General features: G+C 34.6%; 5 protein-coding genes across 9 annotated transcripts in view; 4 read left to right on the plus strand and 1 right to left on the minus strand.

Annotated features, from left to right (window-relative positions):
- The first annotated feature begins 16,566 nt into the window (after positions 1-16,566).
- Positions 16,567-31,341, plus strand: LOC104884366 (K(+) efflux antiporter 4). Of its 3 annotated transcripts, none has more exons than XM_010669004.4 (20): positions 16,567-16,977; positions 17,246-17,289; positions 20,686-20,744; positions 21,141-21,219; positions 21,350-21,411; positions 21,488-21,563; positions 23,491-23,565; positions 24,204-24,275; positions 24,370-24,453; positions 25,327-25,395; positions 25,850-25,927; positions 26,120-26,208; positions 27,499-27,595; positions 27,684-27,737; positions 27,885-27,980; positions 29,132-29,320; positions 29,408-29,485; positions 29,760-29,804; positions 30,493-30,582; positions 30,880-31,341. In XM_010669004.4, the coding sequence occupies exons 1-20, from the start codon at positions 16,767-16,769 to the stop codon at positions 30,907-30,909; spliced, it is 1,677 nt and encodes a 558-aa protein (XP_010667306.1). In that variant the 5' UTR covers positions 16,567-16,766; the 3' UTR covers positions 30,910-31,341. The 3 variants fall into 3 exon arrangements, with proteins under 3 accessions (XP_010667306.1, XP_010667305.1, XP_010667307.1); XM_010669003.4 differs by having other exon boundaries at positions 16,568-16,977; positions 30,726-31,341; XM_010669005.3 differs by lacking the exons at positions 16,567-16,977; positions 17,246-17,289 and adding an exon at positions 17,777-17,800 and having other exon boundaries at positions 30,726-31,341.
- A 2,929-nt stretch (positions 31,342-34,270) lies between these two features.
- Positions 34,271-42,769, plus strand: LOC104884370 (BTB/POZ domain-containing protein At5g48130). Its single transcript, XM_048635291.2, has 5 exons — positions 34,271-34,407; positions 39,863-40,011; positions 40,120-40,189; positions 40,267-41,451; positions 41,673-42,769. Exons 2-5 carry the CDS (start codon positions 39,923-39,925, stop codon positions 42,357-42,359), a joined length of 2,031 nt encoding a protein of 676 aa, XP_048491248.1. The 5' UTR covers positions 34,271-34,407; positions 39,863-39,922; the 3' UTR covers positions 42,360-42,769.
- Positions 42,681-43,469, minus strand: LOC125492725 (uncharacterized). Its single transcript, XM_048635439.1, has one exon. The coding sequence runs from the start codon at positions 43,467-43,469 to the stop codon at positions 42,681-42,683; it is 789 nt and encodes a 262-aa protein (XP_048491396.1).
- Positions 43,470-51,299: 7,830 nt separating this feature from the next.
- Positions 51,300-64,237, plus strand: LOC104884365 (phosphoribosylaminoimidazole carboxylase, chloroplastic). 3 transcript variants are annotated; one of them, XM_048634549.2, is made up of 16 exons: positions 51,300-51,556; positions 51,977-52,192; positions 52,283-52,394; positions 52,709-52,771; positions 52,871-53,009; positions 55,272-55,327; positions 59,731-59,804; positions 59,957-60,104; positions 60,226-60,399; positions 60,597-60,684; positions 60,787-60,894; positions 61,895-61,998; positions 62,096-62,213; positions 62,295-62,389; positions 62,986-63,092; positions 63,782-64,237. In XM_048634549.2, the coding sequence occupies exons 1-16, from the start codon at positions 51,354-51,356 to the stop codon at positions 63,873-63,875; spliced, it is 1,899 nt and encodes a 632-aa protein (XP_048490506.1). In that variant the 5' UTR covers positions 51,300-51,353; the 3' UTR covers positions 63,876-64,237. The 3 variants fall into 3 exon arrangements, with proteins under 3 accessions (XP_048490506.1, XP_010667304.3, XP_048490507.1); XM_010669002.4 differs by having other exon boundaries at positions 51,301-51,556; positions 60,790-60,894; XM_048634550.2 differs by lacking the exons at positions 51,300-51,556; positions 51,977-52,192; positions 52,283-52,394; positions 52,709-52,771; positions 52,871-53,009 and adding an exon at positions 59,466-59,535 and having other exon boundaries at positions 55,288-55,327.
- A 2,628-nt stretch (positions 64,238-66,865) lies between these two features.
- Positions 66,866-71,471, plus strand: part of LOC104884363 (transcription factor bHLH35) — an 11,023-nt gene continuing 6,417 nt past the window's right edge. The window contains exons 1-4 of the mRNA XM_010669001.4: positions 66,866-67,133; positions 67,225-67,393; positions 67,817-68,131; positions 68,511-68,681. Of these exons, the coding sequence (XP_010667303.1) occupies positions 67,051-67,133; positions 67,225-67,393; positions 67,817-68,131; positions 68,511-68,681 (738 nt within the window). The 5' untranslated portion in view covers positions 66,866-67,050. The remainder of the gene's footprint in view (positions 67,134-67,224; positions 67,394-67,816; positions 68,132-68,510; positions 68,682-71,471) is intronic.

Consider the following 71,471-nt stretch of genomic DNA (forward strand, 5'->3'; position numbering starts at 1 on the left):
GAGGAAAACGTGACTTTTCGTTTGATTTTTGTACTAGTTTTATTTTAGTAATTGTTATAATATTTTCAGATTTAGTATTTTGTGGTATTATCATATTATAGTTGTATAAAGTTTTTCTTATATTCTTATTCTTATGTTGGTGGTTTTTAAGAGAATTGTTATAATTTTTTTTTTCAGATCTGCTGTTGTTTTGGTATTATAATTTTGATTTTTTTATAATCTGTATTTTTGTATTTTTTATGTTTTTGAATTTGTATTATAATTTTTTGTCATTAGTTTCAATTAGTAGTGTTTTATTTTCTTTCCACCTTTTTTTCTTTCAAATTTGATGTAATAATGCAAAAAAAAAATTTTTTTTACCTGTACCGGTATCTATTGTTGCGGTTTCTGGTCAAAACCGCAACAATATGCTGTATTTTTTTCAATTAAAAAAATATATTAATGCGTTTTTGGCCTAGAAACCGCAGCAATATTTGTAGATATTGTTGCGGTTTAAAACCGCAGCAATACAATTAATACATATTGTTACCCCCTTAATTGTTGCGCGCCCCAAACCGGACCGCAGCAATAAGTATTTATTCTACTAGTGTTATGTCTATGTATTTGGCACCTCTTTTTCCATTACAAAATTAGCTTCCACATTCCTAAAAAAATTTAGCTTACACAGTTGCACTAATTTCGCAAAGTATCTTACGGAAATCACGACAAATCAGCACTCAAATCTTTACATTATTATGGCAAGTATTCACGACTATAAGCAATCATTTTACCAAACATAATATTTTTTTTATATTTTTTATGAATTCAAAAATATTACATTGTTAAGCTTAGGGGTGTTAACGAGCCGAACCGAGACCGAACAGGACCAGGCTCGGCTCGGCTCGAGAATGTGAGGGTCCGAGCTCAGCTCGAGCTCGAAGCTCGGCTCGAGCTTGAAGCTCGTCGAGCTCGAAAATCTGAGCTCGGCTCGAGTTCGAAAAAAAAAAGTTCGGCTCGGCTCAAGGCTCGTTTCGAAAAAGTTCGCGAACTGTTCGGCTCGAAAAAGCTCGAAAACTAACAAGTGAAGCAAGCAAGCAAAAACAGTAGAGAAACAGTAGTGAAGCAAAAACTAACAAGTGAAAATCGAAAAAATGGCACTACTGGAGACGATGAAACTACTGCTTGCCATTATAGGAATCGATTTTTTAATCTGAACATGAAAGTTTTAATTTATAGCCATTATAGGAATCGATTTTTTCCGTTGAAGAACAAGATCTCGGTGATGTTATTTCGAAATTTTTTTTGATTTTCACTAGCAGTAGTTTGATTTTTACATCTTCTTGTTAGTTGTTAGTTGATTAAATTTATAGCCATTATAGGAATCGAAAAAAAAACGAAAACTATTAACATTAACTGTCATCCTGCTCGCCGCCGAAGACGATGTCGCTCGCCGCCGTAGTGCTGCTCGTCGCCGAAGACGTTGCTCGCCGCCGAAGACGCTACTGGAGATTGGGGATTTAGGCCTTTAGGGTTTTCGAAAACCCTTGAAGAAGTGGAGCAGGTCACGGTGCTGAATGAACGTGACTTGAAGTGTTAGCTTTTTTTGTTTTGTTTTTGGTGTTTCAAGTTTGTTTAAAATTTTAATTGGGTTGAGAAAAAAGCACTTAGTTTGTATCTTTTAGTTGGGCTAAAAATTTTAATTTGGTATATATTTTTAAAGTGGACTTCAAATTTTAATTCAAGTTGGGTTAGAAATTAATGTATAAAAAATTGTACTTTAAAATTTTTCGAACATGTTTGCGAGCTTTCGAGCCGAACTCTACTAGGCTTGGCTCGGCTTGTTAAGGTCGCGAGCCGATCTCGAACTCGAGTCGAGCCCTCTCGAGCCGAGCTTTGACCGAGCTTTGACTGAGCCGAGCTCGAACAGTTTGCGAGCCACCCTGGCTCATTAACACCCCTAGTTAAGCTTATTAATTAATGACAATTATGTCTTTAATTCTAGGATATAACCAACGCAAATTATTATAATAGACAGTCTAATTTTAATATAAAATTAGACAACCCAAGCCTACATTCTCCTAACAAGCTCATTCTATTTCTCTCTACCCAACACTATTTTTAGATATCTTGCACGATCCTAGTCATCCATTCTCTTCTCCTTCTTTTCTTTCCCTTTGAATCTCGAATTTCAACAAACAATTTTAAAAAATAGTCTGACAGTTTTACGGAAGGGATTAAACTAGTCATTAAATGGATTAAATCAGTCACTAAATAAATTAAAGAATCTTATTACTGAATAGATTAAACTGATCACTAAATAGATTTAAATGGTCACTAAATAAATTAAAGTAGTCACTATATTAAGAAAGATAGCCCGTTCTCTTCTTAATATTGGGCTTAGGCCATGCCTACTTTTAGATTAAAAGTAGACGTCTGTGACAAGACCAACCGTATAACCAATACCTAGCAGATTTGTATTTGGTTGATTGATATAACTATTGTAAATAATCAATAACTATCATCTCCTCCCTAAAAATATCAAATGAATGATAAATCAAAAACGTTAAACTTCGGATTCAATAATAAATTACGGATTCATTATATCAATACCCTACAAATCAGCCATAGATTTTGGATTCATTACTGTTATTAATCATCTACACTCTCCATTGCTCAGAATCAAGCTTCCAAAACTTGCAAAACACTTCAATTTTCTCCATCCATATTCAACTTATGGTGGTTTTCTCTTGGTCGCTAATACAGAGGAAAAGAAAAGAAAGAATTGACATAAAGATTTAAGCTCAAAATCTATGGAATGGCTCTTTGAATAGCTCTAAATAAGAGATTGTAAATTTTCTCTAAATCTGTAGACGAAGAATGAGAGGAAGAAGGAAGAGAGATGAGAGAAAGTAAAAAAAGGGAATCATAAATTGAACAGTTTTTTCACCAAGTACCCTCAAGTTTTCAAAAAATTCACCTGGTACCCTCCAAGTTTTCAAAATTCACAGGGTACCCCTAAGTTTCAAACTAATACACGGGGTACCCTTAAATGCCCTTAATTACTAACCGCGTCAACCGCCGTTAGTCATTAACCCTAATTTTCTGTTTTCAACTCTAATTAACCTCTAAACCTAACCCTAACCCTAACCCTAATCCTAACCCTAACTCTAACCCTAAACCCTAAACCTAACCACCCTTCCCCCACCCTCCCACCACCCCTACCCCCTGTCCCACCCCCACCCCACCGCCCCAGCCCCCTCCCTCACCCAGCAGCCCCCCCTCCCCGACCCTCGCAACCCCACCGCAGCCCCCACCCTCCCTCCCCCGCTCCATGCAATTTTTGCAGTCCCTGAAATCTCACCCCCTCCCCCACACCCGCACCCCCACCCCCGCGCCACCACCCTCGTTTTCGCTGCCCCTAAAATCGCACCCCTCCACCACCCTCGTTGCACCACCCTCCTCCAATTTCCGCGAAACAAAAAGTCCCCCCACAGCGAAAAAAACAGAGGGAAGAAGAAGGGGTTGCGGGCGGCGCGGGGGGCGCAGGCGGTGGAGTGCGAAAATGGAAGGGGGTGGGTTATGGTTGGCGCGGGGGTGGGGAAGTCGGGGGGCGCATGGGGAGGGGAGGGGTGGGGGGACTACTGAAATGAACTGAGAGGGGGAGGAGGCGGTGCTAGGGTGGGAGAGGGGCTGCGGAGGGTAGGGGAGGAGGGCGGCGCGAGGGCGCAAGGGTGGGGGAGGAGGGCGGCGCAAGGGTGGGGTAGGGGGTAGGGGTGGTGGAAGGGTGGGGGTGGAGTGGTGGGTTTGGGTTAGTGTTAATGTTAGGGTTTAGTGTTAGGGTTAGGGGTAGGGGTTAGGATTAAGATTAATATTAGGCGATTAATTAGGGTTAAAGCAGAAAATTAGGGTTAATGACTAACGGCGGTTAACGTCGTTAGTCATAAAGGGCATTTAAGGGTACCCCATGTATTAGTTTGAAACTTAGAGGTACCCTGTGAATTTTGAAAACTTGGAGGGTACCAGGTGAATTTTTTGAAAACTCGGGGGTACTTGGTGAAAAAACCGTAAATTGAATGCTAATGAAACATCAGCTTTGTTTGTACAAAATCTCTGACTTAACAAAATGTTACTTTTGATTTTTTAAATAGATGATAGCTAAATTAACAAAAGTTAGTTATAAAATTCTAGTTGGCAATGACTTTGTGATAAGTCATATTTATATATAGTTTTTAGGTGCATTTAGGTTGCATTTTAGAGCATTTAGTTTCATATTTAGGTTCATTGTTGCATTATATTCTTAAGTTATTCTTTTCTACTTCTATTCGGTATGTTTTCTTGTTTTTGATGAATTTCAGGCATTGAGACGTATTTGGAGTATGATTAGCTAAACTTGAGGATTAGGAGCACTTGGAAAGAAGCTACAATGCATAAGGATCGTTTGCATGTTTCATCGTATGAATTTGAGCGAAAAAGAAGTGGAAAATCATTACAAGAAATGTGAAAAAGAGTCTTGTCTACTCTTCTGATCATAACTTTTGATGTGATTATGAAAATCGAGTAATTCCAGAAGATTTGGAAAATAGACTTGAAGATCTTTCCAACAATAGGTCGCACGCCCCGAGTAGACTTCTAGTCAAGGAGTTATGTCTTTCGGAAGATTGCACTGTTTCTGCTGAAATCTGCCACGCTACGCGCGGATACTAATCCGCCTATTAATGATTTATTTAAGACTTTTAATATTAGATTTCTTATCTTGTAAATTACTTTCTTAGTCATATTCGGTTAAAGGATATTATTTAGATAAGTTTTCATTTTTTTTCTCTCTCCTCTCTCTCTCACGTTATTTTTTCTCTTTTGAGTTTTAGGTTTTAGTTTTCTCTCCTCTCTTTCTCTCTAGTTTTTAGTGTAAACCCTAGTTTTTATTCTTCTTCATTAATTTATGATTTCTTTTAGTTTTTTCTTGATTTCTTTGATTATGTTTTTCTTTGTAGATTTAGTTTCATTATTTATTTCATGATAGAGTAGTTTTTATTTCTAGGGTTTGGGAATCCATGTTTATATGATATGATTATTTGATTGATATTTATTCATGGTTTAATTAATTATTGATTTCTCTAATTGATTAGTGTTTTAATGTTAATCTTGCAATCTGACCAATTGTCTGATTAAATATTGCTAATATCGAGTCATAGATCGAGAGATAGTATTCTTTAGAGGCTTACCTACAATTAGTAAATCTGATTATGTTGAGCGACCGTACTAGTATATGTTGATTGAGAGCGTTAATGCCTGACCAAGGATTAATCTGTGCTCTAGATTTATGATTAATTGAAATGTGATGATGTTTTGATAGTTATATAAGTAAAATGGTGAACCATTGCCCTAGATCCTTTTTAGTTTAATTTTCATAGTTTGATTAGTTTAGAACTTTAATTCAATTATTCCTGATCTTGTTTAGTTTCTCCATATCTAGAAGCTAGATTAAAACGACCATCTCTCTGTGGATTCGACCCTACTTACCCTACTACATTGTTAGAAGGTTTTGCAGGAATTATTTTTGACGGGTGTACGACAACCTATCAAATTTTGGCGCCGTTGCCGGGGAGACGGTATAATTTTATTTAGTTTTTATTTTTGGTGAGACTAAATTGTATATATATTTTTTTCCATTTTGTGAATATTTATATATTTTTTTATTTCTTTTATTTTTTTTATATATATTTTTTTTTGTATAATGGAATCATGCTATTTTGATGATGGGGATCATTTTTTTGCTACGCAACATAATAATTCTTGGAATTCTCATGTTTACAGTTTTGATGCATCATATCAAATCCTCCCAATTTTTGCATGAGTTCTCCTGAATTATCTCATATGTTCTCTGAACATCGTGTATCTGTTAGTAATTTTAGAGCAATTTTTTCTTTTACTCAGTATGAGAATGAAGTGTGTTGGAAGTATTATCATAGGCTTGGTGATTTTATTGGTCCTAATCATGGAATTGAACTGTGGGATATGTGCTTAGTGATTTATGAGGGGTTAAATGAAGAAACTAGGATGGTGGTAGAATCTAAGTGTAATGGAGGATTTCTATTCCAATTACCTAATTACTGCTGGGATTTAATTATGTGGTTGGCTAGGGATACTTATGAGTGGGAGATGTCTTCATCTGCTCTTTCACCCCAAAATTACATGACACCACCCCCTTATTGTTCTAATTGTCAGACTAATTCTCATGATTTTTCTTCGTGTGATGTGACATTAGTAAATGGTTTTGACCCCTCTTCCCGATTTGAATGTCAATCTGCTCAAAAGTCTAACCCTAACTCATTTATTTATGATGATAATGAGGGGTGGATATTTAATGCGAGCTATTTGGATGATGATAAGATTGAGAGAAGCGCTAATGTGATGGATGTTTTGTAGGAGAAAGAAATCATGGTTGAAATTTCCTCTTCGGAGGAAAGTCAAATTGAGAGTGAGGTGATTTATGAGTCTTTATCGATACTGCATACTGTTTTTGAGTCTCATGTTCCTTTTCACAACACTTGACTTATTCCTTCTTCTCCTATATTATATCCTCCATCGTTCTTTCTTTCTCCCCCTTTGAATGACTCACTTGATAACGTAAATAATGTACATTTAGTTTCTTTTTCTTCTTTTGAGTCATGTAAAAAGACTAACGATTTTTCTTTTTCTCCTTCTTATAAATATAATTTTTCCTTTGATTTTTCTTTTGTAGTTTTAGTAATTTCTTAGTACTAATTTTTTTTCATTTTTCCTTTTCACTCTTATATAATATGCTTTGAGATGTCTGTAGGAACATATGATAAGCTTCTTAGAGCGTTGAATTATTATGAGTGATCTACTAGTCTTACACGGTCATGCAAGACCTTAAATTTGCGCTTCTCGGGAGGCAACCGGACATTAACTCATTTTCTCTCTTCTTTTCTTTACTTTTTTTTATGATTTTTGTCTTTGTTTCTTTCTTTTTAAGTGAGTTTACTCATTTTAGTGTTTTTTTTTTGTTTGTTGTAGATGGATCGAAATTAAGAAAAGCAATTAGAAAAAATTGTCCAAGTCTTGACGAACAAAGAAAAAAAAAAATCCGAAAAACAAAAATGAAAAAATCTGCCCAGCCCGCTGGTTGGTCAGCGTTCGCTGGCCCACACTTGCCCAGCATTCCTTCCTCACGCACAGGCACCCCTTCAGAGTATGTACAATGGGGCTCTCCAACTAGCTCTCCAACTAGCTCTCCAAGGAGAGAGAAAATGGAGAGCCACCTCTTACCCAACAATGGGGCTCTTGGGTGTGTCTTGGGTGTCTCTCCATGGAGACACTTTGCCAAAGGGCTCTTGGGGTGGAGAGATGGCTCTCCAATGTGTGGGACCCACTTTTTATTGTAATTACTTCAATTCTTTTTTCTTCATGCAACCATTTAATAATCTTTTCTATAAAAATTATAAAAAAGATGGTAATAATTATTATGCCAACAAGTATAATTTTCCTTTATCTATAAAATGAGCCTAATATTGGATATTTAAAAATTAGTTTTTCATGTTGTAGGTTAATTCTTCATTCCATGCCAAATTTATGAAAATTAAATATTAGCACTCATAATTATATTGTTTTTTAAAAATTCTACTTTGCTTAAATTATGAAAAAGATTAATTTGTAATTATATTTAATTTACATGAATAACTTAATTTATATAACTTTGACCATAATATGAAATGAGGTTCATTTATTGACATGGGGACCACAAAATAATGAAAAGTTGAATGGAGAGCTCTTTAAAGGGTTTTATTGTTGTTGGGTGTTTTTAAACATGGCTATTGAGAGTAGCTTGAAGAGAGAGAATAGGAGAGAGAGTGTGGAGAGCTAGTTGGAGAGACACCAACCATTGTACATGCTCTCATCAAGAACTCTGCAAGCCACCATCACGACAACCATCAAGAACCGCCACACCACCACCATAGCAAGCGTCCCTTGCGTCCCATCTCCCGAACGAGCGACCCCCACCAACAGCGACCCATCGTTCCTTTCCTCACAAGTCACATCCACTCAACCTCTCCCTCTCCGATGAACTTTCCGCCCAGCCGCCACACCCCTGCACGACCACCAAGAACCGACACATCCGCACATCACCTCACTCCTGCTCCGCTCCACCACATCCATCTTTGCACCAATTTTCTGCCATTGGTAACGTCCAGTTCACCGCACACCACAACCACCTTCGTCGGCGCATCTCACGACCATCGTCGGTGCTTTCGGAATCCAGCCGCACTCCACGCCTTCCCTCCCGCCGCCTACATTCACCGGCTTCCGTCCGCCTTCCTGCCGCCGACCACCATCACCCTGCGCAGAACCACCATCATCACAGTTTCCGTCTCTGTCGCACCACACCTTCCGACTCCTTCTTTCTTCTTTTTTTTTTCTTTTATTTCTTATTTCTCTTTTCCTATTATATTTGTATATTTCTGATTTTCTTTTCTCTTTTCTCTTTCTTTTTCTTTTTGTGTTTAATTTCTTTTGTTAGTACTTTTTTTCAATGGATCTCTATTTTTTTTTTTTTTTTCAATGTTGTTAGTGACTAAATGTCAGCCAAATTGGTTCAAGTTCGCCTTCGTGAAGCACGACAATATGATTTTTGCGCATATTTGACTCTTCTCCCCAATTAGTTGGGCAGTAAGCATTTATTTGCACTTATACCTGTTGTTTATGTTCATTCCGAATTTTTGTTTGGATTTTTGTTTTGATGTCATCTTGTTGAGAATTCTTTTTGAACACATTGGTCGAATTATTGGATTGTCGAGATTTGTGTGTGGTTTTTGTGGTGTTGTGGCTTTTGGTGGGAGGTTTTGGTTTTGGTGATCCAGTGGTTTGGTTTGTTCCTTCTCTAATCTGGTTTATGCAGTGAGGACACTGCATATTCTAGTTTGGGGGAGGAATATTCTATCATTTATTGATTTCTAGTGTAGATTTTATTGCTTTCGTAGGATGTTGCATGGTTTGTACCACTTATTAGGAGTGAGAGTTTACGTGTAACAAAAAAAATTGTACTGCTTTCTTAGTTGCATCAGCATATTTCATCTCATATTAGATTTCATCTCATTTTAGTTGCATCTATGGGACTACTGCTAAGACTGGACCTTGTTGATATTTTACTACATTTGTTAAGTGTCACTCATCTTGTTCATGATACTTCATAGCACGATTGTTTCGCAAGTGATTATTTGTGGTTAGATTGATTGATTGATCTCTCTCTGACTCGATTTAACATTACTATGCAGACACCTTAACCTAAGTGAGCTTTGTGCCTATAAACTGACGTATCTGTGTCAGTTCTGTTCTTTCATGTGTGATTAGTTCCTCGTTGTTGCATTGATCTTGACTTTGACTTGGTACTCCTTGATATTTGATAGTGCATACATTTTGATATGATTGAGGCGTTTCATTTGATGATCTTAGCTCCAGAGTTATTCTTGTTTTCATATTATCCTTCTTTAGCCCCGCTGAGCCTTTTCTGACTTTGTTGATTGTTACCTACATTACAAGCCTTGACCTCATTTGATTCTTGTCCCAAGCCTAGCTTGGGGGAGCGAGTATTAGTTTTGTTTTGGTTTGTATTGAATTGAAGTGCTCTATTTGTGGTTAGAAGAATGAAAAATATGTTTAGTGAGCTTCGAAATTGAAATGAAAGTTTGAAAAAAGACACAAAAAAAAAAGGTGAAAAATGAAATGAAAAAGAAGTGAAAAAGAGTTGTGAATAAAGTGAAATAAAAAGGGTTATGATTGAATTTCTTGAGTGAAAAAGGTTGTTGATTATATTTGGAGATTGTTGGTTGTTGCACGGAGTTGTTATGACCTTTTGGTCATGTTTTCAGTTATATGATGCTCCCCCTTCTTGGTTTTTCCACCACAATTCCCAAATTATTTTCCATACCTTTAACCTCAGCCCCATTACAACCCTTAAAAGTCCTCTTGATCATTTGTGTTGTATTGTTGAGTATTAATTGAGTCAAAAAGTCATAGTTAAAGAGTATTTGCTTCATCTGAGTCGACTGATTTAGGTTGAGAGTCATTATTTACCCTTAAACACATGAGAATTTGAGTGCACATAACTATAGTGAGGTCTGTCATTTTGGTTAAATCCAGTTTGGGAGAGATGGTTTGTGGTATGATTGAGAGTCGATTGCGATACATGATATGCTATGCACTTTGTTCGAGATTGTTTCGATGCTTGGTTTATGTAGTGATTATATCTCTCGTGTTTCTCAATTGAGTGTTTAGCCCTGTTGTAGTCCTATATTGTAGGTTGTCTAACTTTTCCGATGTCTATGTCTTATTGCTTGAGGACAAGCAATGGTTTAGCTTGGGGGAGTTTGATAAGTCATATTTATATATAGTTTTTTGGTGCATTTAGGTTGCATTTTAGAGCATTTAGTTTCATATTTAGGTTCATTGTTGCATTATATTCTTAAGTTATTCTTTTCTACTTCCTATTCGGTATGTTTTCTTGTTTTTGATGAATTTCAGGCATTGAGACGTATTTGGAGTATGATTAGCTAAACTTGAGGATTAGGAGCACTTGGAAAGAAGCTACAATGCATAAGGATCGTTGCATAGTTTCATAGTAGATTTGAGCAAAACGAAGCGGAAAATCATTAGAAGAAATGTGAAAAAGAGTCCTGTCTACTCTTCTGATCATAACTTTTGATGTGATTATTAAAATCGAGTAATTCCAGCAGATTTGGAAACTAGACTTGAAGATTTCCAACGATAGGTGGCACGCCCCGAGGAGACTTCTAGTCAAGGAGTTATGCCTTTCGGAAGATTGCACTGTTTCTGCTGGAATCTGCCACGCGTACGCGCGGATCATAATCCGCCTATTAATGATTTATTTAAGACTTTCTTATCTTATAAATTACTTTCTTAGTCATATTAGGTTAAAGGATATTATTTAGATATGTTTTCATTCTTTTTCTCTCTCCTCTCTCTCTCACACGTTATTTTTTCTCTTTTGAGTTTTAGGTTTTAGTTTTCTCTCCTTTCTTTCTCTCTAGTTTTTAGTGTAAACCCTAGTTTTTATTCTTCTTCATTAATTTATGATTTCTTTTAGTTTGTTTCCTTTGATTACGTTTTTCTTTGTAGATTTAGGTTTCATTATTTATTTCATGATAGAGTAGTTTTTATTTCTAGGGTTTGGAAATCCATGTTTATATGATATGATTATTGATTGATATTTATTTATGGTTTGATTAATTATTGATTTCTCTAATTGATTAGTGTTTTATTGTTAATCTTGCAATCTGATCAATTGTCTGATTAAATATTGCTAATATCGAGTCATAGATCGAGAGATAGTATTCTTTAGATGCTTACCTACAATTAGCAAATCTGATTATGTTAAGCGACCGTACTAGTATATGTTGATTTGAGAGCGTTAATGCCTGACCAAGGATTAATCTGTGCTCTAGATATATGATTAATTGAACTGTGATGATGTTTTGATAGTTTATAAGTATAAATATGGTGAACCATTGCCCTAGATCCTTTTTAGTTTGATTTTCGTAGTTTGATTACTTTAGAACTTTAATTCAATTATTCCTGATCTTGTTTAGTTTCTCCATATCTTAGAAGCTAGACTAAAACGACCATCTCTCTGTGGATTCGACCCTACTTACCCCAGTACATTTGTTAGAAGGTTTTGCAGGAATTATTTTTGACGGGTGTACGACAACCTATCACTTTGTAATTTCTATTTCATATTTACTTAACATTCAAAATTATCAAATACTTTATCCTTTTTTTAATTATTACACTTTACACTTGTATGTTGCTATAGTTGTATTGCGGTGAGATTAACCCCTACAAATCATATTGTTTGTGCGTGATTTTGCAGTCATGTTGATCTACAAAATACCGAGATCTATCATTAAGTATCGTATTATTTTCCTTGATTATTGTTACTTCCTTCGTGTCAAATTAAATGCAACAGTTTTCAAATATGGTTGTTTCAAATTAATTGGAACTATTTCGTTCTTTCTATTTATGGTAAAGAATTTGTGTGTGAATTCACTAAAAGACCCTTACTAACATTAATAAACCATTCTTATATTCTCCTAATTTAGACTAAAAATCAGATTACTAACTCCCTCCTAACTTAATGATTTCCATAAATTTTACTGTTTCACTCCTCACCTTTCAACTACCAACAAACATTTATGATCAATTTGAACATGATCATAAATGTTCATCATCAAACCCCCCCAACTAGAACCCTAATTTTCTCCTCTCCTCAGCCAATTCACTCTTTGTCTTCTCTCTCTTCATCTTCTTCTCTCTCACACATACACTTCTTCTCTCTCTTCATCTTCTCACTGAAATTCCTACATAGTGAACACCCAACCCTTTACAGATGCAGCGTTTGCTGCTAAATCGCAAGAAGAGACTATAATTTGCAGAGATCTTGCAAATTCTATATCTGACGGATTTCCTTATGCATGGAAGATATTTTACTCTAGTGAAGCGAAGAAATGTTTGACCAAAAATTCGATGAAGACGTTAAAAAAGGTGATTAAAACTGCTGAGAAAGAGGAGGAGAAGAAAATGGCGCAGAAAAGGCTATTGTTTAACACACCAGCTGGTAAGTCTCTAATCCCAAAACCTAGATCTAGGGTTTCTGCGAGAAGATCTCAAGGGAAGGGTGTTAAAATTGTAGAATAGAACTCTGAGGAGGAGAGGGGAAAAATTAGGGTTCTGGGTGTGAACAGACTGCCAATTGTTTGCGGTTTAATGGCGGTGGGTGCACCTGCGCCAACTTTTGTTAAAAGAAAGGGGAAAGGGAAGATGCATGAGGAGGTGAAGATGGAGGTTTAGAGTGAAGAGGAAGAAAAAAATGGGGTTGATTATGAGTTGATTTCTGGGTGGGAGAATGAGTTTGCAGTGGGGGGAGTTGCCATGATTTGTTCATGGAGGAAGAAGACGGTTTCATGCGTCAATTCAAGATTTATGAGGATTATTCTCATGACTTTGATGAAGGTGTTCCTGACATCCCCTTGAGTCCCTTCCATGAAAAGGAGGATTTGGATCCAAGGTAGCATTCCTATCTACTGTTGCGAAGAGGAACTCGTTAGAGTTCCTGAGGTTTTGTTATCTTCTCTATCCTATTTCTATGTATTTTGTGATTGTGTATAATTGTCGCCTTATGATAATTTATGATGTTGGTATGCTGTGTGTGGTGCTAAAATTAGTCGCCAACTCTGTTATGAGTCCCATGGCATTGTGATGATAATTCTTAGTCTCTGGTTCTTACTATATTTATTTATGATTTCATGTTTGGATTGTTTTAGAATAAATTGATGCCTTATGATGATTTATGATGTTGGTATGTTGTGCGTGGTGCTGAAATTAGTCGCCAACTCTATTATGAGTCCCATGGCACTGTGATGATAATTCTTAGTCTTTGTTTCTTGCTAAAATTATCTATCGTTTCATGTTTGGATTGTGTAGGTTGGACTTATTACTGTTGGATTGTGGTGTTTGGTTGGTTGGACTTACTGTTGGATTGTGTTGGTTGGTTGGTTGTACTTACTGTTGGATTGTGTTGGTTGGACTTACTGTTGGATTGTGTTGGTTGGTTGGTTGTACTTACTGTTGGATTGTGTTGGTTGTACTTACTGTTGGATTGTGTTGGTTGGACTAACTGTTGGATTGTGTTGGTTGGACTTAGTGTTGGTAGGTTTGTTGCTTGGTTGGTTGGTTCCATTGCATTCCTTTCATGGTTAGTTTATGTTGGATTGTCTGGGAATTTGTGTTGCCCTATATACTTTAGTTAGTTTGATGTTTGGTTGCTTAGGTTGATTTGAGTCCTTTTTACGTCTCAATGATCATTTAGTGAGAGATAATAGTCACACATAATGCAAATGATGAAGGGACTCAACATATCACATAACCCATGTTATGGGCTTCACGTTTTGATGCACTATGTGCTTCAAACTTGTTGACGAATCAAACATGGGTTATGTTTGATGATTTTGTTAATCCCTAATGCATTAAAGAAGTCAAATGATGTTAAGTTTTCATTTTAGTGATTGTCTGCCATATACAACTTGGGTGGAGAGTTCCCATAACCTGATCTCATTTGTAAAGAAAAGTAATAAGACATAACAACACTTAACTATAATTATCTTCATAACATGCACTACATTACATGATTGCCTCAACATTTACATATTTATACAAAAGACACATAACCAGACTTGTTTATGTTCCTTCTACACAAAAAGTTTCTACACAATTTTTTTTATCATGTTCCTATTAATACTTAGTCTCCTGCTAGGTGTAACAATCATCAAATAAAATAATACCACTCTTGTTACCTACCAACTCTAACCATGACCCACATTCTCTCTTCTTAAAATAACATATTACTACTTTTACTAACTACTCCCTCTGTTTTTTTTATCATTCCTACTTTTCTGTGCGCGTCTTTCAATGCACGTTTTAAAACTTAAATATCTTTCATTATATATTAGTAAAAATTATAACGATTGAATATTAATAAAATACTAATTGAGACGAATCAAACAAGACCCCACATGACTATGTTTTTTCTTATAAATTGAGAACATTTGAGAAGATTCTCTCTATACATGAATAGTGTCAAAATTCCAAGTGAGAAAGATAAAAAAAACCAGAGGGAGTACTAATTAACTCTTATCACATCTACTTCCCAATAAAATAACAATTGATAATCAAACAATAACTTATCATCTAAAACTACATGCCTTGATAAGTGCCAAGAGTATTTTAGGACGGATGGAGTATTATCCTAACAACAATTAAGATAAGTATATTCATTTTACAAAATAGTAATTAAATATGGTCACAATTGATATCCAACTAGTGTGAAAAGTCAATATAATGCATCTGCTAAGAAATGAAGGAAGTATATGTTTGATATTATACATTATCAGTTTAATAATTTCATAGATCATAGATAATTATTATAATACATTCACATAATTAGTCATCTAAGAGCAACTTCAATGGTGAGCATTAGGGACTTGCTAGCAATTTTTTTTAAGCAATTAGCCTAACCATTGAATTTAGTAGTTGAAATTTCATTTGCTAGTCAATGTAGCTTAACTAAGCCAATTTGCAGCTAAAGCTATGGGCCCATTTGGGAATTTCGGACCATTTTGGTAAATTATTTCTATATTATTCCCTACAAAAAACTATCTCACTTCAAGTGTGACCTATTCAAGCAACAAGTATATTAACTAATCATTATGAGAGTTTTGACTTTAAGTTGAGTTAGCTAGACAAACCTAGTAGCACTCTAAGGGCTTGTTCTCCCCAGCTTATTTCCAGTTCAATTCAGTTCAGTCATTTAGTTCTCTGATAATAAAACAATGATTATTATTATTATTATTATTATTATTATTATTATTATTATTATTACTACTACTACTACTACTATTACTATTATTATTATAAATATTAATATCATGATTATAATTATTATTATTATATTATTATGTTATTATTACTCCTATTACTATTGCTTTGAAAAATAACGTGCGTCTCTTTATATATTTTGTGAAAGAAAAAAAACCTAATACTTATTCGATTAGGTAATATTTTTTCGAGTCCAAAATCTCAACTAAAATAAAGCATAAAGACGCATAATTGTAGAAAAATTAAAATCTAGCACAATCAAAACAACCGATCGACGACAAAGAAAAAAGATTTAAAAATAAAAAAGGAAAGATTTTGAGCTCTTTGCAAAATTGCAGTAAAAAAACATGAAAAATAATGTACACACCCTATTAAATTTGTAACATTATTTTTAAGAGTTGGGTGATATAATGTATTATATATTTCTATATTCTAATTTTGTTCGTCAAGTTATTAGTTTATCGGTTTATTACAGACTAATTCATCTATCTCACAATAATTTATTATAATTTATTAAATTATTTTATTTAATAACTTATCATTAATAATAAATCATTATTATGAATTTATTATTAATTAAATAATATAATATTATATTATTATCATTACTATTAGTTATAATATAACTCAATTCAATTCAATTTAGTTCGGTTCAGTTCAATTCAGTTCTGCTTAGCTGTTTTATGCCGAAGAGAACAAGTCATAAGCCAACTTTCATTTTGCTCTATTTTCAGAGTTGCTCTAATGCTATACCTTTTTAATTCATTAATCTCATAAACAAATCACATGTTAGAATCACATGATCATATACTAATCTAATATTTCCCGACCATTTATTGAGGAAATGGAGCTATCAAAGCTTGAAGAAAAACAAACCAAAATCAAATAGCTACTTGCTACCGTATACCAGTATCCATCCATATTCCATCATAATCAATGTTAGACTGAAACCTACTTCTAAATCGTACATTTCCCAACAAATTAAAAATACTAGCAATAAAAGTCCCATATACTACAATAAAAGGAATATATGCTGTCAACGAAGTCTCAATAAAATCCACGCCTCAAATTCTTGACTCAACACACACATACATGATACAGAAGAGAGTAGAGTAGTAGTATAGCGCACAGCAGCAGCAGCACAGTAGAGCAGCACAGAAGCCTTAGAATGCGCGCGTGAAATCTAAATCTCCAATCTCTTTCTCTCTCTCTTCTGTGCGCACCTCAATTTTCCCCCTTTCCTCTTTCTATTACTTGTTTCTTTTTCCCTCCCTCTTTTCTCTTCTCTTCTTGAGAGATTTTCTCTCTCCTCACAAACAACAATGAGGATACTCTCTCTCTCATCACTTCTCATTCTCGATCTTCTCTTCTTCTCTATATCTTTTTCTCTATCTCTTAACGATTCCTTCGTTGAGCGCAACAATGCCGATCTTAATCTCATTGATGCTAACTCTACCAATTCTACTGGTAGTTTCGCTGACATGTTCGATCGTGCTTTGGAGAAGGAATTTACCGAGAATGATCAAACTGAAGGTTTCTGTTTTTTCAGATTGTTTTGTGTGTTTTGATTTAGATCTGATGTTGTGTTGTTTTGCATTTTGTTTTGCATAATTTTGTGTTTTCAGTTGTTGGAAATTGCGTGAGTTAGGGTTTTTCGGATTTTTTTTCGTTTTGGTTGGTTGAAGTTAGGGTTGGTAGATGATTAGATCAGTGGTGATTTCTTGTCGGTGTGAAGAATGTGGATCTTTTGTTAGTTTTTTTGGAGAATGATGTAACTAAATGTAGTTGCTTATTATTGTAGCGACTGATTCTGGGAGTTTTAACAACAGTGTTGCGGAGCAGCAGGTTAGTTATGTTGTTTCTTGATGATTTTGATCCTTTTTTTATTTTATTTGGCATGCTTAATCTGGAAATCTTGATTCGTGAGTTTAGTAGAATTTGCATGTTTGAGGATCTTTGTTTTGTGAATTGTTATGAGTTTAAATCCCTTAAATCTGGAAAATTTGTTCAGTGGAGGCACATGCAAAGTGATTTAGTTATCTATTAATTGACATTGTTTCCGTATCCGGCTCTTTGGATATCTTTGCACACCTTTATATGAAAGATAAGGAGAGATGATATTTCTAGTTTGTGGGTGTTATTTGTGTCCTGTGAGGGGATTAATTGTGACATTTATAAATCGTTTGATAAATATGTCGAATAGGAGTGTTATTGATTTTATTTTTCTCAAGGGATGATGAACTTGGGTGCTGATTTCAGCCGGCTATATATGGTCTATGTTAAGTATTACAAGTTCTTGTAGCATATCCGGTTTGAAGGGTTGAACGGAGATGATATGGTGGAATGAATGCTCCAAGTAAGATTATTTCTAAGAGCAGAGTCTCTGTCATTGTTGATCATTGAAAGAATTCTCTGGTAAAAGTGTCAATAAAGACTGCTACTTTGGAATGAAACATTGAATCTAACTCTTCAAAATCATCTGGATGTGAATAATATAGGATAGTAATTCTTCCTCGTGACAGATCTATGGCAAGATAGATGTGTCATCTAGGGTATAATAGGGTTAAATTACAAATATTTGCCACTATGTATTATCAGCTAATTGAGCTTGTGTTACGATGGTAATGTCTCCTCTCACTACTTTGTTGTATTTACTATTACTTTGAGCATTTCTTTTAATCCTTTTGATCTTTCAGAGCAAATCTATGAAATGAAATCTATAATATTTGTCACTCCAAAATGCAAAAGCACCAGGATATAGCATCCTAGCTTACATACCCTAAGAGTTTGGAAGGATTGCAGATCAGGAGTTGTTATTAGGCTATAATAATCTCTATGCTAGTACCTTAACATGTAAATGGCACAAGTGTTCTTAGTTCTCCACTGACTTGGAATCTGATTTGGCTACTACCTTCAACACTATGAATGTCAATCCCCTTACCCACGATTCTGGGGACCTCTTCCAACATGACCGTGTAGCATGGTGAATTTTATACCTTTCTAACATTCAAGTACTACTTATGTGTTGGTTGGCAATGGCAATTGTATACTAGTGATGGCCTGATGTGTTTTGGTACAAAACACCTTTTCCCCAACTCACTCTAGCCTATGTCCTCAACACCCCTCACATTATCTAAAACTTGTATGCATTATTAACAATTGAAAATAATGTTTCTGCTGGTTTGGACCCCCCCCCCCTTCTCATTGAAGGATCTTGTCATACGATTGGGGGGTTAGTGAATAGCTTTAGAAACCTTGAACTTGCTACGTTGTTTATGCCATTTGCGCTTATTTTCCTGTGTGATGCATGATATGATTGTCTAGCACATATTGGGCATCATGCGTTTAGCTTTCGTAAGAATTAACAAGTCTTTTCTTGTAATAAGGAAATTAAATTCAAATAGTGTCTCTTCTCTCAACTTGCGATACATACACACTTTTGCGGTAACAGTCATGGAACCACTTATGTGGGATATGTGGGTGGTTTCTGGCTGTTGTGGGGGTGCGGCCTTACACCTCGGTCGCGGAAGCTTAAAATACTTTACATTGCGGTGATTTGCTGAGATCTAATGGCATGGATGCTTCAATCCAGAACAGTGAAACCAGTAACGCGGGACGTACGACCGAATCGCGTGCTGAGTCGTTCGTACCGAATCGCGGAACGAACGCGACCCAAATCGCCGCGGTTCGCGTCTCAGTACGGTGGTCATGGCGTTTCCTTTTTCTTCTTCAAGTACCCAAAGTAGAGGACCGAGAGAGAGAGGAGGAAAGAAAAGAAGATTAAAAATCACAGATCTAGGGTTGATTCGAAAACCTAGATCTGGAAATTGAAGAGGAAAATGCTTATACTAGGATAAATTACCACGGGGCTTTGGTTCTAGCAAGAATTCCGAGCCAGATGGTGTTGTCAGATCCCTGGATCTCCGGCAGAGGCGGTCGGCAGCGGCGGTTGGCAGTTGGCTTTCTCTCATTCTTTCCCTAGCCTCCGACATTTCCTTTCTCTGTCTTCCTCTTCTTTTTTTTTTCATTTAATGGGCCTCCAGTCAGTTTCTAAATACGTGGGTGTGCCCCTCCCCCTTCTCTTTATTTTTTTTTCTTTTTGACTTTTTCTTAAAGTTTTACCAACTAGGGTTTTAAAGAAAGCATTAAAGTGGGCTAGGTATAGTTGGGCCTTTAAAAAAAAAACTGTCATAACTCATAACACCAAACGTTCCCGATTCACTCAAGGTAGCGTTTCCCGTTTCCGTTTCCGTCCCGCGTTTCGTATCGAATTTTGTTCCTTGTATCACTGATCCAGAAAGCTGTATCGTTACAACAAGCAATCTAAGGCACTAGGCTGTTAAGCTAGATGGTATTCGTAGTGATTAGTGAAAGGATTCTGGAAGCGTGCTGAGACTGTATATTTCTCACCAAGAGAGGTTTAAATAGAAGATAAAAACGTGTACAAAAAGCTGTGGGAGAGCCAAATATTGATATTGACCACTCTCTCTCTATTGTTATCTTTTGGTCTAACTATCTGTTTGCTGTCTCCACCTTGATGGAGCTTTCTTTTGATTTGTCTCTGCTCCGACTTTGACCAACTTTTTCTTCTCTCAGATCTCGAACTTCCTTCTCTCAAAGGAGTAGGCTGAAAGGATTAGTTTCCTAGAAAAAGGAAGGGCCGATTAAGAATTAAAGTATATGAAGGGTTGAGAGTGCCAAAGTGGTCAAAAGGAGGGTTGGTTACATGGCATTTTTAAGCTCTTTGTTATTTGATGTATATATGCTTATATAAGTACTTAAAATATCATTGAAATTAAAACACATATAAATGGAGATTTTTGTTTTAAGTTGTTTGGACGCTTTATGAAATTTTGAGGATTGCCATCTTGTTTCTGTTTTCGTTTTATATTTCTCTGCAACATAGTTGAAATATTGTCTGTACTGTTAGAGAATTATAAACGCTATGCAAATTCTTATCTCGGCTATTTAAAGATTTTGTGCTTATTAAGACTTAGCTGTTTGTGAGCCTCATATTAGTATACTTCTTTTGGTATTAGCCATAGGGTCCATGGAGGAAGGGAGTTGACAAATTGGCTTGTTTATAAGGTTTATATTATATGCTGCTTATGGATCCTACTTTTGTGTTGCTTTTAGTTCATTGTATGTAGTCGTGCTTATTCTTTAACGAAGTTCTCTTATAAGTATTCTGATGATCATCTAAAAGACTATTCTGAAGATAAATCTATTTGTCTCATTCAGGCTGTTCTGGAGACAGTTGCTAGAGTGAGGTCGAAGAAAAATGACACGAAGCAGGAGAAGTATGTAGTTTATTCTGTGGATGAACAAGCTGGTTTGAGCATAATTTAGTACTTTTTTATGATTATGCATCAAATTAAAGGGAAATCTATTGGTGCTTGATACTTGATAGCTGATATATTTGAGGTGTTTCTGAAACTAATCTGACCCTAAGAATTTAACTTCTTGTTGTTTGATATGCGTTAGCATAATTTCATTGCAATCTCTGACGACTCTAATTTTATTGAGAAAAATTTGCCATCTTTGAATATAGTTGAATAGTTAGTTCCAATGTCGAGTATTTTCAGTTTTCTGCTTCTGGAAATTGCTGACCCATTTTATGGTACTCATGGTACTTTGTGGGTTTGAGTTTGTCATCATTATTTGAATACTCTAAATGTGCCGTGTTTCTGTTTCAGGTCTTTTCAGCTTCATAATGTTTTCAATTTGGACAATGAGAACCAAGCTGAGGATACACCTACATTGATAGATAGAAAGGTACATTCCATAAGTGTCACTGGATATCTACCTCAGTAGCAGCATCTTGCCTAAAATTTCTTGTCACCTTATACGAGACATGATTAACTTATGGTCCAGCTTTTGGATTTTTTTTTTTTTTTTTATTCAGGATAATGTGTTCATTATATCCAATCCAAAATCTAAGTACCCTATGCTGCAACTAGACCTAAGGTTTGTCTATTTATTCTATCAGTTGATTTATAAGGTGGTAATAGTCAGCTTATCTCTAAGGGCTCTATTGCTGCAGATTGATATCAGAGCTGGTTGTTGCCATTGTATCAGCAACATGTGGTGGCATTGCATTTGCATGTGCTGGACAGCCGGTATGATTGTTGATGCCATTTGTCTTAATGGAACTTCTTTCCCTTTGGTGAAAACATCATTGATAAAGCTACTGTGTGATACTTAAACTTGAAAGACAGTTTATTGATTTCACTTCATAGTAGATTACAGTAATTGCTTTCAGATCTTCGTAGATTGAGTGGTATTGTTGTTGTGATTGGTGCATCTATTACTTCATGACATGTAGCTCGTAGCCGTGTATCACTCTGTTTGTGGGATCTTGGGAGGTTAAAGTGTCTGCATCTTCTTACTGAGTCTCTTCATTGTTCAGTATCCTTATCTTCTACTGAACGATTAGCACTTATGACACAGACTCTTAGGGCCTGGGCCCTGGAGTATACAAATTTTTACAAATTGACTGGTGTGACACTTGGATCACTACTTGTGTTTAACACTTGTAGCCTAGTGCAAGTACTATGAATATGCATTTTTCCCTTGAAGTAGTAGAGACCTCGCCCTGATGATGTGGATTTGCCTTGTTTCTTTTGCGGCTTCTCACTTATGTGGGACTTCCTTTTTTAGGAGGGGTCCTCATGATTGGGTGATGCAGTTAGATATATGTTTCGAAGCCTTGATTGTTGTTTTATTTTTCAACTGCGCCAGCTTGAAGAGCATGAGGTGGGCATAGTTATGGTGGTTTTCCTGTAGAGCTCGATTTTAAAACATGTGCAAAATTTCTTTTAGGTTCTAGTTTTCATTCTCTCTCTATCTCAACCAACATCTGGATGTCAAAGGTTTCAGAGAAGGTGAAAGCTTTATGTGAGCAGCAGGTTTTGGGAAACTTTACCATAAAGATAAACTGCGATTTAAGCACCCAAACATAGCTTTTCGCTACTGTATATTTCCTGCTTTTGAGGCGGGGAGAATGGAAAGCTGTCCTCTTTGCTGTGAAGTTTTAATTTTTTATATGTCAATGAAATTCCTTTTTTAAGCATTTTCTTATTCTACATCTTACGCTAGTATCCTGCTTCTTTCTATTCAATTATTTTCCCTTTTTTCAGTCTATGATTACATTATTCTTCTCAACATGTTTAGAACCAGTCAACTCAGTGGCAGCTTGAGATTACATGAAATCGTTTTGTTATGTACTACATGATATTATATTCTTAGTGACTGTTTAATATATATCAGCAATAATGTTTCTCTTATATTTCATTACATGAGTATTCTTGCCTCATTACATTATAAAACCAACCCTGACAACAACTTACAACCAAACCTTGAATATCGTTTGACTGAATCTGTTTAAAGTGGGTGGCAGGGTATAGTGCATGATATTGACCATGGTATTAAGTGTGCTAGTTAACAATAGATGACTCATTTATCTGTATATCTAACTATCATAGTATTTAGTCATTTGTACGATATTTCTAAATAATTTAAAATCAATGTACAAGGATTTATTTAATTATTTAATTTAAAAACGTAAATTACAGTTAAATCCCCTTAGCTTGAACAATTACTTTTTCTACATATACTTTCTGAAAACATTCTCCAAAGGCATGAATAGCAGGTGGTCCTGTACGAACCCGGCTGGCCAGGCCATTTCTGGCCCAAAGTTTCGCCTGGGTTGGCGTGGCAAACAGAGCCAGCCCTGTAACGCTTACAGGCTAGAGTCATCCCCGTACTTCCTTTATTACTCAATATTAGTTAGCTATTTTGGGAAATTTGATAATGATCTAATAGTATTATAGGAAAGTATTTTTTTTCTTCTTCCTAGACATCCTAAAATAGCTTAGGTGGCTTTTCTTTGTAGATGGAGGATGTAGTGTGTAAGGAAAATGTTGTAACTATTAGAGGCGCATGTATGACACTTTTCATGAATTTTCTTGTCTAGTATGAACGTTTTGCCCTGTACTGAAAACAAAAGTCAATATTACTCTTAACCATGGAAGGACAACATTGCAGGTTATTACTGGGTATCTGCTTGCAGGATCTATTATTGGACCTGGAGGCTTCAGTTTTGTAACTGAAATGGTGCAGGTATGCTTTTTGAAGACCCCTTTTGCATAAAAAAGAAGCAGGTTATAAGGTCATTTGTGTTACCATAACATTATGGCATATGAACGAATTATGCATGTTATTATCATAATCTCAATGTGATCCTCGGAAGAAGAAGAAAAAATCCTTTTTACCTTGTGGAGATGAGCAGAGGAGGAATAAAACCTGTGTGTGAACAGGGATCCTCTGGACCATTTTTCTTTTTTTCTTTTTCGTGAAAAAAGGAAACTGCATTATTTTATTAGATGATTAGATCCAACCACAAAGTTACTACAATCTGATATGTAAGCATTCATATGATGATTAAGGGGAAAGAGAAAGGCAATAATTACATATATGCAATCATCTAATCTTCGAGCTTCCTTTGCCAAAATATCTGCCACCTTCTTGTGTCTACTTGGAACATGGCTGATCTTTAAATCTTTAAATTTTCTACACAACTCCTTGTATAGACTTTCACTTACATCCTTTTAAATTTTACCCATTTGTAATATGTGACTAACAATGCTGTGAGTCACATATTTCAAAATGGGTAAACTTTGAGGGAAGGATATACTTTCTGCTAATCTTTGGGTGGATATTCTAGTGTCTAAATGTATGCCATTGTTCTGTTTCTGCAGGTTGAGACAGTGGCTCAATTTGGTGTTATATTTCTTTTATTTGCGCTAGGCTTGGAATTCTCTGCAGCCAAGGTCTAAATGAAGTTTATGATGCCTTTTTGAACCTTAGAGCTTTGAAGTTTATCAAATAATTCTCTAACAAGTTTCATGTATAACTACTGTGCAGCTTCGTGTGGTACGAGCAGTAGCAATTCTGGGGGGCATATGCCAAATTTTCCTGTTCATGTTTCTCTGTGGGATAACAGCTTCAGTATGTCTCTTCTTATTATGGAGTAATTTATAGGGATCTTATATAGAAAATATTGAATTTAGGATATATTGATGGGACAGTTTGACCAGCCACAAGAGATCTCTTGCACTTTATGTATTTATACATTCGTTTGTTTCGGATAAGGAGAAGTTATAGCATTGTACCTTCTAAGCAATCTGCAGCATATATTGCTGTGCAGGAGTGCCCTCATTTCTTAAGTCTCTAGAGGGTTTTTTCAGTTGATTATCTTTGCATTAATGTGGTTTACATAGTGGGTCGTACAGTAATGACTTTTATTGTGGATATTCAAATCTAAGGTTGCAACCATCTTTTGTAATCCGACTTCCTTCGTCCCATATTTGTCTTACCGCTAATTCATTTGAGGGTTTCCTAAAACAATCTCCCCATTTCGGTTTTCTTTTTTTAAAAATTGAATTCACTTTCTCTTTCCATCACATCAACCCTTCCCCCCTCTCCATTCCAACATTTTTTTTTCTTACTACATCCTCTCTGTTTTTATCACAATTGTTTGATGTATTTTAAATCTAACAACTATCTACGTGCCATTTACAAACGGGAAGATAAATGTGGGACAGAAGAAGTAACTAATTTTGAAAAAGGATCGAAGGAGCCTCATAGTGGATGTAAACATCATGTGAAGCTTTTGGTAATCACTTACCTTTTTTTACTGTCTTCTGCAACAGTCCTGGTTGAGACTTTGCCATCTATTTACACAAATTATCTGGTTCTACTCTTTCTTGTGAAAGTCAGACATCCTTGAATATCTATCGATCTTTATGTTGTGTGATTTACTGATCTCTTCTAGTTGCCTTATGGGTGGGTTTCTGATCAAGCTTCTAAATGTTTTTACAGTTATGTGGTGCTAAAACTTCTGAAGGTGTTTTTGTTGGCTTATTCCTGTCGATGTCATCAACAGCAGTGGTATGTCTCCTTTCTTTGTATTTGGGCTCGTTGTATCATGTTTCTATATATTCAGTGCTCTCTTGGTGCTAAGCTAGCTCTTTTATGGTGAAGTAGCCTGACAACATGTAGCACTAATTGAAATAGTGATGTTGGCTGGAATAACGTTTTTGGCCAGAGTGTTGTTTCTTCCTGGTTTTTATGAAAGAATATTTAGTGGAAGTTGATGAGATTTTCATATCTAAGCTAATGAGTGTCTTTTAGCTGTAAGAAGTGGTGTCTGTCTTTTTTCAGTTCATGATCTACATGACTGATTCTTTGCTGATATCTATTGTTTATTTATTTGAAAATGTGAAAATATCTGTATATTTTTTGTTCATGTATTCATATTTTACTTTCAATATTCTGTTGTAAAAAGTAACATTTCCAAACTTGTTAATCATGATTCTGAGGCTATATTTTGTAACCGCTTTAGGTCTTGAAGTTTTTGATGGAAAGAAATAGTGTTAATTCTCTTCATGGTCAAGTCACTATCGGCACCCTGATCTTACAGGTTTGTGTTTTTTTGTGCTTTCAGTTATCATTGCCAAGTAGGAAACTTTCTATTAGAATATCATTTAAACTAAAGGGGGATTAGTGGTTATGACTTGTGACAGTGGGAACTTTATGCTTCATATGCTCAGCATGTCTGTTGTTTGGTTGTGCACTCTTGTGCTTCTAATCATTAATATTTCGTTGATGCTAGGACTGTACTGTAGGATTGCTTTTTGCGTTCTTACCAGTTCTTGGTGGTAGCTCCGGTGTTCTTCAAGGTGTTATATCCATGAGTAAATCGTAAGTTATTTCTACCTAATTGCTTGATAAGGTTCTATATCAGTTCATGAGTTGGTGTTTACTTGGAGAGGGGCAAGCATAAGCTTCACAGTTCGACATGATATTAGTTGTCTCTGGAAGGGGATGGAAATGGTGATAAGAGTTGATGCTTTAAAATATTAGTGAATAAATTTCATGTGTTTTTTCTAATTTTTTTCACCCGTGTTACTCTGACATATAAGTCTACAATGATTTAAAACATCTTGTGCTTTATGGATTTGCATTTATGAAGTACTTGTATGTTCCATCTAAAATAATTTTCTTGATGCTTTCCTTTAGCCTCCCTTTTTGTACCTCTCATATTTAGGACATGGAAGTAAATCATCAAGGTGACTGCTTTTTGCTATGCATGAGTTCCGTCACAGCTATTTTTGACCTATTAACCCCCTCATTTTTCGCCTTGACTCCACCGCATTCTTTCCTATATTAACCATAATTCCACACCTTTTTTCGCTCCTCGATACTATGCCAGATGAAAATGCATTCCTTAGTATAAGCAGCCTATTCATCCTACTGCATCCTTGAGTCCCTGACCATAATGGATGGATGGTGTCTTTATATTGCCAAAATCACTTATTGTTGGGGATATCTACACGACCTCTGATAAAGAAAGCTTCCAGCAGCTTAAATTATGATAGATTTTTGGTTAGCTTATTTTATTTTGACGTATTAGCTGTTTTGCACTGCTGTAACTTTTGGATAACTTTCTTTCTCAAGACTGTTTGGAATCTTTCTAGTATATTTTGCATATCTTCCACAAGACAGTTGGACTAGTGGTTAATTTTTACATTTGAATGAAGGACTGAGTTCTGTGTTTAGTGGATGATGATATGTGGTCGATAGAATTTGGGCTGAATGAAAGGTAAGATGAATAGAGGGGGCTGAAGTGGTGTTGATGAGATGATGCTTTTCAGTTTTCTTTGGGAGAGGGACTGAGGTGGCATGAGTAATGATTGGAGCCAATGCTGAGTAATATCATATTCATGCTTTCATGGTGTTAGTGCTGCTTATCCAGTGTGAGATGGTGTTGAGGCTATTCATATCTTGTTGGTGAATTTTTTTTTCTCCCGCTCCAAGAAAAACCTGATTATCTTGCTTATCAAAAAAAAAAGTTGTGTGTTTGGATACAGATCTAAAATCAGAATTGTTTTTATGTGGGATCTACTCATCTAAGTATTTTCAAGTCCTTTACTTTGTAGTGCCCATGTCAGTATTCTCATTCATTATTCCAAAATCATGTGTGGAATCCAGGTTTCTCACTTTGATCTCCTTTTTGGCGATCTTGTCAATATTAACTCGAACTCTTGTCCCGCGGTTCCTTAAGCTGATGATAAGTCTTTCTTCAGAGGTGAACATTCTATTTTCTCTGAACAATGTTATTTCTGATTGTTGTTTCTATGTTATTGACTCATTGAACTGCATCATTATATGTGCAGACAAATGAACTTTATCAATTGGCATCAGTCGCTTTCTGCTTGCTCGTTGCTTGGGTTAGCCTCAGTTTTCCCTACTATTAAGTTTCCTTTTATCTTTGATGTTCTCATCTTTGATTAATGTAGTTTTTCTTTAAGATCTGTGTAGTGATGCCATGTGTTTCTCCGTTTTGCCGATTATTTGACATGTATGTATCTTATCAGTGTAGTGATAAGCTGGGTCTAAGCCTTGAATTGGGATCCTTTGCGGCTGGAGTTATGATTTCAACCACTGATCTTGCTCAGCATACACTTGAACAGGTAAAGCCTCTTACTTCAAAGATCTTGTTTATTCTTTTATTTCCTTTTTCTGCATCATTGTGAAAGCCTTATTAACTACTACCTCCATTTCAAATTAATTGTTACACTTTGACATTTTACACTATTCACAAATTGCACTTTGACCTTCGTTTGTGATTTATACCTGAATAAAAACATAGTCATGTAGGATCTTGTTAGATTCGTATTAGTATTTATTTTATTAATATGTACTTTTTATAATTTTTACAAATACAAAACTAAAGATATATGTCCTCAAAGTTTTGCATTGGCATGCGTGAAAAGTGTAAGTGTAACAATTAATTTGAAACAGAGGTAGTATTATAACTGTGGTTACCCGTCAAAATTAAGTTTTTCTCTCTATAGACGAGTCTAAAGAACAACAGGAAACATATTTTTCCCCAATAGAATTTGGTTACCCGTGAACTTTCTTACAATTATTTTCTCTGTTTGAAGCTATAATCCTTGAAAAATCTAATCTTAGAAAAGCAAGTTATGGACATTACAACTACATACTTCCTCAGTTCTCCATTAATTACAACGCTTCCCTTTTCAGGCTCTTTCACAGTAGTTGTAGCTTGACCTTTTTGCATATGATGTCTCTCCGTCTCTCTCATTACTATGGGCTCCTAAATAAATGTGTCCCTCTTTTTAACTCTCTCCTCATTATATGGGCTCCTAAATAAATGTGTTCCACCCCCATGTCGTAGAGGAAATAGAACAGAGGAAGCGTTACAAGTTTAGGTTGAGATTGGTTACGTTTGGGTTGTTTGACCACTGATGTCTAACGTGGCCTGTCTGTTTAACTGAGGAGATGATATATTTTACTGTATAATGTAGTATGGGATGATAGTGGTGAAAGTTGGCAATGTTTGGCCATTGAAACCAAATATGTCAGATTATTTTGAAATGGATTGACTGATGGAGTATGTGTTGTTTTCTCTCCTGACAAATGTGCATTGTGTTTTGACTTCACTTCATTTATCATTATCTCAACCTTTTGCTAGGTAGTTTCTTCATTTGCTTTTTATTTTTTTTCTGTAGCAAGCACAGTGCTTTCCAGTTCATCAAGTCCCTCTGCATAGAATATTTTTGTAGAGAATTTTTTTCATATGTCATGCTTACTATTGTAGATTGAGCCAATTCGGAACTTCTTTGCTGCTCTTTTCCTTGCAAGCATCGGAATGCTGATACATGTTCATTTCCTCTGGAATCATGTTGACATTTTACTGGCAGCTGTCATATTAGTGATTATCATTAAAACTGTTGTGGTTGCGGTTGTAGTCAAGGCATTTGGTTACAACAATAAACAATCACTGCTGGTAAGAGTTCATCCTCTTTAATAACAGCTTTACGTAATTACAAATGTTTGTTCTTTGTGATCAAACAATAATACTTTTTAACAACAGGTTGGGATGTCCTTGGCACAAATTGGAGAATTTGCTTTTGTTCTCCTGAGCCGTGCTTCTAATTTGCATCTGGTTGGGGTTAGTACATATTATTTCTATCTTTGGATCTTATCGTGCTGAGAGATCTTTAAATTTTGTTGCTGAAATAGTGATTTAGCCTGCTATGACTATGCTTGCTTTCTCAAGAGTCAAGACCAATTTCTTTACTAGTGCTCCTGCATCATAGGTAGCTGATGGGGTCTAGGGGGAGTGTTGTTTCGTTGGTTATACTTTTCTGGTTATTTTAACCCCCAGCTTTTCCGTTTTCTTCACATCTCAAGCATAGCATAATGAGTGTAATTCTCACTTGCAGGGAAAAGTTTACTTATTGTTGCTTGGCACAACTGCTCTCAGTTTGGTGAGTCTGACTACTTGACATGTTCTAATCGTTGTGTATCCCTGAATTGTGTTGGAGTTATTTTCTTAACTGTGATTTGTATGTATCTTTAGTCTTTTTCTGCATTCAGCACTGATATATAGATGAACCATGGATTCTGGATTTTTATGTTGGCTTTCAGTTTATATTCTGCTTTGTGCTGATTCCACGCTTTCTGGGATATACTTTAATTACCGTGATGGAAGTGCGGGGAGTGCAAACATTGTTTACTTTTATACCTCTTCCAGTAAAATTTTTAATTTTTAAATCATAGATATCTTTTTGTTTGTATTATAACATCATAAACAGATTTTCTAGAACAGAAAATGCTTTTGAATTTCTATGCCCTGGCTGTTCAGCAACCGGAGTTGTTTTATTCAAATTGATATGAATTTAGTTGGATGTAAATAATTTTGAGCACTAGTTCCCCACCTCCTCCAATGGAAAGAATGAGGACAATGACTTATGTCCAGACAGCCTGCAGTAACACTGGCGAAAAAGGAACTTTTACAATCATTATTTACCATCTTCTCCCCCCTCCTCTCTCCCTCTCTCTCTCCTTTTGCCGTCTTTGCTTCATTTTCGATGGTTTGTCCTAGCATCGTGATTCACTGTTTATAATGCTTTTTAGACTGTCATAATTTTCACCCAAAGAAAATAATTATTTCAGGTGACAACACCATTACTTTTTAAGTTAATACCTGCAGTCGTACATCTTGGAGTATTGTTGCGGTGGTTTTCTCCTGAAAATTCTAGTGAGGTAATCATCTTCCTTTGTCCACCTTATTGTAGTAAGTAGTAACAGCTCAGTATGTAGAGTAGGTTGCTTGTTTAAAATGCTTTTGCATTTCTGCACCTGAAATAAAGTGTTTTGAGGTTACTTCATATGGCTTATCCTCCCAGATTGGATTTAAAGGCGATAGCCTTCGCTCAGACAGTGCTAAGCTTATTGGTTTGATCGTCCAAGGGCCTCATGATTCATGATATTAAATAAAAACATGAACCAGAAAAGCAAATTTCGGGTATTACCTGATGTGCTTCTTACTCTGGGGGACAGGTGCCTAAGAGTGCGAAGGAGGTTGACTGAAAATCAACTTTTGCCATGCTGCTCCAGAATTGGTGTCTACTGTATACAAAATCTCTGGCAAATTGCGTAGTGACGGTATATGGCAAGTAAAGAATGGAAAATGTACAAAGAAACAATTCAACTTGCCAAAGTTTACCTCAGATGATTGTGTTTCCACATTACGTGCATAATTTTTTGTATCATAGTGTTCATTTTTTGTAATGTAATTCATTTTATTTTTCCTGTTTTCCAACCCAACGGGGTTCTTCAGTTTAGTAGAACTTCGATGCAGCTATAGGATCGTTACTTGTATAATCAGAGCATATATTCTCCCGAGTGTTCCACACTAGATAGATCTAAAATGTAGTTACCGGCAATGAGCAAGAAAATTCTGTGCTTTTTGTAATTTGAGAATCTTCACTTCATGTTGAATGCAAATTTTGGGCGGTCGTATATTTTTTCTTTGATTTTTAGATGTTTTAAGTCGTATAATTCTAAGATGATTACTCCAAGATGAAAAGGAGCAAGTTTGAGTAGTTATTGAAAATGAAAAAAAAATAGTGGAAACTATATGGTGGCATTTGATTTCTATAATTTTGTTTCTTGTTTTCAGCAAATACGGTCCTGAGACCTATTTATCATATCACTGAAGTTGTAAATATATAGCCAATCACTGTGCTATAGGAAAGGAGAACATTAAGTTTGACATACATCTGCTGTATTCAATAGTTTTTGTTAGGTTGCTCTGTAATTGTCTTGCATACCATTTTAATGGGTTTGATAGATTTTCATTGTTTGCTTTATATATTGGTATGAGTTTGGAATTAGGAATGAAATCAAGGTGGTATAGGTTTGGAACTTGATACCTAATACCATGTGTTTGGTTTTATTTGGGAATGAAATTGTTTCTTCTATTTAATAATTAGAGGTATTGGCATGAGCCAAACCTACCTCCTCCCTTGGGTTTTTGAGCCCCATATCTTATGCATTTGAGGTATGAGTTTTAAATTTATCAAATTATTAAACAAACACTTGATATGGGTTTTGCTCATTCTAAACACATATCTCATACCAAAATCATATGAACAAACGCTTAGGGAATGATTCTTTTTTACCTTAGTTAAATAGTTTGGGCTGACAATGGATTGACCTGAATTGGTTTGAGGTGACCCGTTTACTTAAAAAGGTTGAGATACTCAACCCAACCTGTTTTATTAAACAGATTGAGATTCTCAACCCAAGCAAACCTGATTTTAAATGGGTCGACCTGAGATCGATCCACTAAGCCATTTAATAGCATTTTCTAATTTCCATTAATTGTGACTTGATTAGTAATTACAAGTACCTTACATTCCAGGTATTTCGAATTACAAAGAGCCCATACATAACAAGAAGACAATCCAAATACAATACAATCCTTTTTATTGTTCATTAACTTGAAAAATTAATTACTTGGATAGAAAAATAAACGGGTTAGTGGATCAACCCGAACTTTACTCATCTCGGTAAATGGGTTATATTCAGGTTGGAATTTTCAACCTGACCTAACCAATTTAATTAAATGGGTTGGATGGATCCATTTAATTAAAAGGTTGGAAATTTTGACCCTACTTGTTATTATGGTTATTCAGGTTGGTTTGGTGGATTAAATAGATATTTGTCAGCTCTAACTAAAACTGAGCTTATGTCAGACTATATCTGACCTCATACATGTATATAATGTTACATTCATAAGATACATAAAGATAAGAATCAAGGTTGACCTAGTTAGTTGGAGGCTCTCCTTCCACCCTTGTGACAAAGATTCGATTATTGCTCCTAAAATAGGATTCCCAAATCCCTCCTCCACTTGCAATGATCTTCATCCTACTAAAAAAAAATACATATAGATTTAACATCGAGGAATCCTTCATACAAACAAGAAAACACATCAATTACTAATATTTTGATGGAGACTGTAATATTATGAAAAGTTAACTACAATTTGAATTTAGAATTATATTATCTTAGTTAAAATCACAAATTATATGATCTAAATTTTTCATTATTTCCTCTTAATTCTCATATACTTCCTCAGTTTACTTGCAAACAAGCTTTTTGTTAAGTAGTTTTAGAAGCAAAGTATCATTTTCATTTTTCCCAACTTTTTATCATAGTAATTTTATTCTTTTTTTTAATACATGATTGACCCAATTATGACTCACATGATTTCTTAATTCAGAATAGTGAGTCAAGCCTTTCACAGTGGGGATAAAGTCGAAAGGACAATCTCAAGAAACTTATAGATGGTATAGTTTGAACCTCGAACCTTAAATTCACAAGGTGATATTTCACACACCATCTACGCCAAACAAGTTTGGCAAGTAGTATAAGTCATTGTGATCCTCGTTCCTTTTGTACATACCATACATGTGCATGTTGTATACGGCGTACATAATAGTTGTACCAAGTCCTAGCTTGGGAATTGGGAGAGAACAATATTTTCTGACCTTATAAAAGAATGTGTTGCTTGAGTTACAAGCATATAAACCTCTTAATCAGCTAAAGCTAGAGAATTCCCATCTCCCCGCCCAGATTAATTGCATTAAATTTTTGCACATAACAATTATCTAGGCTTTGAACATCGAATCCAAAGGCAGGACTTTTACATTTTTCGACACAAAATAATAAATAAAACTGCCATTATACTCATATATACTATTCTGTAATTCTAGTACTCCGTTTGTCCCAAAATATAGTTCTCATTTTCCTTTTTTCACGGTAATTTATGCAAATAGAATTTAAGAGGGCTAGCAAAGATTTTTTGTTTATTTAAATAAATATTATACGGGAAAATATAATTTTAGGAGAGAGAATGGAAAATAATTGGTGGAAGAGCATTAATTCTAACATTTTGGTTGAATAAACAAAGAGAAAAACAAAATTCAAGAAGCAAATAAATGATGGACACGATTTTTCTACACAAATTATGAAAAAATGTGGAACTAAATATGGAAATGAGAAGTGTATTTTGGGACACCCAAAATAGAAATGAGAACTATATTATGGGACGAAGGGATTATTATATTACAAAATTAAGTTACTGAGATTGAGTTTATGGGGATTGATAAAAATTACTACTAGGTGAAAAAGCAATGCTGATGTGCAAATTTTATTCACAAACGTGCCGTCTTGGGCGTCCCGGAAAACTAACACAGATTTCATACAAATGAATCAATGACTTCCTCCGCACTTTATGATCTCCTAACTTTTTCTTTCTCTTTTTTATCAAAAATCAAACTTTTAATACTTCATCAGGTGATTTTGTCTTAATATCTTTAATAAGTTGTTTCCATATTTGGTAGGATTTCTGGAAATTTATTAGTCAGTCAGTGCACAACTGAGAAGTGACAAGTAGAAGTAGCAAAAAAAAGAGACAACTTCGGATACACTATCAGATTCATAGATTGATCAACAAATTTTGGCTCCATTGATTTTCTTGGTGTTTTTTCTATCATCAACCTAAGGTGGCTTTGATAGGTTAGTACATTTCTGCTCTTAACTTTTATAGAATCATGTTTTAGGCTTCATATATACATGTAGTATACTTTATATGTTGTTTTCTAGGAGTAGGATTCTCTCAATTTGTTTCATTTTTTTCATTTACCATTTCTAGACCTAATCATCATAAAATAAATTTCCGAAAAACCCCCATCATTTTCCTCAACATGCAAATTTGATCGTTGTATTCAGAACTATTGGAAGTATTGGAGTATTATGTTTATTAGGAGTCTTGTATTATATTATAATAGGATTCCTTTAGGATATCTAGTTCATCAATAAGGTTTATGATAGTAGGTTGTATATATATTTCTCAAACGTTTAATAAGAAGTTCTCTTATATTCTAAACTTAACAAGAACTGCAAATTCTAATTCTTGTAAGGAACTTACAAAAAAGTAAAATGCCTCTTCTCTTTTTATAGGGCAAAGATATTACATAGTACTGAGAGTGAAAGATATTGAAATTTGTGTAAAAAGTCTTGTTATTGATCAAAATGTCATCTACTCCTTGTATTATATGGTAGTAACAACTATGAAGTTATCATAATTGTATACTTTTTACAATAAAAATAGAATGGTTTTACCTCAAAATAAAATAATAAAAGAAAGAGTAGAATGGCTTATGTTAGAAAAAAATTTTGAAGTTAGAATCATAAATTACAGATAAATTAAAAGTTCATTAAATGATAAGAGATTGTTGTTGAGTGGGAATAGACTTTTAAGAATCTATACTAATATATTAAAAGGCGTGCGTAAACGAGGAACGGTGCCACATGGCGATCTCAAGTTCATGTACTAAAGTTTTAACCACTAGATCAAATTTTATTTAGTGTTATCATATGAAAGTACAATATTAATAAATGAAAATTTTTCTTACCCGGGGCATAGCCCGGGCCTAATAACTAGTTATACATACATAGATAGTTCTTTTTTGACAAATAAATGGAATTTTTTCCTTGGATAATGCAAAATTGGGTTTTAATTCCCAAAATATGCCCAAAAAAACTAAAATTCTCTGTGTACCGTCCACGTAGGACGGCACGCGAGAATTTTTTTTTTTAGTAAAACCGCTACTTGCAGTAGCGGTTTACAAGTCTTTTTTTTTTTTTCAACTTAGGTAAAACCGCTACTCGGAGTAGCGGTTTATTATGAAAACTGATATCTGCTTACCATATTTTGCGCAGGTAAACCGCTACTCCGAGTAGCGGTTTATATTTATAAATCGCTACTCGCGCGGTTTATATTTATAAATCGCTACTCCGAGTAGCGGTTTATTTTAAAATTAAACCGCTACTTTGAGTAGCGGTTTTCGTGGGTTAAAACAAAAAAATAATAATTTTCTCGCGTGCTGTCCTACGTGGACGGTAGGCAGGGAATTTTAATTTTTTTGGGCATATTTTGGGAATTAAAACCCACTTTTGCATTATTTAAGGAAAAAATTCCAAATAAATGGTGTTATTAAATGAATAGCTTTTAATGAGTCTTTTTAAATAATCTATGCTATAAACGATCTCATAGAAGTATATACTCTACCCTTTGAATCTCACATCAAGATCAAACAAGAAAATTATACATTTCTATTTTTATAGTTTCTTGGACCAAAAATTCAAAGACGCAAACAAGAAGTGGAAGGAAAAGAAAAAAATAAAGTTCAAAGTCAACTTATTTTTCAGATTTTTGGTATGATTTACTAATTTAGATAGATAGTCCATGATAGCAAAGAGATTACTTTGATTAGTGCACGTTAACTAGTTCAATTCCTCGTTTTTGTGATTCTAAATCCTCTTAAAATCGTCAACGTTCTCCGTGTCATATGATCACATTCACGTGCAATTCTTTTACAATAAGGCATCCAAAGTGCGTAATCTAGTCTAGGATATGACATACCAATAATGTGTTGATTTTTTTTTTTTGAGAGGAATGGCGTGATGAACTTGATTCCCTTTCTAAGTGCTAAGATGATGAGTTTCTCACCTTCTTTTAAGCTTAGGTAATTACTCTTCCAAGCTAATACTCCCTCCGTTTATTTTAATCTACACACTTACATTTTTTATGTATATCAATGCAAAATTTTAAGGACATATATTTTTAGTTTTGTATTTTTAAAACTTATAAAAAGTACATATTAATAAAATACATGTTATGATGAATCTAACAAAATCCCACATGACTATATTTTCATCCGCGTATAAATCACAAATGATGGTCAAAGTGAAATTTGTGAATAGTGTAAAATATCAAAGTGTAACAATTAAAATAAAATGGAGGGAATATGAGTATAGGTGAAAATTTTCGCATAATAACTGTACTGTTTAGAGGTGGAATAGATATAGTACACTTATGGACAATTCTCTAATAGCAAAATTGTACTAATTTCTAATCACTTATTTTGAATCATTTTCTCATTTTTTTTTCCTTCTTTACTCCTTTTCTTCTTCATTGTTTATCTTACCTTTAATTTTCTCCCTCCATTGTTTCTCATACCTCCGAATGTCTTTGTCTCACTCCTCCATTATTTCTCATTTTTAGATTGAAAGTGAGCAGAAATAATTAGAAACAAGTAAAATTTTACTCATTTGAAGAATTTCAAATAAATATTAAGTAGAAAATAGTCTTGGGTGTAGCATAATCATGGTACACTCAGATTTACTATAAATTTTATCGTTGGCTTGTTGTTTTGGATCACTTCACATACAAGATCGAATGACATCTCGAAAATTTTTGAGCTCAAAATTTCGGGTTCAACTTCAATGAAGACGCATTTGGGTTTAAAAATTGTAATTAAAGTAAATACCCTGGTAATGTTGCAAAAATTATAGTTAAGATTTTGCAAATAAGTAAAAACCATTTATTTATGAGTGTGCTTCAGGTGTAATATATTATACATACCTCATTGTTTATCATGCATAATGACATAAACTTCAACAACAATGACATGAACTGTACAAAAATAATGACATGAATCTCTAGTCATTTTGTCATGTCATTTGAGTTTTTTTGGAAAAAAGCTATATGATATAGTGGTGGCTTGTGAGTTATTACACTATAAATTATGGTGTAACGGTTGCACCAAAAAAATTGTGTTTATTTATAGTGCAAATGTTTATTATTAATTACTCATGTGTAAAAGTAAAATAGCAACATAAATTTCGAGCATATTCACGAAATTTTTCGAGTAGAGTTTAGTTGTGCTATTCATAAAAATCATGAGTCGACTCCTTGATTAGTTTGACTGAGAGTGTTTGGTCCAAGATTGGGTAAAATACTACTCACACGGTATTTATTTTTATCTTTTTCATTTGAAATATTGACATTATTGTTTATAGTTAGAGAATTTAGATTCTTCTCAATATATTAGAAAAAAAAATTATAATTATGTGAAGTCTTATTTGATTCATTTGAATGAGTATATTATTAATATTTAATCATTATAATTTTACTAATATGTAAAAGATATTTAAGGTTAAATAAGTGCATTGGCAAACCACCGGTCCACCGACCAGGCGACCACCGTCAAATAGAAAAGATGATAAAATACAAAAATACAGAGAAAGTAGTTCAAATTTATTGTAAAGTGAGCAATTGTTTATGGAGATGGAACTTGGAAGTGATTAGCTTTAGCACAAAGAGAATGTATTCAATTAATATTAATATATATATATAAAGGAGGAACTTTTCGGGAGCATAGAGCGCGCCACCTAGGATTGTCACGTCATCTTATTAATTTACAAATAATAAAATATAGAGATAATATAGATAATAAAATTTAGAGATAATAAAAAATTATTGCCACGTCATCTTATTAATTTACAAATAATAAAATTTAAAGACGTCATCTTATTAATTTATAGATATAAAATTTAGAGATAATGTAGATAATAATAAAAATTTAGAGAGATATAATGACGTCATCTTATTAATTTATAGATAATAAAATTTAGAGATGATAAAAATTTAGAGATAATAAAATTTAGAGTTTGAGAGATAATAAAATTAATTAGAGATAAGTTTGAGAGATAAGACTTTATCTATTTCAATATTTTTTATTTTTTTATTAGAAATATAAAACATATTTTCATATTATTTCAATTATTTTATTCTGTTTGCGCTTCAATTGCTAAGAAATATCTACTACAACAATATATTCAAATGATGAGAATCGAATTTGTTTCAACTGGAAAAAAAAAATCAAAGGAAACCTCATCAAAAATATCTCATGGTCATATCCCAAATAAATTATCTAATTGCAACGCCATCTTATTAATTTAGAGATAATAAAATTTAGAGTTTGAGAGATAATAAAATTTAGAGTTTGAGAGATAAGAGTTTATCGCTCTATGGCTATGATTCACTCTACTATAAATATGCATGTTTAGCTAACAATTGACCATTTCCATATACTTACAACACTACAACTTACAACAATGGCTCACTAATATTCTTGATCCAAATTATCACGAGAAGCAAGAAAAAGCCGTCGAACGATAATTAACCCAGAATTTATTCAAGGTTATACTCTTTCATACCTATAATGGTATGAATTTTACTAGCTTTATGAATCAACTATGCAAATCAGAATCTCTTATGCAATTTCATAGCCAATAATCCATCTAACTATTAACATAAAGTAAAGGTAATATTGACAATTAAAGTTGTTTTTTTTTTTACTAAAAGTTGATTGGTCCAAATAGATAGTTAAAACTGCCCAAAGTGGTGATTATTGCAATGGAAAAGGAACAAATAAAGTATGTAAATCAAATCGTGTTGAAAAATCTCATTTTACAGTCACACAAAATCAATAATGTTAAGAAAAAATAACAAAAAAAAATATAAAAAACAACCCATGCAACGCACGGGCTTCAAAACTAGTTAATATATATATATATGTATGTATGTATAGGAAACAACTAGAATGAGATAATTATGCAATACTTCATCTGTTTGTTTACCAAAGTCAAAGATTATTAAAATATAATTATGTGTGATCTTATTTGATTTGTTTCTATATGTATTTTTTAATTAATTTTTTTTTGAGTTTATATCTATAGGTAAATTATAAAGACAATAATGGTCATATTGGTACATGATTTTTTTGGAAGATCTTGAAAATACAACTGACTAAAAGTATTGAAATATCAAAGAGTAGTATTCTTTTTTAAAAAGTACCTTAATCTTTTTTTTGTGTGTGACATAGGCTGAAGAAAGAAGAAATAATTTAAATTTCTTGACATGAGTGAAATGGCTGAATCAGTTTATATTTGAATTAGATATAGTAAAATTTAAGTGTAAAAAGTGATCAAGATAGGGAGATGAAATTGTCAGGGGTAAAAAATGTAGAAGCTACAGTATAGTAGAGCACATAACTTACCTTTCATATTTTTGACACTGCAGAAAGATTGCTTATTTGCTTACATTTTTTTTGAAAAACTTCAGTTTCTGCAGATTGCTCTGAAGATTTATTAGCAGTCTCTAGTTTCAAGAGCTGTTGCAACAATGGAAACATTTAGCCAGTCATCTATACTATCAAGTCCTTACTCTTCACCTAATCTTAGTGCCTTACTCAAGATAAAAGTCATATCATGGTAATCCTATATTTTGGACTGTATGTCAGCTTATAGTTCCAGAAAATGTACATGTATGTATTTACTATTTACTAAAAATGTTACAAATGTTTTTTATATCTATACCAGGAGCCAAGAGACTGGATTACCAGTAACTGTTCGTGTTCGTGTTGCAGATAGATCCTTCAACTTGCACAAGGTAAGCAAACTAGAAAAAGAAAGTTTCTTAGAGTTAGAATTTCTTTTACATAAGTTGAAATTTTCAATGTTTTTCAGTTACCACTAATATCCAAGAGTGGATACTTCAAGAAACAACTAGATGAATGGCAAGAAGTTGATCTTCCATCAAATTTTCCTGGTGGCTCAGAAACATTTGAGATGATCGCGCTATTCATCTATGGCTCTTCCACATTTATCGATCCTTTCAACGTTGCTTCCCTTCGTTGTGCAGCAGAATTTCTTGAAATGACAGAAGCTAACAGCTCTGGAAACCTATGTGAACGGACTGACCTTTACTTGAATCAAGTAGTATTACAGAGTTGGGATGATACCCTCATTGTTCTACAAAAATGCCAAACTTTGCTCCCTTGGTCAGAGGAACTTCTTATTGTGAGCCGGTGCATAGAATCCTTAGCGTTTATGTCTTGCATGGAGATACTTGATCCTGAAAGGAAAAGGAAAAAACCAATTGTGTCATTAGAAGCTCTTGCAAGCCAACCATGGAACAACAAATTATTAAAGGATATTGCAAATGATCAAGATCATGTTTGGATTAAAGATCTAATTGCTCTTCCATTTGGTTTCTTCAAAAGGATTATTGGGTCATTAAGAAGGCAAGGAATGAAGGAGAAATATGTAAGTCCCATAATTGTGTTTTATGCCAACAAATGTGTTCTTTCCAAGAAAACGCGCCAATTTTGGGAGTGTTTATGTGACAAGGACGACAATGATGATACTAATGTCCATAATAATACAACGAATGATGAAAAGGTTTCAGGATTATTACAAGGAATCATTGATTTGTTGCAAGTAGGAGTGAAGATTAGTAGAGTGATTCCAGTTGGGTTCTATTTTGCCTTATTAGCTAAGTCTCTTGAACTTGGAGGAACAAGTAATGAAAGAAAGGAAAAGTTACAAGAGCAAATTGTACATCTTTTACCTTTAGCACATGTGGAAGATTTTCTTCTTCCAAAGCCAAGAGAGTGTGTTAGTACTAGTATGGAAGTGAGTGTGATGGAAAGTATATTTTCCTCATATGTTTCGTCGAATGTTGGATTGATGGAGCAAACGCCTCCAACAGGCAATGCGATTGTGGCAGAATTGTGGGATTCATATCTCTCCTTGATAGCTCATGATCCAAATATGACACATAAGAAGTTCATGAATTTTCTTGAGATAGTTCCCTTATCCTACAGAAATAACCATGATCATCTCTATGCTGCGATGAACACATATATCCAGGTAAGGATACATATAAAAAGTTCATTCTCCGGTGTTATATATCCTTTTTATGTTCTTCCTATTTTCATTTTGCACATTTTGTCCATTGAATCTTTAATTACATATATGAGTTAAAGCTACTGAAAATAAATTAACTTACATGAAAATACCAACTTACATTAATCAATCTATGTACAGAAACTTTTATTTCTAACAAAGTAAACTGTTCATTTTGTTAACAGGCACATCCACAACTACCACAGGAAGAAAAAAACTCAGTCTGCAAGTACTTGAATTGCCAAAAATTATCCCAAGAAGTATGCATTGAGGCAGTGCAAAACGAGTTCATGCCGCTTCGATTAGTAGTTCAAGCACTCTTTGTTCAACAACTGAACACACAACATGCCTTCAAAGAATGTTCTGAGTCATTCAGGTTTGCATATTCAAGGGAATTTTCAGGAAGTCTTTCAAGTTCAAGATATCAGAATTCCAAAAGCCAAAATCTAGGAGATAGTGATGAAGGTGAAATAATGATGATGAAAAATCCTTTAAGTTGTCTACTAGAGAATGATGTAATGTTACAAAGAAATACAGAGATAGTCACAGCACGAAAAGAGTACGAGTCTACAAGTTTCAGGATACAGAATCTTGAACAAGAACTTGTAACACTTAAGAAGAGTTTATGTATGAAGAATATGGCCAAAGAAACAGAAGAAGTAAATCCAAGTAAATTGACAAGTTATGGATTAGAAGGAAGATCATACAGTAAAAGGAGGAATATTTCAATTGGACAGGTAACAAGCTGTATTGGGTCAGTTAATTTTTCTACTCAGAGGAAGTATGCTGGTAGAATACTCAAGATCTTTAGAAGGGTAACTTTGTTTGGAAGACCAAAACTTAAAAGAAGACCTAGTGTTTCAGGTTCATAAGCAAAAAAGTTTGACAATGAAGATGAATTAATTTTGCTTGAATTGTTGTAATAGTGTTGTATATTTATTGTTAATGGAAGACTTATCTTGCTCAGGGTAAACAAAAATTGCTACGAAGTTTTTTTTTTTTTTTTTTTGGACATCGGTAAAACTTACAAGAACAAAACAAAACAAACAAACCAACTACAGAGTGACCATAGGTATATGTTCTAGGCGAACATGATTGGCCAGGTCATGCGCCCTCTGAACTTGTTGACGATTAGCTTTTATAATTCGACACCATTGGAGTTGATGTCCAAGGGAGCGAATGTCGTTGAGAGTTCATGCAATCGAGATAGGTTGTGTGTCTTGATGAAGTAAACTCCGGACCAGTACTTCAGAATCGGTATAGATCAAAATTTGGCAATAACCTCGAGCTTGAGCCCAAATCAAGGCCCCCAGACAAGCCTGTGCTTCAGCAACCAGTGGTGACTCAACATAAATGCAGCCTCCTTGTCCTTCTGTAGCTTGAGTGGTAACATGATCCGCAATCCAGGCAATACCAGCAAGAATAGAAGATTTCTTCCAGGAACCATCCACTTGTAAATGTAACTGTGGTACCTCGCAGAAAGCTGACCCAAAATGTGCAAAAAGGAAACCAGGAGGACCTGGAGCCCCATGCAAAGAGCTAGGCCGAGGAATAGGATTAGTCGTAAAAGTGAAGTGCTGCTGAATGCCCTTATCCTGGAATGAGCGAAGTAAAGCCAGATCAGGTATTGTACCGTTGAAAACCTTGTTATTTCGACCCTGCCAAATAGCCCATAAAATAGCCACAAACTCGGGAAGACGAAGACCGTTATATCCATCCTGCTGGTAGAAATAGTGTATCCATGCAATGAGCCAATCTTTAAAGGCCACAAGGGGAGTAGCGTTGGAAATAATACATAGTTTGCTAGTTTGCCAAGCAGCAGTAGCTAGCGAGCAAAATCGGAAGATGTGTTGGCTTGTCTCAGGTTCCAAGTTGCAGCTTGGACACTTATCTGAAATGGCCAGACCACGGTATGAAAGGTTAGCAGTTGTGGCTAACCCGTTGTGGAATAATTTCCAGAGGAAAATTTTCCATTTCGGCATGATGCGCAATCCCCATAGAATCCGAAAAAACTTCGAATTGAGAGGGGGAGTCATGCTGTAGATGTCGGTATGTCGAGAAAGCAATCTTCCCACTCTAGTTGGATTACACGACCATATGACCAGGCTACGTGGAGGTAATCTACGAACTTATACTCATTTAAGTGATCTCAGAAACCAACTTATACCATTAGTTATTATTATATTTAATCGTTTATTTTCTATAATGTATTTTCTTCATTTAAGAACCGTTAGCTAGTGCTCCTGATTCTCTGTTGGTTGTTGCTCCGCGAAAGCGTTGAGGTTGTTGAGCTTTGGGATTTGGAAATATCTTATAAATTGAATTTGCAAACAGGGTTAAATCATTTTTCGCTTTAGCGTTGTCCTATTTCCAAAAGAAATTCTGCCGGATTTTCTGTAGATATTTATGGGAATAAAGTTTGAGAATCAGAGCGTAGTTGCAATAGTTAAATAATTTGAATAGAGTTGGGAATTGAGTTCCACACTCTCCGATGTAGTTTGGTGAGTTCCTACGAAGTTTATATTGAGGGGAAAAATGGTAAGAAAATTATCTATATTTTCTCCAATCTATTATTATTGGAGTTTTTTGTGGGGATATACCAAGGTAATAGGGCATTTTGTGGGGATATACCTCACTATTTTTTTTTGTGGGAATATACCAACCTAAATTTAAGTTTTGTTAAAAGGTATCAAAATTACTATTTCCGGCGAGAAAGTCAAATTTTCAACCTTTGACTTGATAGAAACTCGTGAGTGAGCCACAAATTGACAGTGAGGAAGTTGGAAGAAAATGAATGTAATAGAAGCAATTGAATATCACACCCTATACAAAGAGTAATTAAGCAAGTCAAAGGCCGAAAATTTGACTTTCTCGCCGGAAATAGTAATTTTGGTACCTTTTAACAAAACTTAAATTTAGGTTGGTATATCCCCACAAAAAAAATTTAGTGAGGTATATCCTCACAAAATGCTCTAATACCCTGATATATCCCTGCAAAAAACTACTCTTATTATTGCTACAGAGACATATGATTTAAGAAAGTCATGTGAAGAGGATAAAGATATAGATAGATAAAAAGTGAGACATATATGTGATAGGAGGTAGATAGAGAGAAGATATTACTAAATAAAGAGACGTTGCAAATTGCAATATTAGGGCCTATTCTCCCCCGTTTATTTTCAGTTCAGTTCAGCTATGATCCAATCAGTTCAGTTCAGTTCAGTTCAGCTCAGTTCAGTTCAGTTCAACTCCATTCTTTAATAACCATTTTGTTAAATATTATTATTATGTTGGTATAATTTATTTTACTAATTACTCTTATTATTATTATTATTGTTATTATTATTATTATTATTGTTGTTGTTGTTGTTGTTTCTATATTTTATTTTGTTTATTATAGCTTTACTCATTATTATTATACTATTATTACTAGGAGGAACATGGTTTAGGTCAAAGCACAAATAAAACCACGTTTTTAGCCCATAAATCAATCAAATCGCGTCAAAACGATTTATGATGTAATTTTCGCGATCCAACCCAATAATTATTTTTATTACAAAATATTATTATATTATTAAATCTAATTGTTAAAATAGTAATATTAATTTACTTCTTAGATATTATTGTTATTATATATCATCATCAAGTATTAATATATTAATACAAATAATATAAAATAATTATTATAAAGTCGTTTTTAAGATAAAAAAATATTTGTTTAAGATTGTCTCAAATCCTATGTCCAAAAAGAAATTTTGGTTCCGCTTCGACCAACGTATCGAAATTTGCATTCCTTACTGGTTCTCGACAGCGTCCGTTATCCAAAAACGTCGTAAAGTAGGTAAAAAAAAGTTACGTAAATTCTCATTCAAGTACATTCCTCATGAACGAACCGTGAAAGGTGGGGCCCACATAAAGCGAAAAATAATGAAAATTTCAACTCAAAAAATATTACCTTTATTTTTTATAATGGAATAAACATTAAAATGATTTTTCTAATACAAAAAAATAAAAGATAAAAGCAAAATATAAAATAAATAATTAATCTGTTTTAGAGTTCAGAGGCATTACCAAGGAGGCTAGGACTTATCTAGGAAGGATAGGGTAATAATTAAGATTATTATGTAATTAATGAAAGTTGGGATTATTTTAAAAAGATGGTTAATAATTAAAATTATTCTTGTCAATTTTTCATAATATTAATACATTACTATAAATATCATCTCTTTTACCTGTTTGCACCTTGGACCTAATTAATGTTCTTTCTACACACACATTATAATCATTATTGTTATGTCTTTTAAAAGGAGAAATAGAGGATTATTATAGTAAAAAAGGTTTATAATAGTTTTTTGAAAAAATTGACAAAAATAAGTGAACCTTTGGCCCATCTTCCACAATCAAGCCAACCTTTTGAAATTCCAGAAATAAGCTAACCTTTGCATCATTTTAGCCAAATTTAGGTCAGATGACCTGTGATCGATTGTACAGGTTCGTAATAATTTTGTTTTATTTCTTTAATTTTCTCTCTCTCCTCGCATTCAGTCTCCTGCTTCCTCTCTCCCTCTTTCCTCATCACCCACTGGACCTCCATCCACTGGATCGCCACTCATAGGATGTCCACTTCCACAGCAGACCTCCTTTCTCTCTCCTTTCGATCTCATTTCTCTCTCTTTCCTTCGAAATTTGCTTGCGTTGGTTTAAAGGGGGTGGTTGTAACATCCCACCGTCTTAACTTTCTTTAATTAAATCAATTAAATATTTTAATTAATAGCATTAGTGGAAGCAAATCATAGTAAAATGGTACGAAGGTTGTCACCTGCTTGAGTCAACTCATTAATGTGGCTGAGTTGACTCTACGAGCGAAGTTAAGAAAAACATACATCATACAAAATATAGTTTAGTTATTACAGGCCCATAGTAATATCATATTGTACATCCAAGCATTCTTCACAAAAGAAAAATTTTAAGTTTCAAAAGATGATCATGTTCAAGCTTTGGCCCGCTATGATCGTTGACATATAATTTCTCTAGAGCTTTCATCTGCCTACCTTAGCTTGCTAATTCCTGCACAAGAGTCTGCCCCTACCAGAATAGATTTATAGAACAAAATTAACTTATGCTGGTACACAAATCAATCCAAAACTAATTATGGTGGCTGAAAATAAGGAGTAGTCACACTCCAAAATTTCTTATGCAAATCATTATTTTGGCAAAGCGCCTCTATCATAGGGTTATTACACACTTCAAATATTCACGTGTTCATTTGTAAACATCTAAATACGAACACAAGTTTAAACTGTTTACATTGGTGCGCAGGAAAAAGAGATCACAAATTGAGGTGCACCAAGGTGTAGACCTCCACACAATTCGGAGTTTAGACTCCTACTATTTGCTCGCTTGTAAGCTTTTATAGGCCATGTCCTCACACACATTACACATACTCCTCTTCGATACGCAAAAACGGATTCAAATTCACTAATAACAACACACTTTACCAAAACAATTTGTAAATGTTCCGTTTTCAATCTTAAGTTGTGAAACTTTTCTAAATTTTTGATAAGGATGGATTGGTGGACTTAGGACAGTATCTATATGATCTTTGAGATGCAAGATAAGTTTAGAAATCCCACAAACAATGCAACTCAAACAATCAGGGAAAAATTTGGATTTTCGTGTGTAAAAAGGAGGTTTCGGACTTTATAAAGAAGATTATTTCTTTTTGAACAGAATTTTATCTTCAAATGAATTTTGAATAATGTGAGTAAGTTCATCTCTAACCTACTGTAAATGTCCAATTATTGCAAAATACTCTTCCCTTGAAAACATTCTAGGAAATCGAGGGTAATTCATTCTTAAAAGCGCGTTTTAAATAGTTTTCTCCGCACCTAGTGTAATATGAAGTGAGGTAACAACTCTTATGAATATACACTATTGAAATACAGTATTTCCTCATCAAGATTTCATTGCAAGAATTTCAATACAACCTTCCTACAATTCAAGGAGCATTCTTTATAGAAATCACGTAGTAAAACAACTTTAAACATACATCTTCTTTAGTGTAAGAATTCAACCACTATCACAAGAGATTTTCTTAACCATTAACATACACACATGTAATATCTTAATCATCGTCTAACCTACTTCCAATCACACCAATACCATCCAAAATGCAAGTAAACACAATTCTTTATGAAAAACCGAATACACACACACTTAACCATTTTCTAGTGTAAGAAAGGAACCCAAATTCATTTGCTTTTCAACATGCAAAGGTTTATATTTAATTACCATCAATATACAGTAGCTAATAGTCATCTAAACCAAGAATTTATCCTCAAATTCATTCTCAAAAATACTTCTAATAGTTCTTGCAATACTTGTCCTCCAAAAACGGATTGAATTTGCATACCTTAGTTCGCAATTGGTGCAATTCGACTTCTCCTTCTCCTTAGAATGAGGTCCTGACTTTCTTGGAATCCTTAAACACCTATTTACATCCACAAGAAAAATCATAAGAAAATACCCAAAGGAAGTATATCAGTTGACCCAAAACATACTTACTGTTTTCCTAGTTGAAGAAGATGGCTCTATTTCTTGAACTTCTTGGCCTCGAAATGGTGATTTCTTTGCTGCTATGCTCCTATATGTATAAAGTGAGAATCAGGTTTTGCATGCAGAAGTATGAAGGAAAAATTCGAAAAAAAAACAAGCAGAGGCGAGCCCCTGGCAATACTGCCAGAATGGCGAGCAGAAGAGGAAAAAGGAGAGAAGTCTTGGGCAGCACACTTTTGTTCGAATTTGGTGATGAAAATTATGTGGAATGGGGAGGTATATATGAGGAAGGTATGGGTGTATCCCTTCAGCCTTGGTCGTCCATCTTAGGGTCATTAAGGAGGTCTTTCCTCCACTTGGTGCATTCCAGAAATTTCAGTTTTTCTTTTCCTCTTAATATGACTCCCAATTTAGTAATATATCTTAGGTTAGTGGTCTAAAGCCCTACAAGGTGATTTTTTTAATCCAAATACCCTTAACATAGATCTCCTTAATTTACCTAAGCCCATTCATTAAAAGAACTTCAAAGTCCATTTTATTAAGCGTACCCATTGATGTGCTTAATAGTTGAATCATTAATTTTCTATCTTGCAACAATTTTCAACTCCCACAATTTCAAATCCTTACAATAATATGTCGATCATAGTACCCAGATAACATTATTCATATTCTCATTTAACTAACGATACAATTATTATTATATATTTTTTCTTCTAGGCAACAATTACACGTAAGCACAATTTATCCACAATTTATTTTCACATACAACTTATCATAGGCATTATCTACGTACGATCACATTTAAATTCCGTAACTTAGATTTCTTAATCACAGATCAAACCCTCATTATTTACTGGCTGTTACAGTGGTGTTTGGTTCGGGATGGGGGTTTCATGGCGGGGGTTTTGGGTGGTTTCACGGCAGGGGTTTTGGGTAATTTGATGGTCCGGGTTGTTTCGGGGTTTTGGGTGGTTTCACGGGTGGGGTTATGGGTGGTTTTGTGTTGGGGGTAGTTTTGTGGCTGGGTTAATGCGCAGCTGGGCTTAGAGTGATGGTGTGGCTGGGTTCGGTGGTTTGTAGTGGTGGAGGGCTCGGTTTAGTGGGTTTGTGGTGGTGTCGGGTTCAATGGGTTTGTGGTGGTGTCGGGTTCAGTGGGTTTGTGGTGGTGTCAGGGTTGGTTAGGGGGTTTTGGTTTTGGTGAGGTGGGTGGGGTGTTCGATTGTGGTTGGGTTTGTGGGTGGTCTAGGGGGTGTTGGGTTTGGTGGGGTTGGTTCGGTGGTGGGTGCGTGGGTTTTGGGTGGTGGTGGCTGGTTGTGCGATGGGTGGGGTTGGGGCAGTGGTCTGGTGTGGCAGTTGGGGTGGTGGGGTGGCAGTTAGGGTGGTGGGGTGGCAGTTGGGGTGGCAATTGTGGTGGTGTTCATGGCAATAGGTTTTTTTTTTATTTTTTAAAGTTTAAATTATTAATCAAATTAGGTATAAAATACTGACTAAATAGTGATTATAATTAAATTAGATTTAAATTATAATTGTGATTAATAAAATAATATTTAAATAGTGATTAACTTGCTGTAACATGTGTTAGCTGATAAATGAAAAGCCCTAACCTAAATTTGGCTAAAATGATGCAAAAGTTAGCTTATTTATGGAATTTCAAAAAGTTGACTTATTTGTGAAAGATGGGCCAAAGGTTGGCTTATATTTGTCAATTTTTCCTAGTTTTTTTTCTTATTTAAATATGAGTTTAACTTAAATCCAGCAATAAAAGTTGAAATCTCTATTCTATATGTCAAGAGGGGTAGGACACTGGAAAATAGAAAAAAAAAGTAACTACTTAGGGCGTGTTCAGCAACAATAGCCGTAGTAGTAGCTTTTAGCTGTTAGAGTAGTTGTTAGTTGTGCTGACAGCTGTTAGTGGTTGGTGTGTAGTTGTTAGCTGTCCAAGTAGCGGTATAAGATATTGATGTCCTGTAAAAGAAACTGTCAAAGTAGTTGTTTACAGATAATTAACTAAAAACTCAAATAAAACTTTAATATATAAAGCTACCCAAAGCTACAAATTGTAGCCTTTCACAAACACTACTAAAACACTACTTGTAACACTAAAAGCTACTTACACCACTACGTTGCCAAACACTACTAATCTTCTTAATTAGTGTTTTGACCTAGTCAAGACACTAAAAGCTACTTAAAAAGCTTGTGCTGAACACGCCCTTACTTTAATTAAAAAATAAAAATAAGTAAAAAATAGAAAAGGTAACTACCTTTTAATTAGAAAAGTAAAAAAAATAATACAAAAAAATATTATAAAAAGAAAACCGTCAACAATTCAAAAATCCCTAATTTATTATATAAAATTAACAATTAATTTAATTGTTTACATTCCCTAAAAAAATAATTTTCTACGTATTTTCGTACGCATCATATGCATATAAAACTAATATTTAATTAATATAATGTCACAACCAGTGGCGGATCCAGGATTTCATGCACGTGGGTTCGGAGTATTTGAAAAAAACTTCGGAGAACTAAAAATTGTTTATGTATTAGCAATTATATGAGACTTATTTGAATATTCGAAGATATAGATGTGCAAAAGAACAAGTAAATCCTTAATTTTTGGTATCTAAAATAAAACAATTAAGATAGGGGAATCAGATTTGAATAATCCATTTTTATTTTCAAATTTTGGCATAGTTCTCATAATAATCCAAACTCTTATCTTTTCTACAATCATAGAGCTACTATTTTTTTTTTTTTTGTATATTTTATAGGAAAATATTATATGTAGCCTTAGGGCTAAGTATAAGCATTAAATACATTTCCTGATATATAATATTATTTGAAGAATTAATAATACAATCACACATCAATTTATATAACTAATGCTTATTTATTGTTTAATATTCCATTTTAAACTTCTTATAGTTAGCCTAAGGACTACATATAATATTTTTCTATTTTATATAGGAAATTAAAGAGTTCATATTATTATAGGAAAAAACTAAAATTATTATAGGAAGATGGATTAAAAAAAAAAAAAGGAAGATGGATAAAAATTGGATTATTCGCCGTGAATTTTTTCAGAAGAGGGTTGTTGATTTGCGGCCCGTCGAACCACTGAACCAAATATCAAAACAGTGATATAACTCGGCGCGGGCGCGGAAAGATTATAATATTTTTCTGTTTCGGGTTTCGTCAGATTTCTTCTTTTTCCGCCCCTGAGCCTCAAGCTTACTGAGAATATATTTACTCTTTTTCCGTCAGATTTCGTCAGTTTAGACTTTACTACTTTAGACTTAGTGTTGTTCCAAATGCTGCTGCAACTACAACAAGGTGTTCTCTGCTCATTGCATACCAGTAACAAGCATGCTCCTTTTTTCTCCATTAAATCTTCTTTAATGGATTCCACCAACTTTACTTCTTCTTCTTCTGTTTCTCTCAAGTCCGTTAAGAGTAATATACATCCTTTTATCTCTTGTAAAGCTTCAATTGAATCTCCTAATTCTTCAATCAAGTAAGTCTTTTTATCTTTTTCTTTTTGTTTCGTTTCGTTTCCTTTATTTCAATTTACAACTCAAAACTTCCCAGTTGTATGAATTCTGATTTTTCACTTCTTTTAGGGCTTGCTATTTTTTGTGGATTCTTTTCCTTTTATTTGTGTGTTTTTAATTTTACAATTTGACTTAATTCAATGCAGTTTCTAGTAATATTTGGATTTTCTATGCGTTATTTTATATGGGTTCACCTTTTTTTCGGAGGGGGAGGTTGTGGTGGTGTCGGGGGTGGTTCTGGGTACATGGCTCTGAAGTTAGAAATAAAGCATCTGCGTATTTTCAGAATCTCTAGAAGTATGTTAATTTATGTTGGGTGTATGAATTCAGTAGTTTTTCACCAGGAAATTGAACTTGTTTGTGGCTTTGTTATATTTATTCAGGAGTGAGAATTTGCCTGTTCATGGTGTGTCTGAAAAGATTGTGGGTGTTCTGGGAGGTGGCCAGCTCGGTCGCATGTTATGCCAAGCTGCTTCAGAATTGGCCATCAAAGTAGCAATTTTGGACCCATCTCAGAACTGTCCAGCTAGTTCTTTGGCATATTATCATATGGTAGGGAGCTTTGATGATAGCGCCACAGTTGAGGAATTTGCAAAGAGGTTGGATTTAGTAATATTAACCCCCTTTCGTTTTCTTGAAGCTCGCTGGTTTTTTGTGATGATGAATTAGATGTATTTTTGGTTGCCTAGATGCGGAGTTTTGACGGTAGAGATCGAGCATGTTGATGTTGCCACACTTGATAAACTTGAACAACAAGGAGTTGATTGCGAACCCAAAGCCTCTACCATTAGGATAATTCAGGTATAGTATTAATGCTTCACAATATTTTCAATCTTTATGGTACAAAAACATGGATATGCTTGGATTTTTTATGTTGACTGTTTGATTTTGTTATTCTAGCTTTTTGATGAGCTTGAATTGTGGAATCTGATTTTGTATTTAAGTTTAATGCTTAGATATATGTCATTCTGCTTTTTTTGCAATGTTTGTGATGGCATGGAAATGTGCAATTAGGAAGATATGAGCTATTACATGTTGCCTTTTGACTTTGTTATATACATTAGAAATGAGATATTTGTGGTGGTAAATTTCTGTTTATATCATGTATAATGCAGGACAAATATCTTCAAAAGTTACACTTTTCTCGACATGGAATCCCTTTGCCTGAGTTTATGGAGGTGCGCTATGTCTTGTGATGTACCAGTCTGTTTACATTTTCTGGATTCTTTTGAAATTGCTTTCTTTTGGATCTTATAGTTGAGATATGTTCAATGCAGATAGATAGTGTTGAAAGTGCCAGGAGGGCTGGAGAGCTATTTGGCTATCCTCTTATGATTAAAAGTAAAAGGCTTGCCTACGATGGACGTGGTAATGCTGTTGCTAAGGGTGAAGAGGATCTTTCTTCTGCAGTTGCAGGTATGAACTAGTTTGCTGCTGTGGTATTTCTGTCTGACGTTATAACTGTCTATGTAGAAATCACATGGAAGAATTTTGTTAGAAATTGATAACAAATTTAGATGCCTTTGGTAATTCAGGGATGTTCTATCTGTTCGGTCTTTCTATCTTTCACTTTTCTTTTTCTACTTTACTTTATTTTGTAAAATGCGACCAAGCATGCAAGATGTTTAGGCCTTAGCCTTGAGTAGTATGTAGCTCTAGGATTTGTATGCCTTCTGATAAGACTTGAACGGTAGAATATGATTGAAGATAGGGGTAATTTGTGTTTTCTAACGTTGGTTGCTGATAAGTGAGAAGTTGAGAACTGAACAAAGGAATAAATGCTTGGACCTGAGAGGAGACTATTTCCCATTCCATATGCATTCAAATATTTAGAAGTATAATTAACAGTATGAGCATTTAGTAAATGGTGGACCGGTTTTAATTGCAGTACCTGTGTTTTTGACATATTTATGAATGAACAGCCAGATGATAATTGATACATGTCGTTTACCGTATAAAATTAAAAACCTATTCTTATACCTCAAAAATATTAACAAGTAGGAAAGGCTAAGAAAGGGTCGATCCTACGGAGAGACTACTAAATTCCTTATTTCAAAGTTTAACTGAGAAAAATATCATTAACATATAAAATCGAGATTATACAACTATTTACCTATTTACTTAGATTTGGGGGGTTTAAGATTATAGTAACTAATATACTAAGTAAAGTAAAACTAATTACTATCTACAAGTGATGACAAGCAAGTCCGAAAATAACCACCGCAATAGACTTAAGCAACTAGCCATAAATTCCGATATAACTAATAAACTCAAGATTGGTATAATTGATTAATTGTAGAGATTAAGATTGCAAAATCTCCCTATCCTTCATATTAATATACTGAACTAGGCTGATACTAACTCTAAACTAGACTCTACACTCTAAGTATCATCACAACCTACAATGGCGAAATCTAGAAGCATTTGGAGTAGGACTTCATTAATCATATTCAAATTAAACCCATAGAAGTTTAACATGAATATTATCGAATTGCACTCTAGCCTTAATTCAGGTCATTCGCAGAAATAAATTATGATTAGTACTACTAATAGTATAATTTAAACTAGACCAAATTATACACTTAGCATTCAATTGTAACCCAAACACAAAGAGATAGCAAATCATGCTTAAATTATGATAGTAAACTGAACTTCAATGTAATTCAAAAACTAAACCAAACCTTGAATTCATTTAATTAATCTAAAATCAAATGACTAATACAAAAATCCACGAAACTACAAACTCATTGCATTGAGAACTTTAATAACAGAATAAAGAGAAACAACATAAGGAGAATATTACTTAAGCTCACTGAGTATTTGCCGACGAATCAAATCCATGTGAAAAGCAATCTTCTCGCTCAATTGAAATCTCGATTCCGCTAATCCCAAAACTCCCTTGTAGTACTCTCCTTATTTTCTGACTATCCTTGCATACCCTAAATCGAAAGAAGGGCTTCCAAATTATACTCAATCGAAGCCTACACAAAACCGGTGAAAAATCCCAAAATTGATTGCTTGATAGTTTGGGACAAATTTCGTGGGATTTTAGTGTGAAAGGGAAAAAGGAAATTGTTTGAGTTACTTCCATTTTTGTTAAGTACAGAAGGATGAATAAGAGAGTTTCCTCTTCTTTTTTTTTCTCTTAAGCTTTCCTCTGTTCATGAATTGTAGAAGATGTACAAGATATTCTCAATATCTTCTCTCTTTTCTTCTATTCTTCTTTTTTTCTTTGGCACCAACCTTCCAACTGATGTACAACAAGTTGCTTGGTTTCTTTTCATTTTCTCTTTTTATTTTATTTCTCATTCTTCCCTTCATTTGCTTGTCTTATGTTGTAAGACTTTGTTAGTCTTCTTTGACTCCATAATACCTAATGTCAACAAAATGAGCTAATTAGTGCAATTTATAGTAAATTTTAGCAAAAGTAATATATGATCTAACATTATTAAAATTAATCTAAATATCTAAAACATTGACCAAATAATGACATAAAAGACCAAAATAAGGGAATAAAAACATACTCAATTATGCACTTATCAATAATTGTTGCTTAAAACTTAAAAGTCCAGTCTTTTATCTTTCTCATTCTCAGATAGACACATACACTACTCATGTCTCCGAGTTCTTTCTCTTTGACTTTTTCTGCACTATTAACATACTTTCCACATTCTGCAGCTCTCGGGGGATATGAGCGAGGTCTATATGTTGAGAAGTGGGCTCCATTTGTAAAGGTTAGCATCAGATATTGGTCAAATGAGTTGTTGATTTATAGTACCAGGAATATATGCTCCGTCTATGCATATCATGAATGGTTATTTTTTGTTGATTATATTGAGACTTGCACTATGCCAGCATTAAGTTTGAAAATATGTATAAATTTGCTGTCAGAAAATAAAATGATCTTGTCAATTTTAGCAGCTTATGCTTGGGGTGAAGGTGAAAGGCCTAAGGTTCTCCTTTTAAGATGGAAATCAAGAGTTTAATGAAAAAGTTGTGCAATTTTTTGTAAGATCTACACCCACATATGTTTGAGACATCCCTAGTCTTGTTTGTTTCTCAGAATGATTAAATCTTTGTGGAGATCAAGTTTTGAAATTATGTTTGATTGCAATTTCCCTTTTTCCAAGCAGTGGTTGTGATCTGGTTGTTAAGCTCCTCTGAAAATCGAAAATTTTCTTAAGTGGTAAAATGATTTGTACTGTCTACCTTCTTATGTCAAACCATTTAAGAGTTGCAAAAGGAGTTACTTAAGAGCTAAAACCTAAAAGATTCATACCTTCTCACTCCTTGCATAACTCTAACCTCCAAACCTAGTAAGGGCATAAGAAGGGAAAGAATAATAAAGCTTTTGTTAATTCCAAGCATTCATATGCACTGCCTAGCCATTGCTATTTTATTGCTTGTACCCAGCTTGTTTGTCTGAGAATTTATCAGACTAGGGGCTTATGTGAAGCTTAGCTTCATTAATTTGATTGCTCAGGCTTTGTCTTAACTTTCCCCCACTAAAATATTAGGCAGGATTGAAACTTCTATTGATGTTACTTTCTATATGGCTTACTGAAGTTTGAAGGCATTTACTGGTAGACATTGCTTTCTTCTTTGCTTGAGGCAAGGAGAAGCTCTTCTCATTTAAGCATAATATTAAAGTAGTAGGAAGTCTGAATCTGAAGTGATTCGTTTCTTTGCTTTGCACCGACCTACCTTCTTTAGAAAAAGGGAACTTGCTCAATTGTCATGTTGCTCCTTTCTTTCATCAATACACCCTAAGTATAAAAATACATTACAACGACAATTACTTTGGGGGTCAATGTTCGGAAAATATATTAAGCATTTAAAACAAAAACAACCATTTTTCTTCCTCTTGTGTAGTGCAGTGAGCAAATACACTTTTAAGAATGGAGATATTACCATCAAAAAAATTACTAGTAAGCATTGTGTTTTTTGAAGGTAGCTACTTTCTAGCTTGCCAATTATATTACTATATTTGTTTCAACCTAATTTTCTAGCGTTCTATCCTTTGCTTTCTGAAATTTATCACAGTATGAATTATTCAACTTCCTAGAGGCGATATAGATAAAAAAGAATTCTCATTGTAATAGATGCATATGGTTAGGATAACAAGTCCAATGCAGTGGTTGAAGAAGACAAGAAGTATAAAGAAATTAAGATGGAAACCTGTTTCTACTAAGCTGCAAAAGTTGGTCCCTGACTCCAGAAAGCCTGTTTGGCTGGTCCATTAAGTGCTCCATGTACCTGACATGAGTATCTAAGACATGGCAGCATATTGGAGGCCGGTTTGGTCTTGGACGCAGTGTACACCCTTATTAAGGCTGCAAAGTTACTTGTCATAGTTGGCATAGGCTCAAGTAGTATGAGAGTCCTTCAAATAGAGTTTATATGTTGATCATGTGGTAAGATGTGTATTTATATGTGAGGTTGTAGCGTATTATTCTATGGTGAAGTCTAGGACTGTTGTTGGAATAAGATCTGAGATTTGCAGCAAACATATGCTGAAGCCTAAATGGGAGGACTCTATTTAATGCATGTTCCATGGCTTGGTCCAACGTTAATGGGCCCATTTGCCTTACTTCAGCTTTTACTTCCTCCTTGAGCCCATGTAAAGACTGCCCCATCAAAATTCTCTCTGGAACCTCGTCCAAAGGAGCTGCCATTTAATGAATTGTCGTCGGTAATTATGGACTGAATCCACCTGTCGCATAGCTAACCACTGTTCATAGAGTGACCCAGAGTGGGCTGGTCGGAATTGTTGCAGTACTAACTCCTGGAGCTCCGGCCACACCCTGATTGCCCGCCGGCGATGCTCCCAATGATACCACGACAGTGCATCCCCCTCTAAGCCTACTACTGCCGCTCCCATTTTCTCCTCCTCATTGACGTAATAAAAATTAAAATACCTCTCTGCTTTGACTACCCATCCATCCATCCGGGTCTTGGCCATCGAAAAGTGGCATATCCAACTTCCGATATCTCCAATTTCCCCGCCCTTACCACCCCAGCCTGACCCGCCTCCACTTTCACCGTTTCCTTCAGCACTTCCCCACCAATATCCTCCGTTATTTCTCCCTGCTGTGTCCCAACCTCCTCCACCATAATTTCCGTTTCCTCCCCGCCCATCACTACCACCAGGCCTACCACCACCTCCGTTCGTACAACCCGTGCCTCCCCACCCGTGCCTCCCCACCCATTACCGTCTCTGCTCCGCTGAGTTCCTCCTGGTCCTCCACCTGAACCATCCCATTAAATAAAAACTTCACCGCCAGGATTTTCGGCAAAGGTAAGTTCCTCCTCCCCTCTGATTTCTCCCTGGTTGAGGGGCCCCAATCCTCTTTGAACGAACCCTTCCTCCTCTTCCTCGTTCACAAAAGGAGTAGAAGGTGGTCGTCTCAGGTTCATGGAATTTCTTACCTCCTCCTAGAATTTGCACTGGTCAGACCGAATTTTCTCTATCATGCCTTCTTGAGTCTCCCGGGAGTGCTCAATCTGGCCTTCCAACCTCTGGGTGGAATGATCCATACTTGCAATGATCTGGTGTGATAGTGGTCATCGCATTTGCAGAGCTTTGCTACTGCCGTAGCTATTTCTTCTGCCATGCTGCTCTTGAGGCCGCAACTTCTTCTTCAAGTTTATCCATGCGTTAAGCATTCTGAGCGCTAGTCGCAGGTGTCATGGATCAGCTTGCTCTGATACCAAGTTGTAACAAATTAAGGGTCCTGAACACACACACGCAGATAATAATGGCAGAATTCTTCTTCCTCAATAATGAGAGAAAACTCACACAGAGCTGAGGTGTATATGATAGAACAAACTAGCTCAAGGCTTTCGAGAGGCCAAGATTTCTCCCAAATTAGTATGAAAAACTCTTCAATTGTACCATACTACTACCATCTAGCCTCTATTTATTGCTAGCTACAACTTTCATTCTCCTAATAACACGTGAAAAGGATACCTCACAGGACACCTCATCCTACAGCTCAGTATTTTCTGTGACTCTGGATATTCTCTGAATATGCTCTGACATTCTCTGAGTTTCTCCCAGGTTACCGTTAATTCTCTCCCTTTTCCTTGACACCTTTCTTGCCACGTCTGTGATAGGTCAGCACGATGGGAGGGCGAGGTTGATTTGTTGCAAATTCCAATCACAGTTGAAGGCTTCAAAATCAAAGGCTTTTGAGCTCCAATCAACTAAGGTGCCAATGAAGTAAGCCAATTGTCTCGTTCAGGTCACATTTAGTGACAAGTAAGCCAGATTCACTCGCTATAATATTTTTTCCAGGAAAACTTGTTACAGGAAATGGAATCTTCGCACTGAAAATAGTCCTAGACTAACTAGTGTGGAACTCTAATTTTTGTCCTCTTTGTCGTCTTTTGTAATAAAATGGTAAATATTCAGGTGAAGAAGATGGAACTTAGCATAGGCTCTAATAGTGCACAGGAAGTAACCTGCAGAAAGGTTCTTCCATGCATGAGGGGTTCCTGTAATCAATATCTTCTTTTTCAGCTCCTTGATCATTCTATTCTCAAAAAGTACTGGCACCTCCAGTAATTTGCTTCTCTCTCTTGATCAAGAGATCAATAAAATTTTCTTCTCAATTATCTGGCGTGTCGTTCATTTAAAGTTGGTGCTTACAACATTACCGGAGTCTAGTCTGTTCACTTTGGACTGACCAATGTTTCTGACAGAACTAGCTTATACGTCTCTGTTGCCCCCCTTGAGTCCAACTGTGTAAGGATCACCTTATGTTTCCTCTTTATCGCCACATTCTAAATACCAACTGCCATATACAAACTGTAGTTTAAAAAAAGACTCCAATTCACTTGTGTTCAGAAGTCTTGCTGACATGCACTCAGGTACACCATGGGACGGGAAGTCTTCTCTTCCAGCTGGCTATCATTGAGTATCCTCTTTTCATCCCACATGGTATTTTACAAATTTAATCTGTTTGTTGGTTTAATAATCTTATCTGATTTTAGTTTTAAAGAAAACAAAATTAGCATTTTGTTTTGTGTGTGTTACTGCTTAATCATATCAGTACTTCTATTTGAATCAAATTCTATGGCTTCTTAGGTGGAGATGGCCATGATAATTCTGACGCTTATTTATTTTTTGGTTCAGGAGTTGGCGGTCATTGTTGCTAGAGGAAGAGACAATTCTATCTTGTGCTATCCTGTTGTTGAAACTATACACAAGTATGTGTTTCTCTAGAGTTTGAAGAGATGTTTGACATTTTTAATTGCCTCATTGACCATTATGTTGTACCTATAAGGGAGCAGCACATCTCTCCTAAGAAAAAGAGGATTACAAAAGATTGCACTTATTATGGTTGCTGGTTTTTTGGTAGGGAAAACATATGTCACATAGTTAAGGCTCCGGCTGTTGTACCATGGAAAGTAAGAAAACTAGCCACTGATGTTGCACATAAAGCTGTAAGTTCGTTGGAAGGAGCAGGCGTCTTTGCAGTAGAATTGTTTTTGACAGAGGCTGGAGAGGTTATATTTACTGACTTCTATTTGTTATTTTTTCAATTTGAAAGACTTTCTTATTCACTGTATGCATTCATAAACCATATTTTGCGACTTTGTGCTCACTAAATCTACACTGCTGCTGCAGATTCTGCTGAATGAAGTGGCCCCCAGACCGCATAATAGTGGGCATCATACTATCGAATCTTGTTACACCTCACAGTATGAGCAACACTTGCGAGCAGTTGTTGGTCTTCCACTTGGTGATCCATCAATGAAGACAATAGCTGCAATAATGTATAATATACTAGGAGAAGATGAGGTAATTATTCTTTCCCTTGCTGCCTTGAATTGTCAAAAAGCATATTAGTTAAAGAAGTTTTGAGGTGAGTTTCATCACAAGGGATCTAAGTTGCTGATAAAATGACAAAATTTTTTGGCTTGTAATTTTTGTGATTGGATTTACCACATCTTTTTCATGGTGAAATAACATGTTTGTTTAATCTTGTATCCTTATAGGGGGAACCTGGTTTCCTTTTAGCTCACGAACTTATGAGAAGAAGTCTAACTGTGCCAGGGGCTTCAGTTCATTGGTATGACAAGTCAGGTTTGTTTGAGGATCTCATTCATTGATATTTTGCAATTATAACTTTCTACAAAGGCTTCATGATCATGTTCTGCAACACTGCTGATATGAAAACTATCATAGCAGAAATGAAAAGGCAACGTAAGATGGGTCACATCACCATTGTTGGCTCTTCTATGGGCATCGTGGAGGGGCATCTAAAATCCTTGCTGAAACAAGACAAAACAGATGGTTAGTCAGATAATTGGTTACCATGTATTCGCCATTTGATCGTATTCTGCGTGTTGATGCCTGTTTCATATTAGAGTATGAGACACTAAGAGAGAGATAAAATCTTGAAATTCTCTACAGTGTGAGGAGAGTGAAAACTTTTATGTTGTAGTGCATTAATTATAATTTTTATTTCTTTTGGTGGTTGGAGGGGGTTGTTAGGAAATTGGTTGTATGCAGCCTTACCCTTACTATAATTAAGAAGTTGCTTCCATTAGATCTTATACTTAAAATGCAACCATCACTTGGTTTTCTACAAAATAATAAGCACCTATAACTTAAAGACCATTCTTTTTTTAGTCCATTATAATCTAAAGCAGAAAAATTTGACAGCTAATTGCTGACTTCTCCTTATAGACACTTATCTGGGATGCTGATTTACAAAGTTGGCACAAGATAGCAACTCTTTTTAAGTGATGCTTTATTCCTTGTTTATTTTTGTGTATCCCATTCTGAGAAGGGAAAACCTTTAGGTTGTCATGTGTGCTTCTTGTCCAATGATTTGCATATGTTTTACCTCCTTAGCCAAAAGTTGGTTACGGGATCAACTTAGTGATGACCAATCCGTTTCCATGTAATTATCATAATGTGCCCGTACCATACAACCAACCAGGAAGCAAATGGAACCTACCACACTCAACTTTTAGGTGTTGACTTATTACATGTTAAAGACATATTTGCTTACTTCGTGCCTTTTAAGCTCTACTTACGTAGGGAAAGCAGATTGTAGACTGTAGTTAAATCTAGTATGGAGAGTAAAATTTTCATGGAAAATCAGGTTATCTTTTAGCTCTTTTTGTTTCATGTTATTAATGGGGGTGGGGGTGAAGATCAACGCTTCTGATGACACACTGCTTGACATTTCAAAGCTTTTACAAAGTGAGCTGCATTGTCTTCATTTAGGACCTTTATTTGTCAACCTGGTCAATTGTTGGGATAACTCATGCAATGTCATTTCTAGGTGCAATCTCGGTTCGAGTTGGGATTATAATGGGATCTGATTCAGATCTTCCTGTCATGAAGGATGCTTCACGGATTTTAGATATGTTTGGAGTGGAACATGAGGTGGATTTTTTTTTGAACTTTATTGCTTTATACATGAAATAAGCTGCAACGAGTCGTCACATGATAATATAGTTGGCATATGTTAAAAAATCTGCAGGTGAGAATTGTTTCTGCTCACAGGACCCCAGAAATGATGTTTTCATATGCTAAGTCTGCTTGGGAACGAGGTATCCAAGTCATCATTGCTGGTGCTGGTGGTGCAGCACATTTGCCAGGTTACACCATCAACACTTGTTTCTTGCTTTCGGTCTTTGCATCAACCAACAGTTTAGATTTATCAAGTATGGCTCTTTCAGGAATGGTTGCAGCACTTACTCCTGTGCCAGTAATTGGTGTTCCTGTACGTGGTTCCTCGATGGATGGACTTGATTCCCTCTTATCAATTGTGCAGGTATTATTTACATATTTGTAGTTGCTAATATATCAGTTCCCAACCTTCTCTTAATTGTTGGATAGGCTATAGTAGAAAAAATGTCAAGTATCTGTATGTGCAAGCATGATCAGGATGTTGCAAGATTTTCTCAGTGGCAGATGCAGCTTGGGCTCACTTGAACCCACAAAACTGAAAAAAGTTGTTCCTTTAAAAGAAAAAGGTTGTCTGAAACTACCTATTAAAATTAACTTTTTGTGAAAAACTATCTTATAAAAATTTGTCCAGAACTACTTTATTAAAAGTTTATTATTGCAAATCACTACCTTCTGTTGGATTCCAGTAAATTGACCTATTTCCCAGTGTTGACCCCCCATGTAACTTGCACAGAACCATAAGAAAACCAATTTCCCTTTTCCCTCCATGTCCATACAGCCCTTCTTCGTTTCCCTTAAATCTTGATGATGGAAACTGCTTACAAAGTTAGTGTTGCGAACATCTCTCTTTTCTATTTACTACAATCGTGGTCAGGCCAAGCCCTGAGAGAGGGCAAGCCCAGATGTTCCTTGTACACTAAAAAGATGCTGAATATGACTTCTTTAACCTAATTGATGCAGATGCCTAGAGGGGTTCCTGTTGCAACAGTTGCAATAAACAATGCAACAAATGCTGGGCTTCTCGCAGTGAGGATGTTGGGAGTTGGTGATTCAGATCTAAAGTCTAGGTTTGTCCTGCTCTTGCATTCTTTTTTTCTTTAAATGGTCTGTTTGCTAGATGGTAATAAATTTTGGTAATGGTAATGAATGCATATGTAGTCTCGAATAGGAAGTCCATGTCTTGTTTATTGTAATGCTTATCCATCCCCAAACTTCTCATATGCTTGATAAGTTTTCATTACCATCAATTATCACTTTAGAGGTGGTATTGAGTGGAATTGAAAAGAAGAAACCACATATGTGGGATAAGAATCCATCACCATGGTAATGAGTAAGAGATTAAATTGACAAGTTATATGTAATATGATTGTCATTAGCACCATTGAGGCCTTGTTTTGTTCAACTTATTTTCAGCTTTTATTAGTAAAAATAAGTGTAGATAATTTCATATTAGTTAAGATAAGTTCAAATAAGGACTAATAAGTGCAGATAACTTTAGTTAAGCAAATATAAGGTTGTGACACACTCATAAAATAAGGTATGATATAAACTAATAAGGTTTAATAAGTTTAGATAACTGCGGATAAGTGCTAGTAAGTTTAGTCAAGTTCTAATAAGTTCAGATAAGTTCGATAAACAAAAATAAGGTGACAAGAAAAGGGCGTTAGTACTGGCTACCAAACAGGTCTTTAAGACATTAGGAGACATTAGTTTCCGAAAATTTTCGTCATTAATAATGCTTACCCTCTTCTTGCAGAATGGCCCAATATCTTGAAGATGCTAGGGATGAAGTGCTGGTAAAGGCTGATAGGTTACATAAAGATGGTTGGGAAGTGTACTTGAATAATTAAGATGCTTTCTCATTCAACATAAATGCGGAACTGCATGTTGGAGGTTTAGATTAGTGTACCTCTGGAAGCAAGTTATACAACTACTAAAATCTTAGGAGGAGGTTACTTATGGTGATACCAGATAAATTACATATGTTGTAAACTTTAGATCTATTGATACAGGAAGAAGAAAATAAAATATGTTATAGAGGGTACATTACATTATTCACAGGGTTATCCTAACCTTGTAGTTTTGCATGATCTAGAAAGACCTTTGGTTCAGATTTTGTATTCTTAGTGTTTCAACTGGGTTACCTGTGGTCCAAAGTCTATAAAAGATGGGGGTACACCATGAAAAAGCTAGTACCCCTTGTTACATCTTCTATCATAGATCACTGTAAGATGCTTATTTCATATTGGACTCTAGTTTTAGTTTTTTTCTAACGGCAAATAATTGTCCACAAAAAGACCATCTATCATAATAAGATTGTAGATCCAATCTTTTCTGTTTGGCCACTTAATGATATGATTGAATAGTTTGGGGTGATTGAATTGGTTTCATGACATCGGACAATCAAAACCACAATTGGTCGTGGTGTGGCGTGTGGGGCCAATAGAGGTTGCCCAGGTTGGGCACAAAGAGTAATTTCTTTTTGGGACTTATTCAGCCAAAACGATGCATTTTTGCTGAGAGAGTTAAAAAAAAAAACTATTTAACTGCCGGTAGTGTTGACACTCACCATGTGTCAAATGTTTATTGGCTTTTTAATATATAACTAAGTGTTCTATTTTTCGAGCTCTATAAATAGAGATTCATTTTGCAATATTTTTGACACAATCAATTTTCTCCATCTTTACTAATTTTCTCTATTGTATCTTTTTCATACCAAAATTCCTCCATTTCTATTTGTCAAAAATTTATTATAATTATGGATTCTAATGATCCTAATTATGGAAAAAATCGTAAACAAAACTGCTCAAAAATCTAACTGCCTAGACAATAAAACCTCCAAAATCTTCTTCAAACCACTCAAATTATTGTCCACCATCTAAAAAACATTCATCATAATTACGAGAGTCCTCATTTACTAATGTATCAAAGGGTGAAAATTCTCAAAATTATTATCCTCGATATAATAACTTTTCATATCCTCAATACCACGAAGATCCATCTTAATATTGTCAATCTGATTCTGATTATCGATTTTCTCAATACCAAAGATACTTCTCCACCATGGGATGAGAAAATCCCTAATGATATTATGTTGTTTTACATTATCATGGACAATATGATTGTGGAAGATGAACGAGATACATGTGCACATTATACATATACTTCGAAGTTCACTAGAAACACGAGTAATTATGACGATATATTTGAATATCATCATGATGAGATCGTAGATATCAACATTTACATGTGGAATAGAGACGTGTTTGACGATCAACATGTGCATCAATCATTGAAAAGTGATTTGGTTGCCAATATATCGAGAAAGTTCGGTCGTAACGCTAATTGAAGACCTCTTAAATAATTCGGTAATCTCATCTATAATTGTAGCACAACTGTAGCCTTAATCTAATATATGCAATTGTAGCCTTTTCAACGTCCATGTCTCCCTTAATTTAATAATATTTATGATCTCAGGTTAGAATTAGAATTTCCTTTTTTTCTTAATACATGCAACATATAGCAATAACACAACAACAAAGGAAAACATATCTCACGTGATTTTATAACAAAGTAATGTTTTCTTTGTGTAAGAACTTACTCAAAACGAAAAGGTTGCCAGTATTGCATAACATCACAAAAAGAAATATGTTGCAAGTATTAAGGAGTGAAGGAAGTATTGTTTTTGTTTAATGAAATAATATCGTTGTATGATAAATGACAAACGCCTGTATAAAAAGGTACCAACATTGTATAATAAAATTGAATACTGATTGTATTTATTTGTGTGGGGGGGGGGTTTTATATTGATAGTACTTTGATAGGAACAAATTTTATTCCTTTATAAGCTGTAAATGGAGGTGGGCATGGGCTGGGCCAGCACGCGGGCCGGCCTGATCCGATTTTGTTCAAGGCTCGGCCTTGTCCGTTGTTCGCTACATGGGCCGTGGTTGCAACAGTCAAGAAATTTTATTTCAGGCCCGACCAGGCACGAGCCGCCTATATGACACGTGAACTGACCCGTAGGCTGAACTGCCCTTCTCATTTTTTTTAAATCTAAAACTGCCAATAATTCAAAAAATATAACATAAAACCCGGGTCAGGCTTACAGGAGGAACGAGCCCGACGCACATACCTGGAGCGAACCGTAGACAAAATATGAAAATTTTATGTCCGACCTGGCCTGTCATTGCCACTACCCCGCTTGACCGAGCCCATAAATAGGATGGGCCCGACCCATGTCCAGGTCTAGCTGTAATCAAACTCTAATAAGCGATACTCAAGAGTCCTAATCGCAAGAACTAGTCCAATCAACTTTATCATTTTATTACTTTATTTATTTAAAACTTAATAGATTCTGTGTTAGAACTTAGAATGACTCATGATCTAGCCCAAAAGGTCAATACTGGGCCTAAACGTTGTTGTTTGTTACACACTTACACTATTTCCCAAATTAAGTACACTTTAATAAATAAACTTAAGAACTTTTCAAGGGGACAATGACAATTAATGAGAGTTAAATAAAATCATACATGCGATGATAATAACCTCAACGCGGCCTCATAGACTCTCTCTACGTATTCTCACATGGACGGTAAAGATCATTTCCAACAACAACCAATCACAATTTAAGCGAATTTCTCACGTGCTTCAATTTTTTTTTTCAACAAAAAAAAAAACATTAAAAAACATCAATGATTAATTTTCTAGAAAAAAAGTCTTCGTTTAATTTTAACCTCTTCTCATTATTCACTCCACCACTACACAAAAAAGAGTAACCATCACTCTCATCATCTATTTTTACATATATAAATAATACATATATTTGTTGTATATATAACAAATCAACAACATTCAAGTAAACCCCATATTCCATAATTAAAGATAGAAAAAAAAAAGTAGTTTGTACCAAAATTTCTCTCCAATAAAGAAAAGCATCAGGTGCTTTTGATTTGATTTGATTTTGTATGTTTTTTCTTTCTTTTTGATTAATCTAAGAAACACTCACTTCACTCAAAGATAATCATGGATAGTCTTATTGATGAATACCCAATTTACTGGGAATCAGACATCGGCATGTACTTCCAAAGTCAAGAACTTGATAATAGGTATTATATATATAGTCCATTAATTTTTGTACATTTTTTCTCTCATCATTTTTTTCCGTTGTTTATTTGATCAAATTTTTTGTTTCGCAAGTTGGGCATTTGAAGATACCATATCATCTTACTATGACTACGATTCGAGCTCACCTGATGGAAGTGCTTCTTCAATGGCATCTAAGAACATTGTTTCGGAACGAAATCGTCGTAAAAAGCTTAATGAACGTCTTTTCGCTCTCCGAGCTGTTGTTCCCAACATAAGTAAGGTACTTATATATTTATTTGATTGATTGATTCTGTTTTCATTTTGAGTTTTTTTTCGAGGAAATTTTTTAGGAATAGATTGTTAAGTGGGGATTTTTTTTGAAATATACCCAAAAATTTAGAGCAAATCTTTTGACTAGTTTCCGGAAATAGTTAGATTTGGACACTTTTTAGATCAAGACAAACTTCCTACTTCTAGTAAATTTGACCCTTATTTTCCAGTATTAGGTTCATCTTTTTTCTGGGTGTACCCACAAAATTGGAGTAATTAAACTTTGTTTGCATTATGAGCAAGATTTTGAGTCATAATTAGTCAATTTAAAGTGTTGGAGATAGTACCTAGTTAAATTGATATTTGCCGGTTATATAATACTTCTATCTAACAAAAGTTGGTGTACTTGTATTGATGAAAATACTTATAATAGATGGATAAAGCGTCAATAATCAAGGATGCCATAAACTACATAAAAGAACTCCATGAACAAGAGCGAAGAATCAAAGCAGATATATCCGACCTCGAGTATCGAAAATCGAAAAGCAATGGTAATGGTAATGGTAATGGTAATGGTAATGGCAATGGCAATGAGAATTCATGTTCAATGATGGATTATGAACAAGAGTTGCCTTCATTACTAATCAAGTCCAAGAAGAAAAGAATTGATCATCGCAAACAATACCAACAACAACAACATTATGATTCCAACGGTAGTTGCAGATCATCTGTCATTAATGACTTAGAAGTGGGTGCTCTTACTCAATCTCTTCAAGATTTGTTGTTATTTTTTTATATTTTGTTTCCAGATTTTTTGGGATTAAATTTAATTTAGTAGTTGTAGAATGATTGGTGCTGTTAATTTAATATTGCTGCAATAATGGTCTGACCAAATCTTGAAGATAAGGAAATTTATATTATAAGTTACTCCTTCCAATATTATAAATTTATATTATAAGGAAATTTATTTCTATTAGTAGTGGGTTGTTGATCTACTGGGTAGTTAAAGTTTTTTCCCTCTAATCTATCGTAATTTACCTGTTTAAATAATGTTGTCGCACATAAAAGAAAAGACAAATAGTGAGTTTTATGTTAACGGAGTTTTATGTTTGATATTGTATATGTAGGTGAGGGTATCATACGTGGGGGAAAGAACAATAGTAGTGAGCTTGACGTGCAGTAAAAGAGAGGGCACAATGGTAAAATTGTGTGAGATGTTTGAATCTTTAAAGCTTAAAATTATTACAGCACATATCACTGCTTTTGCTGGAAGGCTTTTGAAGACAGTATTTCTTGAGGTTAGTTTCTTTCCTGCCCCCCGTTATTATGCTTAAAATTGTGTGGTTATGCTTTTTATTTTTTGACAAAGTTTGTGGTTATGCTTTTACACCCCATTACTTAGAAATAAACAGTTAGATTACCTTACATGGAAAAGTTGTTACTAAATTATTCCAAGTTCTAACAATACATGAACGCGTCAATGTCTCAATGTGCATGATTCATCACATATTCACATGTACTAGTATGATATACCATTGAATTGACTCGAGTCAACTATAAACACGACAAATTGATTCGTACACGATTATTATTCTGAATTCTTAAGTCTATCTAATGTTCCATTTTTTCTCAAGTAATATTATGTGCTATTTTGGTCATATGTTGTAAAAAATTATGACATTTTGTCCTTTTTGCGGAAAAATAAGCGGCTCGAATAGTGAGTTCACCAATCGTGCTTGTGCGTATATGTCGAGTCGGCCCACAAGCCATGCCAACTTTTGTAAGAGAAACGTTGGGTATCTATATGTGCAATAACAAGTTGGTATCTTACACATGACACAATTATAATAGTAACAAGTGTTTTTCCAATTGGTACAAAAGATGAGTTTTTTTAACAAATAAATAATACTCTTTAATTATTACCAGACCTCTTCCAAATAAAATCATTTCAGTATCATTTGATAGCTTTGATAATCCCGATTGAAAGAGATATTGATACTCATCTATCGAATAGATATCAAATTAGTATTTATTAGATTGATACTCCCTTTGTTTTTTTATCGTTCTCACTTAGAATCTTGACACTATTTATACTTAGAGAGAAACTCAATATTTTTCAATTTATAAGAAAAAATATAGTCATGTGGGGTCTCAATTAGTACATTATTAATACTCAATCATCATAATTTTTACTAATATATAAGAAAATATATTTAAGTTCAAAAATGTGCATTAAGAGATGAAACGAAGGGAGTACAAATTAACAACTCATCTTGAAGATAGTGTTTATAATTTTTATGAAGGGGTACGATTATTGGTTAAAGCTTTGAAATTACATTGATAACTATGCTTTTTTTATGGATCTATGTCCTTTATCTCAACCAAATTGTTATATGTACAGAAGACTTTGTTTTCTTAGATAATTAATAAATAAAGGATCACATGAACAAACGGTCACTTGAACAAAGGGTAAAAATATTATTTGTGTCAACTAAAATAGTCATCTTCTACCTGTTAGTTTCTTTTCTATGTTGTCCTATTACATAGAAGTAAGTGATAACTGATAACTAATGTATCTAATATGAGAATAACTAGTTAACTAGTTTCAAGTTTCAACCATATATTATTAAAGTTATGCTATTCTCAACTTAGCAAAGATATACTTCCTCCGTTCCATTTTAAATGAAACGTTTGCTTTTTCACGCAACCCAATGCGCTTCCTTAGTCATTAATATCTTTAGTTGTGTACACGTAAAAAATATAAAAAAGTTATAATTTGATAGTATGCATCGAGACGAATCTAACAAGATCCCACTTGACTATGTTTTTTCTTTATATAGTAGCGATAAATTGGAGTCAAAATTGATCAATGAATAGTGACATTTCACCCAGTGTTTCATTTAAAACAGAACGGAGGAAATATTTTTTTTAGTAAAGTACGTTAAGGGCCTATTCTCTTCGGCATAAAACAGCTGAACTGACCTGAACTGAATTGAACTGAACTGAACTGAACTGAACTGAATTGAACTGAACTGACCTGATCTGAACTGAACTGATCTGAACTGAACTGAATTGAACTGAAATGAATAGTGATATGTGAGAGTAAAAGTATTGTCAAGAGCTGAACTGAACTGAACTGGTCTGAACTGAACTGAACTGATCTGAACTGATCTGAACTGAACTGAACTGAACTGAACTGAATTGAACTGAACTGAAAATAAGCTGGGGAGAACAGGCCCTAAGTCAGTTTATATATGTAGAATTATGTAGTAAAAATTAATCAAAAATAAGTCTAGCAAAATTATATGAAGGTGAACAAAATATACTAAATTCAGCAAAAATCTAGTGATTAGATTATACTTCCTCCGTCCCAAAATATAATTCCCATTTCTATATTGAGAGTCAAATTTCAAAAACTTTGACCAAATATTCTTACTAATGTATACAAAAAAACATATTCATGAGGGGTCTTGTTAGATTCGTCTCAATGTGTAAATTTGTAATATCAACTTTTTATATTTTTTACTAATAAGAAATAGAAGATATCGTAGGTTAAAAGTACGTCTTGAAGATTGTACAAAATGAAATGGGAATTATATTTTGGGACGGAGGGAGTAGTATTCCACAATAATCTCATCGCAATTAAAAGCAGACTAGGGCCAAATTAATTGACACCAAAATGAAACTTTTATGTTTCAATAGTCCAGATTAAAGCCAAAAAATCATCTGAATCTAGGCCTCGAATAACGTTCAAAATGTATCTGTTGACATTTTGCAAGCTTATAAAGTCTTCCATCACCATTTCATTTAGACTACAAATGACTACTAATGACTTTTTTTTGAGGAAAAATGTTTAATGACTACTATTAATGTGAATATGTGATTGATGATATAACACCCAAAAAAAAATGTGACTGATGATGTGCAATTGGTCCCCATACATTAAATTGATGGAGAAAACTTGTATTGGAGTATACATTAAATACAACACGATAACGAATCAAAGTCTATAAGCCACAAACTCCAACATATTCCTACATTTCTATATAAATTTTCTTTTGGTTTGAATTTTATGTGTGCCTAATATT

Source organism: Beta vulgaris, chromosome 8 (genome assembly GCF_026745355.1).
Source record: "Beta vulgaris subsp. vulgaris cultivar EL10 chromosome 8, EL10.2, whole genome shotgun sequence".
Lineage (NCBI taxonomy): Eukaryota > Viridiplantae > Streptophyta > Magnoliopsida > Caryophyllales > Amaranthaceae > Beta > Beta vulgaris.

What these genes read in the sequence shown, in the direction of transcription:
- LOC125492725 (XM_048635439.1), bottom strand. Translation starts at nt 43,469, where the DNA reads ATGCCGAAATGGAAAATTTTCCTCTGGAAATTATTCCACAACGGGTTA.
- LOC104884370 (XM_048635291.2), top strand. Translation starts at nt 39,923, where the DNA reads ATGGAAACATTTAGCCAGTCATCTATACTATCAAGTCCTTACTCTTCA. An exon ending in GATCCTTCAACTTGCACAAG is followed by an intron (nt 40,190 to 40,266) that starts GTAAGCAAACTA and finishes AATGTTTTTCAG; the next exon opens with TTACCACTAATATCCAAGAG. An exon ending in CGATGAACACATATATCCAG is followed by an intron (nt 41,452 to 41,672) that starts GTAAGGATACAT and finishes TTTTGTTAACAG; the next exon opens with GCACATCCACAACTACCACA.
- LOC104884366 (XM_010669003.4), top strand. Translation starts at nt 16,767, where the DNA reads ATGAGGATACTCTCTCTCTCATCACTTCTCATTCTCGATCTTCTCTTC. An exon ending in CGAGAATGATCAAACTGAAG is followed by an intron (nt 16,978 to 17,245) that starts GTTTCTGTTTTT and finishes TTATTATTGTAG; the next exon opens with CGACTGATTCTGGGAGTTTT. An exon ending in ATGCTGCAACTAGACCTAAG is followed by an intron (nt 21,412 to 21,487) that starts GTTTGTCTATTT and finishes CTATTGCTGCAG; the next exon opens with ATTGATATCAGAGCTGGTTG.
- LOC104884365 (XM_048634549.2), top strand. Translation starts at nt 51,354, where the DNA reads ATGCTGCTGCAACTACAACAAGGTGTTCTCTGCTCATTGCATACCAGT. An exon ending in ATATACTAGGAGAAGATGAG is followed by an intron (nt 60,400 to 60,596) that starts GTAATTATTCTT and finishes GTATCCTTATAG; the next exon opens with GGGGAACCTGGTTTCCTTTT. An exon ending in TGTTTGGAGTGGAACATGAG is followed by an intron (nt 61,999 to 62,095) that starts GTGGATTTTTTT and finishes AAAAATCTGCAG; the next exon opens with GTGAGAATTGTTTCTGCTCA.